At 41.3% G+C, this 72,089-nt stretch overlaps 1 protein-coding gene across 1 annotated transcript; it reads right to left on the bottom strand.

Annotated features, from left to right (window-relative positions):
* Positions 1 to 13,145: 13,145 nt before the first annotated feature.
* On the bottom strand, positions 13,146 to 36,592 carry TMEM47 (transmembrane protein 47). Its single transcript, XM_076355859.1, has 3 exons — positions 36,157 to 36,592; positions 22,152 to 22,292; positions 13,146 to 14,404 (listed from the first exon to the last, which is right to left on the bottom strand). Exons 1-3 carry the CDS (start codon positions 36,380 to 36,382, stop codon positions 14,226 to 14,228), a joined length of 546 nt encoding a protein of 181 aa, XP_076211974.1. The 5' UTR covers positions 36,383 to 36,592; the 3' UTR covers positions 13,146 to 14,225.
* Between the last annotated feature and the right edge of the window lie 35,497 nt (positions 36,593 to 72,089).

Below are 72,089 nucleotides of genomic sequence, written 5' to 3'. Positions count from 1 at the left end.
TGAGTAACTAAAGGCAAATTGCAGATGTCAAAATCAGAGAACAAAGAACATCTTTGTGATATATTAATGTTTTGTGATAAATTTGCCACTAGCACACATTATGTCTCTCTTATCTTTCTGATATTTCAGGCCAAATTATACCATATAGGAGCTGAGCTCCACTGTCATTCTTTGTGCCCCTTCAAGTATCAGGAGAAATCTGTCCTGCTGCTCTGGGGTACAGAGAATTTTTCAGTTTCATGACATAAAGTGATGTAACCTGGTTTCGGCTGGGATAGAGTTAATTTCCTTCCTGGTAGCTGGTACAGTGCTGTGTTTTGGATTTAGGGTGAGAATAATGTTGATAACACACCGATGTTTTAGTTGTTGCTAAGCAGTGCTTACACTAGTCAAGGACTTTTCAGCTTCCCATGCCCTGCCAGCGAGAAGCTGGGAGGGGGCACAGCCAGGACAGCTGACCCAAACTGGCCCAAGGGACATTCCATACCATGTGACGTCATGCTCAGTATATAAACTGGGGGAAAGCTGGCCGGGGGGTGGTGACCACTGCTTGGGAACTGGCTGGGCATCGGTCAGCAGGTGGTGAACAATTGCACTGTGCATCACTCATTTTGCATATTCTTTTATCATCATTATTATTATTATTATTATTATTATTTTCCCTTCCATTTCTGTCCTATTAAACTGTCTTTATCTCAACCCATGAATTTTACTTTTTTTTCCCACTGCGGGGGGGGGGGGGGGTGTCAAACAGCTGTGTGGTGTTTAGCTGCCTGCCGGGTTAAACCACAACAAGTGAAAAAGAGGGAAGGAGGAAAAGAGCTACCTCATGGTCTTTTTGCATGTATTGCAAAGAAGAATCTGCAATTTTGATTCAAGATACTGCCTGTCAGAATCAGATGCAACTGGACGCGAAGTTCAGCAGCTCTTCCAAACGTTACCTACTCTGAATTTTCTCTTTTAAAAAGAAATCTACCTTAAAGTATCAATGGAACAAAAAGATATAGAACACACCTGTTTAAAATTAGTGTCTCCACAGAGTCAGCGCCCATTCCCCATTGTCTATACTTTGACATGAGAGGTCTCTGTTTTCCTTCAGTTTTAGAGCGACCTTTAGACTCTTCAAATACTGATGGAGGAGGCTGAGAAGAGGAAATTTCTGCCTGTTGGAGATGTTCCAACCAGACCCAGTCATAGGAACAAAGGATACCCCTTCTGATGTCCCTCATCTCTTTCCTGCCATCCAGTGCTTGATCTTCCAAAAAGGGTGTTTCTGTCTTCAGCTACACCCCTGAATGCTACTACTCCAAGGCACAACCCATTGGGTACAATTTGGATTAGCATTTAAGGTTACAGTAATTGGGGGGTTACGCCCATATCTCTGAATTGTCATTCTAAGATGGTGGAAAAAAATTCCATCTAGCATCTAACCATTTCTACCCAAAATTTAGTTTTTTAAGCCCATATTCTATAGGCAGCCCTGAAAGTCAAGGTGGGAGGATATACGCATGCACATGCCTCTATAGGCACACACAGACTGGATGTAACCCCTCCTGTCTGAGATGATCTGTTAAATTAAAGATTGTAGGTTTGTTCTATGCCATTAGGTTCATAGAAGAAAAGGCTAGGAAGTAGCTATGGTTCATTTGGGCCAGACAGAAAACATTCTTCGCTTTGGTCCAGGACTGTGTAACCAATTTACATTGATTGTGCAACGTATACTTCACAGATGTAAGCTGCTCTAAAGCCCCTGTAGTCAAAAGAAATCTTTCCATTTACTTTAGTGGCTTTGAATCCAGTTCATACTCTACAGTACAATCTGTATTTCCCCCTCAGATCAATAAAAAGCAAAGCAAAATATTCACTATGTAGTGTAATCCATCCTGCTCCAGCTCTGTAGCAGACAAATGAGATGCCCTTTATTGAAGCTCACAATGAATAAATGAGACTTTCTGCAAGTTTTATATGTTCATCAATGTTCATTACTTCGCAATTGATTTTCCAAGGTCTGAAATATTCTTCTACCTGCATTTAATATATGCCCTTACGTTAGTTTCTTTGACTGCAATTGAAAGTATCCTGGCTCTGATTCCAGGTGAAAGTTCCCTATTTTTTTATGACTATATGATGAAATAGTGTTAATTGCATTCTTCACTAAAGAATGTGGATATCTTATAACTCATCACGAATTTATAGGCCAATGAATGAGTTTACTGAATTGAATATCTCTAGCAATGAAAAATTTCAAATTAATATTACAGAATATTCACAGAAAACAAAACTTGAATCCAACCTTAGGGCTGCATTTTAGAAATCCCTTTCTATGAATTATGTGCATTGAATCAGGGAGTGAAAATGGCAGCACTATGAGTCACACGGATAATTTAAATTATCTTGAAATTTCAAAGCCAAACATTCAGGATGGCTATCTGACTTGTGCTCTTCAGACAAACATTTAGTCACAAGAATTACTAATTAATTATTTTGAAAGATAAGCTAGTTTTCACATTTTCATCCACTGTACAGTTTGTGGAGGTCACTAATGCAATAGGATATCAGTAAAGAAAATGACAGGTTTCCATATGAAGTATGTGACACTTTCGGGAGTGTATGCGGTAGCCTGCAGACAGTTAAGACAGTCACCTCAGGTCTCCAAACGTGCGGCTCGCAGCCATTCCTGCCACAAGTTGAAATATCTGCAGGCATCTTACAAACTCCCAATGCTGCTGCTTGCGAGGGTTGTGTTTCAGCCAGTTGCCCTCCCGGGGATGCAAACATTTCACCTGAGGGAACTACCTGCAAAATACTGGGCTCCTCACCCGGCTGTACGCTGCCGCTCCTGGTCCTTCTTTCGTTTAGCTGTGACAAAGCTCAAATCTTTAAGACACTAGGGATGTGTTTTCACACTGACTTCAGGCCTTGACTCATCCTAAACAGGAGCCCTGCTGAAATCTAGTGACTGTGGGTTTCATCCTCTCTGAGATTAGGTGCTGCAACATCCTGAGTGCACAGCACAGATGCAAAAATATGGGCACACTAGAAGGTGACTGAACACGTGGCCACTGCTTGATGGGAACTGACCCTTTGAGAGCAAATGAAGATTTAAGCTGATCATGAGACTACAAGCAAGAAAGATGTTGCAAGGTTGAGCCAAAGCCACTGGGAGCAATGCAGAGGCTGGAGGTAATGCTCAAACGGAATTTAAGCAATTGCTGCAGAAATTATTAGGGGAGCCTCCTGGGCCTGTTAGGAGGTCAGACTATATCAGAATAGCTGATTCTTGCTTTATGCTCTCTGATTTTTGCTTTTTAACATTTTCCGGGGCTTCTGATTCATCTGGCCTGGAAAGCAGATATTATTTGGGACTGGCAACAGCTGCCACGAAGAGAATATCTGCTCTCTTCAGTAAGGGGTTGCAATACAGAGACTGAGGGTGTGATGATACGATGCATGGGCTGCAGCAATGCAGGTGGTGCCAGTTCTCCCCTGCCCGCTTGCTGGTTCTCACCCCTGCTGGTCTGTTGCTGAAATGGTCTGGGCTGAGACTACTTACTTCCCAACCACTTCATTGTGTAGTGGATCACTTCCGTGACTCAAATTTGTCATGCAGTCCTGGAAAAATATTTTATTAGAACAACTGAGGTTGTGGACATGGGTATAGTGAGCAGGAACAAGAAGCTAGAGGTAAAGGGAGAACTATGTCATTACACCCTTGGAAACAAAATCTGCCGCAAGAAATCAAGGAAGACCAGAGGCCCATTTTGTATATTTTCTCTTTTAGCCTGAAAGCAATTTTTGTCTCTGGATGTTAACTAATTAATACCAAGTAAATGTCAATAAAGGTAGTTAAAATGCTTTTTGGAGCAGTCAATCCACACACAAGTCACCCTTTTCTCTTCATCCAACACTGCTCTACTTAGAGAGCAAATCTCACTGCAATCTTCATTATGAAGCTTTGACTGGAAACTCCACAGTACAGAGGGACTGGCAATTTTCATTCTGATTCATCTGGCCTGGAAAGCAGATATTATTTGGGACTGGCAACAGCTGCCATGAAGAGAATATCCTGCAGCCCCATGAAGGGGCTCACCTTTGGTGTTGGCTCGGTGCAAGCACACTGGAGTCCTAGTCTCAGTTGGAATTCCTAGCTATGATGAATATACAAGTAACTACAAAAATATTAATTTCAGTAATAATAGTACCCTTATTCTGATTGACCTCAATCCAAGAATACAAGTCCCAAAGATACCGGAGGAAAATTTAAACACTCTTTTTTAAACAGTGCTGTATTGTCCTGAAAATAGATTCACACAGATACAAAAAATACATTCAGCGTAAGGCTGTGGCATAATGGTCAACAGTTTTTAGCATTGCTTTGTGAATAATTTTAGCTATGCTGCTGACTCCTAAAAGTGAAATCAAATTAATTTTAATTTTACTTCATTTTGCTTGGAAAGATTTTTCAATATAAGGTTTGGGATTTTTCTTTTTTTTTCTTTTTTTTTCCAAAGCACTGCTGTTTCAGGTTTTGCTGGCAAATAGTGCTGAACTCATTCAGTCTGTTTGCCAGAGTTAAGGTCACTGCAGCTTTAGTTTTACAAAGAACACCATTTTTCTGTTTCTCTGTTAATCTTGGCCTGAAAAGACCACACATTACCCTTCCCAATTGAACAGTTTAGCCTTTGTTCCTTTGTTTGGGTTATACTATTAATCTGCTAGGTCGATAGCAAAAATGTGTGAACTGCTAGCGTGCCAGATGATTGACAGGCAATTAGCAGCTTCCAGAGAACCATGCTTTGAATTCCGCAGATATGTGACTGCATTGGGAGGCAGAGGCTGCTGATCTGACTTTTTTGTAAACTTTTGCTGCAATACTAAAAATGGGATCTTTAAAAGAACTAGTGTAACTATTCTCAGCAGCTTCAGCTACTGGAGACCCACAAAATTGAATCAGAGGTGTGAAGAGCTTTACTGTAAGCAATAATTAACCTGTATCTATTCAGATCTCTTGGAAAATAAGTTTTGCAAAGCAGTGTTAGCTTTAAACTTTACCTGATGAGCAAGAAAACTTCCTCACTGAAATACAAATTTGAAAAAAACATTCTTCTCCAATTGCCAGTTTTTGTGGAGATGTGTAGCCCATGAATAATGAAACTTTCAGCTTGCTAGTTTTTTGTGAGGTTCTCATTTTTTTCTCCCCGTGCTTAATTTCTTACTAAGATGGCCATCTACTTTGTCTTCTGTTAAGCTCTGCTAAAAAGTAGTAGTGTGAACAGCATCCTAGAATGGTGCCCCTATACTCTCCATTGACATATATTCTGATTTTTTAAGTTTATACGTTGAAAGCATGTATGAGTTTTTGACGGTATTCCATTTCTCTCTATATAGAGTAAGTCTACGATATGAGAGTTACATATCCTTCCCTGCCAACATTATAATATATTTTATTTCCTGAGAAGATTTTGCCTGCGCAAAAAGCTTCATCATCTTCAGTGTGTGACTGTAGGTCATTTTTTACAGACACACATGCGCACCAGAGCACTGCTCACTTAGTGACAATTTCTACATTTTTTAAAGAGGTTGGGGCTTGGTCAGCCACCACCAGGATAGCTGGTTACACCTTTACTTATTCACATTTTATGCACAGAAACCTTGACAGACTCAAGCAGGGAAAAAATCAGATACTTCTTAGTCCACAGTTGCTTTGACAGCGTGAGAGCAGCTGACCAAAGCCTTTCAGTAGCAGCGGTGCCGGACTGCACACTCCTCTGATTTGGAAAGTCGGTGCCCACAGACACGCGCAGGCCTGAGTATAACTGCAGAGAGAGAGGGAGAATTTGTGAGAAAATTGAAATGGCTCCTTCCCAGCTCCCCCTTGCCACGTCTTCAAAGTCTGCAAAGACCTCTTTTGTAGAGACACAGAACAGTCAAAATCTTGGGGGGTTAGCTTTTGTCCGAGAGACTCAAGAATCGCAAGCTGCAAATAGCATCAAATGCACTTTGCCTGAGTGTAGTTTGGATTTGCACCTTCGGTTCCCAAGAGAACCGGCATTTTAAAACCTGAGGCCTAAACCACCATGTTGTCACACTCTTACAGCTTTAAAAACAGCCATAAAAATAAGCGTGTTAGAATTACAAGATGTTTGGTAGGGAGTATAATGGCATTGCACTTCAGTCAGGTAAGGGTTGTTTTCAAACAAATGGAGTGCAATCTGTTCACACTTGCGCTTCTCAGCTTCTCTTTGCCTGTTCCTTTTGCAAGTTGCATGATCTTTTATGTTAAAACGTCCATGTGTTAAAAAATTCAGAATAATTCAGTAGTTTTTCTTTTAATCCAACAGCTGCAAAGCTTTTCAGATGTTCTGCAGTGAAAATAATTTTCTCCAGCTAGGGCTTCTTATTTCATTACATGAATCCCTTTTGGCTTCCCCTCAAGCAAATTTTATTGATGTAATAATTTAAGTTGCTTCAAATTAGACCTTGGAAATTAGGTATTCCAAACATTTCCATTAGAAATTCTTGATATTAGTTTAACAAGTATTTTGTTATACAGCTTTACAGCAGGCATACTTACTTCAAAAGATGATAACCAGCACAAATCCTGAAATAAATGTTTCTTTTCTTGTAGCATCAAGGGAAGAAATGGGAACAGATAGAAACAAAGTTTGTGTGTGTAGGAAAAAGGGGCCATATTTCTCAGTTGCTATTCATTTCACTTTTTCTCAGACATTTTCATTACTGAGCTATCGGCTGATAGAGCTGAAATTAGTCCCTCCCAGTCCTGTTATTCCAAGATAAGTATAATGTTCAGCCTTGCTTTCCTATTCTCTTAACTTCCACATGGCTCAAAAATTTTAGCTTTCTTTTTCGTATTGATGAGAAAAATAGATAAGCAGTTGAAAGGGAAAAAAAGAAACCAAAACCTAAAACAGATGTAGCAGCTAAGAATTATTTTAAAAGAGTTGAAGTTTCACAATCTGAATACATTTAAGTATTTTAAATAATTCTAATATTATAAAATTTTCTGAAAAAAACATGACTTGTTCTCAATGAAAAGAATTTAAGATAATGGCTCCGATTCTGCCTCCTGTGATAGCTCTTAGAACAGCAACCTGCAGACAAAGGTAAGTATTTAGGCCCACAGCAGCTTTGAGTCACTCAGAAAATATTCCTCTTATTTAAGAAGGCATTTATGAATCCATTCATCATTGTTATATACCAAGGCTTGTCTGCTACTGCAGAAATTCTTTTGTACGCTGCTGTACCGTCATGATTTATCTCAGTTAGTCTCATATTCACCAAGAGACGTAGCTGTTTGCATCTAATCTTGAACTGTGGCAGGACTGAGTACCATCCCAAATCCCACCATGTCCTGCCCAGTTTAAGTTTCATTGCACAGTGGGCCACATCTCCCTTCAGGACAGGGTTTTAGTTACGGTACAAAGTACAGCACACAGAGATGCTCAGAAAGTACCTAGTGACCAAAGGCACCTCCAAGGAAAAACACATCACAGGAAGCTTACATTCGGTGGGAATGTGTTCAGGGCTTGAGCTGCCAAAAGTCTCCAAGCCTGCTTTGCAGTCCAGCACCTCTCAGGGAGTTGAAACTAACTCTACAGACCTTTCAGGAGTCTTGTAGTATTTGTCAGACCCAGAGCCAAGCTTCAAGGGTGTTTCTTCTGCAGACGGGAAGGTCACTTACGTCTCCCAGGTGCCTCTCACCTTGATGTGGGACAATGGGCTCCCTGTTTACCACTCGTGCTCTCGCTCTCTGTTTGTTTGTTTTACCCTGAACTCCAAAACCTTATCCACATCAAGCGTGCCTGGTCGACCCCAGGGAAGGGCAGCGTCCTTTCAGAAGAGGATTAGATCCCATCCAGAGCGCAAAAGGTAAACAGACAACTCCTCTCCCTGCTGCCCTGTTGTACAACCTCTTCAGTGTGATGTAACATACATGGTACCACTACAGTAACCACGATCAGATACATGAAACAGTTCTGCTGCCTGTCCCAATACTCACACTTCAGGTGTTTCAGCCATATCACTCTTCAGCATCTTTGACAGAAAGGTGCCGAATTATTACCTTCCCTCTCACAGGTGAGGGGGAGGAGGCTGTAAGGCAGAGGATTTGCAATGCAGTCGGGAACCGAATCCAACTCAGATACCATTCCTGAAACACAGAAGTCACCATTCATCTGTCCTAGGATACGCTGCTTCCATCAAGATGAACCTGTCATCAGCGATAACATGCCCCTGGCTCCTGTCCGCCATGAACACTTGCTGTCTAGCTGTGTGCATTTAGATACTCTCTTGCAGTGGCAGGCCTAACATATTCATTCATTTATGTATCAAATCTTATAGTTCAATAATATGATATCACGGGTCTGAAAAAGCAAAAGAAAATGGACCGAGAAAGGAAGGCAGCAGAAGTAAAACAAGCAATAGCAGATACCGTTGAACATACCTTTTGTGGTTTTGCTATTACAATTCAAAACTTAGTTGAATGCCTGTATTTCACTCGCTAACAATTCATACTTTCCTCATAGAAATTATGAGTTTCTATATACCAATGAAAGCAGTCACTCTAAGCATAGGCAACAGCCTACTGGATTGCAGACCCATTTGGTTTATTGTGGGGGAACTGTGTACAAACCATGCTCTTAATGAGACACTGAACTACTGTTTTCCACCTGGTTGCCTGCATCCAGTGTTTCTCCTCACAAATCAAAAAACTTGGTGTAAGTATTAACTGAACAAAAGAAAAATCACAAATCTCAGCCTTCCTGTAGGTTGCAATGCTTGTCGCATCAAATTCCAGACAAACACTTGGCTTTTTTGGATACCTGGAAGATTTAAAGTCCTCTTCGAAGCTACTGCCTGTTGGAAAAGCCCAAGAGTACTGCTTTCCATCAAGAGAGTGCCAGGAAGTCACTAACACAGCAGAAAAATCTTCTGCATCTCCAAAATCCCACTGCACCTATGCATTTCACACAAAAAACATTGACTTGGGAAGTACTCCTTCAAGGTACAGAAACAAGTAAGCATTACAACTTCCTGTCCACAGACAAAACAACACAATATCAACTTAAAAGAAAATTTTGTAAAGTCCCAAAGAGTTTTGCTTTGGCTTCGTTTGACCGAGTTTGTACGCTGGAGTTTTCAGCATCGCTTGCAGACCTCAAACCATTTGTTTCCACCAAATGCCCTGTGGCTTGCTCATGTTCAAACTGCATTTTGGTAGGAACAAACTTGGGCTCATACACCATCTTCCACACATTTTCTCTTGTTCACAACATGGCATACATCCAGCCACACTTCATCTGGTTCAGCAGCAGAGTGCAGGCCTACTTTTATGGTGGATACCAGACACGTTGTGAGATGCCGCTCAAGACTGTCAAATCTGCTGGGATGTCTTTGGTACACCGAGGGCATGCCAGCTCATGCCAGGCCAGCGCTCCTATCATTCAGCATGTTTGGATAGACAAGGTTTGAGTAAGGCACCCTCACCCTACGCTTAATTTCTTCCCTTGGTAAGCCAGTGGGCCCCTCTGACCTTGTGCCAACATGTAGGCACACAGATGACCTAAAACTTGGGCATTAAGCACAGGTCAAACCCTTGGGCAATGTGCCCCCTAAAGCCACACCCACTACAACCAGAATTTTAATGCAGATTTCAAGAAATACGCCTCCATCACCTCTGGCTTGCTCCCTCACTCCCCAGGGGCTGTGGGTTCATACTGCCCTATGAACCTCCTCCCTCATTGTACTTGCAGTTCAAAAGAAAACAAATCTTCAGACATCCTCCATCCTTCCCCCCGCCGCCCATCATACTCACCCCCTGCTCCGAATTCCTTTTCCATTACTTGATTTCCACTCTGTGCACCCCACCCTTGTGCCTGTACTCGCTCATTGCAATAATCCGCTGAAGCCAAGCCTTCTGCCCTCAATTCTCCTATCGCTTTCTGCTGGCAGCCTTTTCTTCACGCTGCTGCCTGCTCACATGAGAGGTACCCAGCGATGCAGAGGATGACAGTACATTATCAAACGGAAGAAACAACACAGTATCACATCTTCAGTGTTTTAAACATGCTTTTCCATTTTTGCAACACCACGTTTCAGGTTCAAAAACAGTATCTGGTTTTTTTCAGGGTGAAATGTAACCTGGCTTTCAGAATCAAAATGGAAAAAAGTATTCATTATTGGAAATGTGAAAAAGAAATCTGTATATAATGAATAAATTTCCCTACTGGAACAAGGTGCTCAGTAGATTCCCATTTCAACACATGGCCTTGTTATTTACCACATTAAAAGCAATTTGGTTTTCTGATGTTACAATAATTGCATTTTTATAAAGGCATTATGGGCTGTGTGGCACCCAGACACCTACCCTGTGCTATTTATTCTATGGCCAGGTGAGATGGAGGGGTTACATCAGCAAGATCCTGCATCTCTCCCTCTCTCTCTCCCCCCCGCTGCATATTTTGATAAGACTCCTTTAGTACGGTAACTGAATACCAGGCATATTCATTAGCCTAAGCAGACTGTTCCTTCTCAGCCTGCCCAACAGAAAAGCAGGCCAGTTTCAGCTGGTACATATATATACCACTTGTAGCAAAACAGGCACATTTGGTTAGTGTAACAATTTTTTTTTATTTCAGTTACTTTTTCACATATAACTTTATGTAAGCTACAAAAATCGTGAAATGCAAAAATTATATTAAAACTGCAAACTCAGAAGTCTTGATAAAAAAACGTGTCTTTCCCTGCTAACAATGACCATTTAAAACGAACCATATTTTGATGGATTCATTTAACAAACATACCATACACTTCTCAAAAATAAATAAAGAACAACATCAGAAAAACCATCAACAACATGAAGCATTTAGTTGTCTTTTTTTTTTTCCTTTAAAGACAGAAATGAAATTTCTAGGCACAGTTTTAGGCATTATAGAGGACACAGAGGCAATAGGTTAGTGTGCACTGCTCTGTACAAAAATACAGTCTGAATAAATTACATTGCTAGCCATAAGATTAGACTTCACTTACCAGTCAGTTCATTGCATGTTTAATAATATACAGTTACATGCTAATCCATATATATCATTTATATTTCAAACACATAGGTCTCTCTATATTTTTTTTTAAAATTTACAAAAGCTAAACGAAGTTGTGCAAGAAATCCAGAAGAGGTGCTAGGTACTTGTCAGCACCGGACGGTATACTTTAAGCTTAAAAAATACAAATAACTAGCCCTGCTTGCAAGTTTGCTATATATATATTTATTCATATGTATTTGGAAGAAAAACAATGGATTTGTTGTGTGAGAGAATCATCCTGCCAGTGAGAGAAAGCCAAACAACTGAAATAATGGTGGCATGACATAAGCACAACATACAAAATGATTAATTTGTCGTACATACACTCAAGACACAGATGTGTATCCTTTCTGTGGCTAGAAAAAAAAAATCAGCGTAATGTTGTATTTACTTTTAGTTCAGTGCTGAAAAACAGAATGCTTGCCAAAACTGGCAACGGTAAAGGGGGAAAAAAGAAATGGCAGTAGCAACATAAGCTAAAGGTAGGTACCTAAACCCATATTAGATGCCCAAACGCAAAGGACCTGAGGAGTTTGAGGTGTGTCCCAATAGACTGCATTATCTTCAAGAGGAAAAGCAGGTGTTGAGACTGAAAATCAGATCTCTGACTCAAATATGAATGAAGAACCTTGTCTTCAGGCATTCACGTTTGTAGATTTTTTTGCCTGAATGTCTTTCATATTAAGAGCCGGGTGACTTTCAGAGAGCATGCCATTAATTTGCATATGCCTTACGCCTGACAGTTGTTTTTGCTCAAACTCTACATAAAGAAAAGTTACTTGATAAATCAGTAGATACGATATGGGTTCAGCACTGTACCTTCTCGTCAGCATAGGCGAAGCGCCGTGCAATGGCAGCACCAAAACACCGTCCTCCTAGAATGGTACAGAAATCTTATCACAGTGGGCTTCTCTACGTTAACCTAATTCCCATGCCAAACTACAATGTTCTCCATGCTGCTAAATAAAAGCAGAACTACACAGCTGTTCAGAAAGATACAGAATTAACTATATACTGAATATCCGCCTTAAGTCAGTCTCAGGAAAAAAAGCAGTTACAAACGCTCTCTGGCACCTGTGAAACAAGTGGACATAATTTTTCCTCCCATCCTTTTTGTTCTCCAGGCATTGCCATAAAATCCCTTCCAAGTCAAGCTATCATTTTGCTCCGTCTCATCTAATTAATCACCACTGATCCTGGAAAGATTGCCGATATGAATGCTGCCATGGTAGTAAAGATTTAACTCCAGAGAGCCCCAGAGTTTTGGAAACCATCTCCGTACGTCAGCAGTACTTTCACAACAACCACCTAAAGGCAGCCCTGTGGTCCCACGGCCATTGCAGAACCTCTGCACCCTGCCAACGGTGGCACAAGCATTAGCACTGTAGATGCAGTCCTAACAGCGAGTAATTCAGCAGTCTTTTCCGTGGAACCAGCAAAACCATTTGTGTAGAGGTGGATGCGCAGCCCCAGCATATCTGCTTTTGCAGAGGTCCACGCAGAATATATTTTAAATTTCTCCATTAAAAAAAATAGTTATTTCTAAAGATTAGAATTGTATAAAAATATGTTCATAATTAATTGAAAATATCCAAATAAGCAAATCGTAAACAAAAATAAAAGTGATGCGGATTAAATTCATGTGAAAGTTCTCCCTATTTTATCTTGGGTTTCATTTCATGTGTACAGTCTCTGGATGTTTTAAGTGGGAAACATACTAAGCAAGGAGTAATTAGACATACATAATCATCAGCCAGTCCATTATAAACTCAGCTTTTAAAAACAAGAGATTACCTCCTGAAGTGCTAATGTTTTAATATTGACACGATGGGGTCTCAGCTGTATTCTTGATGATCAGAGACACTCACAACCTAACTAGATTTTAAAAAAATGGCAGTTTTGTCTTTGCAACAGCCTTAGAAAACATTTTTTAAATAAGTACTAGATTACACATGGAATAGCAAGTAGTTATTTTGTCCAGTTCTACCTTAAATTGATGTGAACTTTTAAGCATTTCCCGTAACACAGAGTCTGTACAAGGGCATACACAGAAGACAAACCATTTTATGTTTATTTTGTAACACCAACCAAAATTGGGGTATCAATCCAAGACTCGCAAGAATGCGTACAAAGTTAGTATTTTAACCACTGCATCACAGCTCGTATTACAATTTTAAGATGAATCGTCTCTCTCCCTCTGCATTTATATTTGTATTATATATATTCATTTATACTAACAAATACCTTTCAAAAATATAACTGAACTTGTTCCATATGCACTCTTTTCATGACGATGTTCGGAAGTTAAATGGGTACTTAGGACAACTGCAATTCATTCATGCATTTTAGATGCCTCGGGGACAGATGAGGTCGTTTTCTACTCCCCCTTATCTCCACCCTCCCAGCAAAATACTCAGAGCTGAGACAGCTTCCAACTACACAGTCAGAAGCACATGTCTCCGGGTTTGGACTTCCTTCAACAATCTGCTACAGCTGGCACGGTGATGTCATTTACCAATTCATGAGATCCTGTGTGGTTGGTGGCTTGGTTTTTTTTTTTTTATTATTATTCTCCCAGAAGACTGTTGAATGCAGATATTAGACAAGTCATTAACCAGTTACAGTCGCTGCCCTCAACACAGTCACTTGCAACTAATTCCTTAAGAGCTTTTTTGAGCAAGTAACAAGGGGCCAACACAGCCTATTGTACAAGATGCCATTGCCTGCTTATCAGACATTTGAATCCTCTATGATACAGGGAAACTTCTAAATGGAGCCTATACCAGCTGCTCCCCTGAAGGCAATAGCAGATGCTGGCGTTGCATTCTCATTCCAACTAGTTTTCTCACAATGATCGCTGTCACGTAGATCCTTTTGCTTGTTGTCAGGAAAAATGAAGCTTATGTATCAGCAGCTTGCAGCATCTGCCTACGTAAGATCAGCAATCCTAGTGTTTGCAGTTCTTTTAAATGGTTGTAAAAGCTAGTTATAGTGTTCACACCCAAAAGGCAAAGGCTATTTTATCAACAGAGCAGACTGTTTGGTGCTCCACAAGTGTTCTAAAAAAACTGTGAGCTAGAAAAGATGGGGTAATCCTTTTGTTATTTTTCTTTTCATTAAATGATTCTAGTAATAGTCTTCATAGTTCTTAGGGTTCAGGCAATAAAGAATGGCACCCCCAAATGAAAATATAGTTGCACCCCAAGCCAGGCCATAGCCCCAGTTGAACTCATGGTATATTTTCAAGCTGACCGTTTCGATGAACTTGATTGGGTAAAGGACTAAGCTGCACACCTGAAGAACAACTGAAAGAGAAAAAAACCCGAATGTCAGAAGAAGCCTTAATTCATTTCCATAAAACAAGGAAAACATCACATAACTGAAATTCACATTTAAAATGCTCTTGGTGCATTTTTAGCTTGTAAGTACTGCTCTTTTTGAAAAAAATATCACCTTCATTTCATCCACAGAGAACAGAGCAGTTCTTCCATATTCCCTTGTTGATGAACAAATGTTATTGCTATGGTGTAACGATGATCCTTCAGATGTCCAGAAATAAACAGTGAAAGCAATCTTTTCCCAATTCTTTTCTGTCTCTCCTTTGTATTTTAGTTTGCAGTCATTATTCCTTCCATAATAACAAAACTAAGATCACTTGTTCTATAGCCATTATCAATAAGTCAAAATGAGAAGCAAGAATAAACTAGTATTAAGAACCATAGCTCAAAATCAAATCATTTACTTAGCGTAGAAATAATTCATTGTAGTAGGTGATACATATTTATGTTCAGTAGAGACTCACTGAATTACATATTTCATATGCATTACTGTGTACTGTAATCAGAATTAATGATATTGTTACACAGAATACCAAGGAATCCATAAAGTTTGATCAGTCACTAAACTTCCAACTGGCAAAACATTGCCTTGTATTACGAATTTAGGGGGTCGGTCAGAAATGCTTCATGATGAAAAAACGCTAATAAAACAGATCAAATCCAAGGCAGTAAAAAGCTTAAAAATCATTACTTTCTACAGCACTGTCTCTGAGGGCACCAGATCTCCTGCAGCCTGATCCACATGTCTGCACTGGAATTCAGCAAACCTGTTAATTATTATGCTACATCAAAAAAAAAAAAAAAAAAAAAAGACAACCACATACAGTAACCTGAAAAGGAAAACACACAGATTAAGAACCCCAGTTTTCACAAGAAGATTTCAGTTTCATCAGCATCCATTCTCTTTTAAATTCAGGCGCGCTGCTAACAGAAAATTGGGACAAGAGTTTCCAAGTTAAGCAGGTGAAAATCACACTTGGTTTGAAGACAAGAACAAGCTGTATGATGTAGTGATTCTTCAGGCCTCTAGTTCTGCCACCCACAAAAGACTAAACATCACAGGAATGTACCAAACATCCTTTTTGCCCCTCAAATATATGATATGGCCTTATTGCAGTGCTCTCTTCCAGCATTTAACACTAGCAATTTTTAAAGACTTCAGCACGTGACTGCCTCTGCAAACTGCCCCAGCCCCCTGATTACAGCCAGGGTGGGCACATCCACACAGTTAAGCACGTGCTTAAGTATTTGCAGGCCTGAGACATACACGATGAAAGTTCAATGGTATGCAATGTAATGCCGTAACAACTACTTTCTTTAACATCGACTGGGTCATTTTTTACAGTTTATTAGGTATTGTAAGAAGAACGAACACTATTTAGAGAACTGTTATAAAGCCAGCGCTAATATAAAATGCCAGTGGATAACAGAAAGGAAGACTACTTTGGACTACAGAAACCCTTCTGAAATTATACTGAGAAATTACAGGAAAATAAAATAACGTTAATTATATTCTCCTACTGCTTGAACACTTCGCACACTCAAAAATCTGTCATTTGCCTTTTCAGCCCCACATGCACTCTTCAGTGGTGTCAAACTGGCACCTTTCATTAGCCCTGGAGACTAACGCTCTCCTGTCCTCTGGATGGGGACTGGTATGGAGAAATTACTTCCAATGTTCATTACACACCCTTGGTGATAACGTTTTACAAAACACTCATTGGAAATGTCTTCCCCCCCCTCCCCATCCACTTAGCCTACAGACTAGTCTTTGGACTCTTACTTGAGACTGACGATCTGAATAATGTTTGGATAGTGGATTTTCTGATGTGGATGCCAAAATCCATAGGATTTGTTTAATCCTGAAGTTATTGAAGTGTTACTTTGTGTTATTCCATTTTAATATAATTTTTGTCTGCCAGCTCACAAAATACTGCGCAGCACTGGAGAAATTTTGACAGGGTACACCAGGGGAAGCGCCTACACTTATGAGAAGATTATGCATTCCAATTCTGTATAATGAGAGCATCATTACACCCAAAAATACCTGAACATATGCTCAGCTTTCAGACACATCTTTAAGACCATTCAAAGTCAAAAAGGATTTCCTAAGATGAATGGATATAAGCAAGTTCTTCAGTGGCTTCCCAAACCGGGGCTGCAGCATCTCTGCTGAGTCAATACAGGAGTTGCTCTGTGTGTGTGTGCGTGCATCTGTGTCCGTGTCAAGTTCCAGCCAAGGAAGCTCTCCACCTTCCCTCAATCTAACATATGAAGTATGCTGAATTTTAACCTACAGATTGGACTTGTCAAAACAAAACAAAAAAGTGATTCTGTTGGTAGAGGAACGTGCGGCTAAAGGAGCAACACCCACAACAGGTATTTTAGACATTTTTATAGTGAGGGTTCCTGCTTTTGCTGCTACTGGTCCAGCTACACTATTGTAAAACTCAAAGGAAGTGCTGGCAGCAACTGGCCAGCGGAAACACCCACACTGCATAACATTGCCGGCGCTTTGCACTATTTTTGCCTCCCGTCATTGTTTCTCCCTGTAGAGTGGGAAGGGACCTGTGTAGGCTAGAAATAACAGTTAGTGAAGTTATGAAAAACGGCCAGTATGACCCCAAAAGATGTTAAAACCAATGCTTGCAACTACTGATCTGCTTCCAATGAATTTAAAAGAACACCATGATTTGTCGACCTGCTTATGGGAAGTGTGTGTACTACCTTTCTTCAGAAGCGTTAGAGTTTTCCTGTAGAAAAAAATGCTCCAAAAGAAATCTTAAAAAAAAGTAATTCCACTTTAAAATGCTACTGAAAAAAGACTAGTCATCTCAAACTAGACCATTCACTTCAAGTTTAGACCCGTTTTTATGACTAGCACTATGATGCTTGCAAGACAACTGCACAGGAACAGCAATACTAGTTTTGTTCCATTTACATGAAATACATGCAATTATATGTACTCATCATATTAAACACACAGAAGTCACAACAAATGCTTTAAAACTAGGTAAATATAATTCAGTCATTTCTTTTTCCTTGTTCAAATGTTTGACTACAACAGTTTTGCTGTCAAAAAAAAAAAAAACTTATGGTGTGGCTTTCTAATTGGTCTGTATTTATGAAAATGGTGGTGCTGGCTAGTAAGTTCTGTATTTCTGTTCTCTACACCATTCCTCCTGCTCATTCACGAGTAAAGCACTTCATTGTTGCAGTTTCAAAGATTAACACACATGCAACTGCTATCTAGGAAGTTGTTTGTACTTAATACAACCTATGCAATTAATTGGTAAGCAGCATGAAGAGAAAGGGGGTCCATGATGATTTTTAAAATACTGCTAGCTCAAGAACAGACCAGGCAGACCAGGAATTTCAGGAGGAGGACTGGTTGACCAAACAGGGAGTTTCTCAATGAATGTGCAAGAAAGGGGCACACAAGAGCAGGAAACAAGGACAGACAATGAGAGGGGAGCATAAAAGCACTGGTTTGATACTTAGATACAAAATCAGGAAGTTTGAAGCCCAGCTGGAGCCCAACATTAAGCTAGGAAATGGCAAAAAGGGTAATAAAGAAGAATTTCCACAGGTGCATTAGTTGCAAAATGAAGTTCAGAAAACATATTTATACAATGATGGACAGGAAAGCCAGTCTAGTGACAGATGATGCACCACGACGCTGTCTCCAAAACCTCTAAGTGACATGGTTTGGGAGGGTGTCGGCAGTGCAGGAACACGTTAGGGATGATTTAGAGTTGCATCCGTATCTATGGTGACAGATGGGATTGACCCAAGAGTGATGAAAGGTATGGCCAATGCGATCGTGACCCTCTATCATCTATGAAAAATCACAGTGATCAGGAGATATTCAGATGATTGGGAAAAGGTTAATGTTGTGTCCATCTTTAAAAAGGCTAGAAGTGAAAAATCCACAGAATTACAGCCTGGGCAGCCTCAACTCAATCCCTGGAAACATTATGGAGTACATCCTCTTGGAGTTCACCTCCAAGCACATGCAGAACAAAGCGGCAATCAGTAGTGAACACGGATTCACCAACTAAGGACAAGGGTCCAGAGAGCTGTCAAGATAATCAGAATTCTGGAGCAAATCATCCTTAAGAGGAGGATGAGGGAGCTAGGTTTATTTAGACTCATGAAGAGGCGGCTAAGGAACAATTTCAAACCAGCCTACAGTTACCTGAAAATGTAGCTGCAACAACAATAGGAAAAACCCCCTCTTCTTTGTAGTGCCAGGCAACCTAAGATAATGGCAATGGACACAAATCTCAGTTTCAGAGATTCAGGATGGACATCAGGAAAGAAAAGAAGTATCAGAAAGAGGGTAGTACGACACCAGGACAACATGCCTGGAGAAGTTGTGGAATCTTCATCCTTGGAGTTCTTCAAGACTGGTCCAGACAAAGCTGCAGCTGATTGACCTAGTATTAGCAATTGTCCTGCCTCAACAAGAAGGCTGGACTACATGACCTATAGAGTTTCTTTTCTATCAATATTTCTTTGATGCTATGACTCTTTTTACTGCCCTGTAGCAACTTGCACTACATCCTACTGAAGTCAGTCCTACTTTTTCAGACCACTCCATCAATTTCTCAAAATCAAGTTCTGTCCTCCAATGTACCTGCAATTTTTTCTAGCTTCACTGTAAAATTTGACAAGTAGACTTTTATTCTATCTTCCACATCATTATGAAAATACGTAATAGCACAGAACTCAGGACACAATCCAGCCGGACTGTGCTCTGACTCTCTGTCAGAATGGAAAGATACATCCTCTAAGTCTTCTCCAAGCATTATGTGCCGTCTTTTTTTTTTTTTTTTTTTTTTTTTACTCTCACCTATAATACTTTCACTTTGCCACTGTTTCCCTAGCTTACCTGTAAAAGCATCCTGTGAAACGTGTTAAAAAGCTTACTAACCTCAACAGGTTATTCTTCTAAACATTGTTAAAACATAGCCCCCGAAGGCAAACATCTTTTAAAATATCTTTTTTGTTTGCTTTTATGGACTTTCAACAATTACACTTTCTCTTTCTACCCCTAAATTAAGTTATCTGGTAACCATGAGACTCCTACACTGACAAGTTTGTGAGCTTGTACTTTAAGGATGCAGCTTTCAGGGCCAGTTTGGTTCATGAGCACTAAGACACCCCAGCAAGAACGTAAGCTAGTGACTCTACTAGACCAAAAATGCTGGGAAGAGCTGTATGAGCCAAGGTGGCTCCACGCAAGAGCGTCCTGCAACTGCCTCTCTGTATGCTCCACATTTTTCCATTACCTGAGGTATTCCTGTTCCTCTCCCCATTACACAGAGCTGACAGTACGTATTTTAAACACATTCACATCTGTTGATCACTCGCTGGCTTATTCTCAGTATATAGGTTGAATTTTTTTTTTTGTCCCTTTGCTTTCTCACCTCTTTCAGTCCTAGTCAGTCAATCTTCTTCCTCACCTACAGAGTCGCTAACTGAAACCTGAAGCTGAGAAAAAAAGAAAGATAAATAAAAATAAATCAAAACTAGAAGAAAAAAATGCCTGGAGCCAACTGTTTGGACTCTAAAGTGCCTGGAAACCAGTTTTCCATTTAGTGCTTTCTCCCACACAGAGACATTTCCTACCTGACACCCACACAGATCATTAAATGTCTCCGGGCAATTCATCCTGTGTCCTTCTTCCAGAGGCAGCTGGTAGACTCCTAACCAGAGTCATACAGAATGTTTGGTCTTGTCAGCAGATTCACAGGTCAGGGTGGGGTTTATCCTCAAAGATCTTCTGTGAAATCCACAGGTGAAAGTTTGAATCCATGGACAGTTGCGTAAGGCACAAACTCCACTGTGCTGCAATCTTAACTCTCCCCTCTTCAGTAGGTGACTCTTTCCATAATTCTTTCAAGACATGCCAGTCCATATTCACCTCTAAAAATAGCTGACATCAAAGATAATACCTGTAGGAAATGACACTAACAGTGTCAGCATCAAACCCCAAAAGGATTCTCCTCAGATTTGCCAGATAATGAAGAAGAATGGGGCAGGCTGTCTCAGCCTCATCATCTCTCTTCTTACATGCTTCACATCATGGCTATTCAAAAATGCACGTGCATACACACACAAACACACAGAGGCAAAGGAAAGAGGTGAACACCGCTCATGAGCTAAAGCACCAATGTATTTTCCTTTTTTGATTCAAGTAAGCATTAAACCTCCCTTCCCCCACAACTCTTGCAGTAAAGACTAGAACTAATTTTATGCAGAGGAAAACAGATTAAGCTTTAAGCCAAACAGCAGGATTTGGGGAATTTTTTTGCTTTGTTTGGTTGGTTGTTTTTTTTTTTTTTAGTACAAATTTAACTATATACTAAATGAGCAATACGGCAAGATAGGCAGCGTATGGCTGAACAATTACTAGGTTACTACACAATGTTACAAGAAATTAAGTCAAAATCCAAATAAGAAATCACTACAGAAATTCAATAATCCCATTTCTAAAGTTAATTGCCCAGCTTGCTTTATAATCTCAGAATTAATACTAAATTTTAAAATAATGTCACCAGTGCCTTTATTCATTCACCCAAGCAAGCAATGCAACACATAGAACAAGAAGATATGACTTCCGCTCAGGAAATCTGATCCGAGGTTGCATTCATTTCCTAAAAGCAACTGAAATATAACCTACCAATACCTCTTGAGCAAATAAAAGTGCATCTTGAAGCGCTGCGGCTCAATCAAGGTAACGTTAACAGCAGGGGGCAGCAGGAGCCTTCCCCAGAGCTTTATTTCATCCCTGAATGCCCTGCAAACTCTGTGCTCTTGTCTTTTCATATCCTTGTAAGTGGCTTTTTTTTAATACATCCTGAAGACTAGGTTCTGTCATCCTCTTCATTATGGGCTATCAGAAGGGGCTTAAGCTGCTGGCTCCGACGCAGATATGAGTGACAGGATGAAGGCAAACCATGCTTGGTGAATCTCAGGAGAAACAGAAACATCCGTGCTGACTAAGCCTCAAAACACCAGAATGTACAAAAGGAGATGATTTGATATTGTAATTATACTGCACTGGACCAGTCTTAGAGACAATTCAGATTCATAGGTCTCCCTTGAGATTTTGTGATAGTTTATATAAACTGTTCCATTTTCATGTTTTTAAAACCAAACAGGGACTACACTGTGACAGCTTGTTAAATTAATAACTAAGTAAGCAAGCTGACACAATGAAATTAATTCCTCATGGCACAAGGGCGTATACAAACACCTTGCAACATAATCCTATTTATTTTCACACGTAGGGCTTCAAGGGTTCACATCTGAGCATTAATTTTCCTGTTTTAAAATTGCAAAAGCAAGAACATTAAAATAACAGAAACGGCTTTGCCTGAAGAATAAAAATGGGGACATCAAGCAGCACAAAGTCACAGACTAAAAATGGTACTTTGAGATTTATCCTCTGTAGTTTCCCCTGCTGCATGTACTTCACAAAAAAATAAATATAATGCCAATAAATAATTGTTCATGAGCTAATAATAGCACCACTGCAAAAACAATTAATGCTGTGTAGAACTGGTATCCTGAAAAACCTCACCGGAGCTAACACAGAAGTGAACCAAATGCCTCTGAATTAGTATGCTGAACAAGGCATGTCTTCCTTCACAAAAGTGAAGCTGCTCTCTAGAAATTTTCATAATGGTGCCGGTAATCTGCTTACCTGCAGCAAAGAGCATGACTGCAACTGGTCTGTAGAACCGCCTCCGAGATCCCACGCAGATAGAGATCAACCCAACCAGGAAAGCTATGAGAATGATGGCAGCACCGCCCAACAGCAAAGCCAAAGTAGCTATCTGCCAGTCTAGGGGGAAAAAAAAGAGAGGAAAAAAATAATAATACAATTTCAGTAAAACAAGCCCATAGGCTCGACAGAAACAGCAGAATATGAGGAACGCAGAGCCTGCACCAAGGCTCGGGTAAATAAACAACTGTGCTTTGGATTTCTTTTCTCCTAATTAGTGAAACACCTTTATACAACAGATGCGACCCAGGAGCCAAGTGCCGCAACCTCCCACACTTTTTCAAGGCTTAGTTGGCCTCGTTGGGATTTTGGCTCGAGTAAGACTGAATAATTTGGTCCCCTGGTTTTTGTCCAATTTAGAATGAGAAACTGAGGCTGGGTCAGGATTAGCTAGCGTGTGACCAGTCTGTCGTAACTTTCTCACAGAAGAGAGTGAAAGTCAAACCTCTGCTTGAGCTGATGAGGGTGACATTGGAAGGGTCATCATATATATATATATGATGGAGGCTCATCATATAGACCTGTCACTTGGGAAGTACCAAGGCCACATAATATGTATAACAAAACTAAGGTGAAGGAAGGAGATGCTCAAAGGAATAATAATAAAAAAAAAAATTTTCAACACTGAAAAAAAAAAAAAGTGGAAGTCAAGCCCTTATAAAGGCAGCAATGATCATTAGATGCAGACCGAGTCAAATCTGAAGTCCATTTTAAAACATGTTATCCTAAAATGACAGTTTTTCTTTTCTTCCCCCAAAAGCAACTTCTGGATTTAGCCCAGTGCATTTTCTAGTTATTTTCATACATAATGGATGCAGTTACAAACAACTGTAAGTTGCAGTCTTAAATGACATAAAACAAAATCCATTTGCAAGCTGATGGCCATCGTGGGTCTATACAACATCCAAGATCTAACTTAAGAGCTTCTGTAGGATGTTAGAAAGGCACAGGCTTTGTGCTGTCTCTCTTTGCAAAAGAGTATATAAGACCTTGTCTCTCTCCAGTAATGGGCATCAAGAAAAAGAATCAGATCACTATTTACTGTTTATCACTACTATTTAGTAGTTCAAGGAAGATGATCTAAAAATCAGCTTGTAGGAAAAGGACCCATGGATCCAATGCATCTCTCATTACTTTGAAAATACTAGCACTCACACGCTATTCAGAATAAAATGTCCAAATGCATTACATAGTTCAAAGAAAATAAGATTAATTATTTCCAAAATAAATTTAGAGAACTTAAGGCTACTAAAATAAGAACAACAACAAAAATCCATATTCTCTTTTTGAAAAAAGCACAATTCAGTGTTTTAAAAAACAGTACATCCAGTTTCAATCTGCTGAAGATACCAACAGTGCAGCTGTGGGGTTTGGGAATGGAAGGCTTGCAGCTATTATCACCAAAAAGCCTTCATATATTATATGAAAAAGGATGAAGGAGATTAAAAGAAGAAAGGGAATAGAAGAGCTATAAAAGCATTGCTAAAAAAGAAAGTTATTTTAAAGGCGTGTTTGTGCACATACACACATTTATTTTCATTCTTTTTAGAAATCCAGGCATGTTGTTTACTTATACTTTAATAACTAAGTACTCAACCTTCCAAGCTATTTTACTCCTTGTTTTCTTATTGGACCAAAACCCAAGGCCGGGAACAATCTCTCATTCTCCCACCTTTAGCATGCAATCTCTAACGTCAGTTTGCTGTGTGTCCCACTGCTTTACTATTATTGGGACGGAAATACGATTTTAGTTATGGATGGGAATGTTATGAAGAGTGGTTTTTAATGTTGATATGATCCTTCAGAAACACCAAGTGGTTAGTGTACTGATGATTTAGAAAGTATTCTTCCAATAGCAGAGTGCATTACAGATATAAAATACAGAAATAAATAAACAGAATGGACCACTTTGGAACAACATGAAAGGAATCCTTGCACTAGAAAATTACACAGATACAAAGACTAGACACATAAATCCATATTGCCCCAAAGTTAAAAGCCATACAAAATTGATGAAATAAATCAAAGTGCCAGATGGGAAAACTCAGAAACTAAGATTTTTGAAAGCCACTACAAATAATAAAATATTAAATGTTATCTTCGCATTGATCAGATGCCAAAGTCTAATGCAAACGAAAGGTGTGCAACATTGGAGTAGCAACTAAATGGAAAAAAAGTTGGGTATCCTATTGCTTTCCAAAAGCACGTTGGCAAGACCACCAATCAAGTGAAAATAACTAAGGCAAAGATGACATATAAGTGTGGGGTTAGAATAGAGTTTAGCTTCCAGGACAGATATATCTATGGATTTTGGAAAGGTTAAAAAATAAACAAACTACCTTACTACAGTACTGACGTGGGAGGTAGAAGGACAAATCAGTGTTGGAAGACACCTACATTCCCAACTAAAAAAGAACTGATTTAGTTAAACAAAATTAATTTCTTGAGTAAGAGAACCTACTCAGTGATGTTGACAGTAGGACAAACCCGAGGCTTTTAATGTTCCTCACTACTAGCTGAGGATCAGGTATTGAATGCTGTGCTCCGGGCCACAATGTCTGGAATTGCCTCTATTTTAGCTCCAACCTCCATTTACAGGAGCATACGATGCCACTAGCCTTTACCTTGAGCTGCAGCTGAGAGGGATTCTGGTTAAAGAACATCACGAAGGTCAGACGTCAGTGCACAAAGAATACTGGCCTGAGTTTTCCTATACTGCCTACCATGGAAACTACATGTGTAAATCTCCTTGTCGTTTTACAAAAAATTCAACTTTCAACTCTGAAAGCCATTTGACTTGGTGACAAAATAAAGCTTATGTTGGATTAAGTAAGTAAAACCTTCTGCATAGGCCTTCTACTTAACAGCAATTATTTTTTTTAAGAAAAAATCCAGGCCGCTGGACTTTATACAAGAGAAAAGAAACTTCCGAAGAAAATTCAATCACTACCTCTGAAGGAAGAACACCCTGTAAGTTAGATAGCTACAACAATATAACCACATATAGCAAATGCAGTTTTCTACAATAAAAATCTGTAGTTTTCCTCAGACTACCCAGGAGTGATTTATAACACACAGCATCAAAATGGGAACAGCAGATTGCTCTGTTACATAGTGTTACTGGTACACAGAACATAAACATCGGAAGCCTACTTTAGAGTATCCAAAATATACTTGCACCATTTCTAGGCATGCACCAATCTTGCAAGTAAGTTACTACACTCAGTTCAGGAGCCTCGGCAGTTCAGTGAGGCCGCTTGTTCTCATAGAGATAGAAACATGCATAAACATGAGCAAAGTGGGACCTTACAGAGATAATTATTAGTTTTCTGGATTCAAAACACAATTTGGTTACACTTCACGAATGCACATCAGTATTTTGCACTGTACATCGCTACAGTTTATTTACACTACACATCCACTATCTAAGAAAAATGTTAGGAACCAGTAAAATCGCACTCCCACAAATCTTAAAACCTAAAAGTTTATTAAAAAGCACTGTCATCTCAGAGCCATGCCCAAATTAAGTTGTTTTGTTGGTTTATAACTGTAGACTCAACAGAAAGTATAACTTTCGATTTTTTCAGTGTTCTATCATTTTAGCAATATGTTAAGAATTACACTGGTAATGCCACCTATCCCATCCGAACAACTAGAATTAACACATTTTTGACAATCATTAAGTAACTCACAACATATTTCTGAAGAAAAGCCTCACATAATGTATACTGGTTTTAGGTCTGAAAATCCAAACATGTTTTTGTACTGCACAAAGAAGCACCACAATGTCTATACCCATACGAAATATACACTGCGGTTCTGGCAGTGATGACAGTGTTTGCATCGTTTTTATGATAACAATCTGCTTATTAGTTTAGGGATGTGGATTTCAATATTTGGAAATATAGATAAATGTGAACCTAGGTACTTAACACATTTTCAAAACATACATGGTGTAAAATGCATTAAAATTACCATCTTCAGTAAAAAAACCAAACAAACCAACCCCCAAACTATGATGATAACGCTTCTTTTCAGTTAATTCCTCATGCATAAGTCAGTGCCTTTTCCTTTTTGTAAGGACAGCTTGGTCTCATCGTTCTTTGGAAATTCTTCCCGTTTCTAAATGATATGGAAGCACAGTGCTAATTGCACATTGAAGTGTGCGACTCTCCTCCCTTCTTCCCCCCAAATGAAATGACCTAAGGCTTTAAGCTGTATATTCATTTTTAATTAAGAGCAGCTCTATCTACTCTATTTCTTGGGCAAAATAATACTTCAGTACTAGGATAAAAATCAGAAAAAGCCATAAAAGAAGGAGAAAACATCGCAAAGTTCTGAGATGTTTATTTTAATAACTGGGTCATTTTTTAACACAAGAAAGAGCAATGCAAAAGGATAGCACTGTCATAGATTTCATGTTTTCAGCACGTTCCCCAAAAATTAAATATTTTATCTACATGATATTCTACAATAAAAGAAGTGGTGGACATAAAAACATATTGTGGAATATGTGAAACATTTGTGCGTAACGCTCTTTCAGATAATGCAAGTGAACTGAATTAATCTCTTAAGAAACAATCAAATATTCCTTTCTTTCATACAATGGTTCTCCACCAAGCCCTCTCCTCATAGAGGCTGAAGTAAGAAAATGCATGCAGGTGTTACACAATGAAGATAATGACTGACCACCTTCTAGCACTAAACAAAACCTTGGTAAGAAATAAAACACAACACCACTCTTAGGTAAGTTTTTCTGATTCATTGCAAAGCTTCCACTTATCACGTACCTGCCATCAGCCAATAAATATTCTTAGAAATTGTAATATAGCATTTAAATTCAAGAATAATGAATTTGAAAGAACGTGTCAAGTAAAGCATAGAAAGTTGAGGCACCCACGCATAAGAAATTAAATATAACCCACTGAATGTCATAACAATCAACTAAGGTAAATAAGATAGCTAGAGATATTCCTAATTGCTTCATGTTCAAAACTATTTCTAAGTCTATAAACACTCATCAACTGAGCCATCAAATAGCCAGCAAAAGTTTAAAATGTGTAGTGATTATATAAAACCACAAAGGTAGAATCTAGTTTCTAAAAGTGTATTTGTCACACGATCAGTAAGATTTCCTCTTTCTTCAGCACGATCAGAGATGCACAGACTTCTGTGGAAGGCCAAGCTCCATTGAATTCAGTGGAAATACCGTGATAAAATAAGTACTGCAGTCGCCACTAAGTTCTCACATAAGATTATTCCACAGAGAAGTCAGTCCTTTGGAACCTCACCTGAGCCAAAATTATGTTTTTTTAAGGAGCTGCTCAGATGAATTTAATTCATGAATTAAGGAGCTGCTCTGGAGGAAGGGTATATTGGGTAAAGCCGGGAAGCCCAGTGTCCATAAGTTACTTGGTCCATACTTCTCCACTCTTATACAGCCAGCACCGCAAGTACAGTCTTTTGAGACTCTGCAGCATACACTTTGGCACACTGCAGAAAGAAGCGCTTTCTGACAGTATCTACACCAAGCCTTCAGTAAGTTGCTCTAGCCACAACTTTCCACAGTGGAGCCTTGTACAAAAATCGCAGTAAATAAATATTTTCTGCTCGTTGTCAGTTTGTATAGTATGGTTATTACTGCTAGTTGCTGCGCAGACGCACTCTGGCTTTTACATTTTCTTTTTATTTTATGGATTGAGAATAAGATTTTTCTGACTTGTGAAAATTACTTGCGCGTGTGGATCCCCAAGTCACACAGACGCTTAAAAAGCATTACCAGAGCTGTGGGAACCAGCCAGCTGTGGCTGAATGCATAATTTCCTTAAGACAGAACTCAAACACTCTACACCAAGGCTTTCTTCTGAAAGCCGTGAATTTGAACACATGAAATAACTATGTGAGGTCACAGATATGTTAAAAAAGCTGTTTGTGGAAGAGACAAAACAATTTTCTGCCGCTTCTCCAACAGGAGATTTATGTACTGAGCTATTCCCTAAGAAATCGGTCTTCATCCGCACATACTAGCACGTGGGACAAAACCCTCAATAACCCAAGTCTTGCACAATACAGGTGGGCTTCACAGCGAGGCTTTCTCATAGCTCAAATTCACCAGGATTTTGACAACACCCAAACAGAATTTTGAGCATTTTATGCTGGGTGCCAAAATCCCTAAGTGCCTCCTAAGGATAATTCAGAGGCTCCACATAAGGCATCAGTCACTTTCCATTTACTGTACAAGATGCTTGTAAGATGATTTAGTGTTCCTGATGCCGAGTGAAGTCATTTAGAGCCGGGCAAAGAAAAAGAGGACAAGCACAGAGACATGTACAAAAGACAGCTAACTGGGGCAAACCCAGGTCCGCCTGTGTCTTGCTGGGACACAGAATGCTAATGGCTAATGATGGCAGCTGACTAATGATGGAGGAAAGGCAAGCACCTCCTTAGCTGCAATGTATCAGGGGCTAGAGGGCTTCTCAGAAACTGCAAGGTCTTTGCTTCCCAGCTCCAGACTTGAACCTCTGCTCCCATTTCCCAGAAGAATTTCTTAACCACTAGGGTAGACTGAAACCACTCTCTTCTTCCGTCTGCTAGACACAAGCTGGAAAAAGAAAAATGAGATCTATGGGGTCTGCGAACAAATAGGTAGGAGGGAATCCAAATATGAGTCTTGCTTTGAAGTGCCTCTTACCTAACTGGTCCCTTCCAACGTTCCGCTGCTGTTTACACATCTTTCCACTGACATACAAAAATACCCGAGTGTTACCATAAGGCAGCCCAGACTCAGGGCGCTCTCAGCGTTGAGGGAAAAGTCCTTAGCAGTCACCTAGAGAGTTGCATCTCTCTCGCTCAGGCTCCTCCTATGGCTTTCCTTTTCTCCACAGCAAGGTAACCATGATCAGAGGGAAAGAGGCTGGCTCTGTTCCAGGCAAGGTAACAGCCCGCTGGCAGGATGCTCCGGGCAGTAAGTGCTCTACCACCTACCCTCCTCAGCCTGGGAAGGGCGTGCTTGCCAGGTCGGGGGACTCATTAGGCAGCCATGGTGCAGACTCTGCTCACCTTTCAATGGCAAGCAGACCTCCCCTGCCTTCCACCCGAAGATGCCACTGAGCACGCAGGGGACAGTTGGTTCCCAGAGAAGCGAGCAGTACACAAAGAATAAATGGGCTCAGTTTCGCAGGATGATCTCTATGGCAGTCTCGCATAAGATACGGACTGCATTAAACTGCCTGATGTCTCCCTTTCAGCTGCCGTGTTCATCAGACTATGTGTGGCCCCGAGACTGCTGGACTCAAACTTTCCGTGTGCTTCAGCACCACTGCAAGTTTTATCTCCCGTCTCTACAGGAGATCAGACTGAACAACAAAAGCAATAAAAATATGGTAAGCAACTCTGCTGTTGTGCAAAGGAGATAGATCTTGCAAGACAAGATGACGCTCTAATGCCTGGGGGGGTTACAGATGTATGAGCAACTTGAAACATAGCAGGTGCTTGCTCATCTGCCCACAACACACATCTCTCCTGAAGATTAAAGCTTACATTCCTTACTTATACAAAATATATACACTTTGGGTTTTTTTTTTTTTTTTTTTTTTTTTTACACAGCTGCTCTCTGAGCCATGGCCTGCCTGTATTTCTGCAATCATGGAGTAAAATCCTTTAAGTGAAGTGCATCTTCAAATAAAGAGTTAAGCGCTGCCATTATATAGATCTTTATTTTATTATTTAAAGGCAACATGCATCACACATCACTTTTGCCAACAGAGGACTTCAAGACAAGCACAGCATTACAGAAAGTCATGTAATCTATAATTCATTCACAGAATAGTACAGCATGTACTCAGGCATTTCTTCCATTGGATACATGGCATTCTTCTGAGATTAGCTCACTACTATGCCATTTTAATTACTGGATATTCATTCATTCAAGAAAAAAAACAAAACGCACACACCCACAACTCCAAGAACCTCACAAAAACCTGGAAATCTTAGAATTATGTCATTAGGAGAGAAGTGTGGGAGATGTGTTATATAAGCTTTTCAAGAAAAGCTCACCTTTTCTGACCTCTTCTATATATATTACTACATTTTAGCAATCTGAAGAAGGAAGAAGTACGCTTTGCGTTGGAAGAGGAATGTAATTAATTTCCCACAGTTACCGATGTTCTTCAAGCAAACCGGCAATCTTTTGCCATTTTCAAAACTTATTCCACTGTTCCTTGAGAAAAACAATTAGCATTTAAAGCAGTTCAAGGAGTACTTCCCATCAAAATGATGGCCTTTATATTACAGAAATGGAACAAGTAAAAACACATAAAGCAATACAGCTGGATAGACTTTACCCCGCCTCCTGCTTGTTACCTTGAATCTTATGTGGTCATCTTTGGCCACAAATCAGTAACAGAGGCAAGGTTACTCTCTACGCGATTCTAAATATAAAGTCTCATGAAATATTTAAACCACTTATATTATCCCTAACGCAGGGAACATCTTTTAACTTACTGGTGCAAGACTTCGTTATTAAATAAACAAGACTTAAAGCAACAGGATACATTACTGATTTTAAAATTGCAGTGAACAGCAGCCGTAACAATAACCCACTAGTGCTAGAAGTCTTCCTTTTTTTTTTTTAAAGAGTATTATCAATGACAAGGTGTATGGTGCTCTTGATCTGCTCAGATAAACTCACACAAACTTCACACGTTACACACGAATGCGCTGTAACCACGTCTCTTAGCTGGTTGGAGAAGGGGGGCTGAAATGGTAGCCTCCATCATACTAAAAGGTCCAGACTACTGAACAGGAGTCTTAGATCTGCTGCTCCCACAGAGCATGGCCTTGGGAAGCCTGAAGCTAAAATAACTGGTCCATTTGTAAAAGAGGGAGCATACCTTAAAATATTCTACCTGAGGCTACTGTGAGAGGTAATCAACAAATTCAAGGCATTCTGAACACACTGAAGGAGCCAGGTAGACATTAGGCATAAAACAGAGCATCAGTCATCATAGAATCACAGAATAATTCAGGTTGGGAAGGACCTCTGGAGGTCATCTAGTCCAGCTCCCCATGGAAAGCAGGGCCAATCTCCAAGTCAGACTCAACTTCAAAGTTAGATCAGCTTGCTCAGTGTCTTAGATGGCAAGTTTTAAGTAGTATGGCTTTTGATTTTATATCCACCTTCAGATAAAGTGTTGGGGATGATTATTAAAGAGAGTAATATGCAAAACGACAGACTACAGTTTTCAAAACCAGAAGGAATGTCTTATTAATTGCTCCTTACATTGTATGAGCAACTTTCTTCAGACTTAGTAAGATAACATTTGTTCTTCTTATATTATTTTATAGCAAACTATCAGCCTTGCTGAGCTTTTTACAAATACGTGTCAACATCAACTCTGAGCAACGATCCAAATTTTCTAATGAGGAAGCCGCTTTTGAGCTAGCAATTCCCCTTTGGAACAACCCCGTAGATTCAAAACAAGCAGATACCATCCAAGACTATTGAGCCATGTTAATTCAGATATCTGCATCTAATGTATAATTAAGGTTAAACCCCTTCAAGTGCTACCAAATGAGCAGCCTCTGATGCTTTTTTTATTTTAAGAACAAATTAGAACAGAATTATAAGCACAAAACTAGACTCATTTTACAGCACTATGCTATAAGTTAAGCTTACCTTTACGGTTTGTTCACCACTAAGTTAAAAATGCACAGAGATCCTGTTGTGCTTATTTCCTTGAGATCGCTTTGTCTTTCAAACGTTCATGGATAGTTCTTAGGGTATAATGATCTTATAGAAAACTGAACATTGCATAATCAAATATACAGGTTGAGTAGTAACAAAGTCATATGCCCCCCATAAACCAGAATGAATACAGTTAACCAGTATGAAACCATTCAAACCTATTTTTATATATGCTGTATTCACAATAAACTGAAATGCTGTGAAGGAGCCATTGTTTTCTATGAATAGCATATACGTGTATTGAAGCCAAAATACACAATGTTTACCTGAAGATCAGATTCTATGGAACCATTTATGTCTTCCACATCATATTTGCATATCTTTGATTTAAAGAACTATAATGGCTGTAGTCTATTGCAAAAATTCAAATTTACTGTTATTAATTCTGCAAGAAGATGACAACTACCTGTACAGGTACAGAGATGGCACGCAGTTGTACAGAAGATGCATTGTAGGTAGATGTTGTGGTAGGAATAAATATTCATATATAACTTAATTCCTGATAAATCTGCAAATGAACCATCACAAATTAGACAAAATCCACTTCAAATGAGGTCTAAAAAAATTTCATTTGAAAGATATCAAAGGAACACTCCAAACCCTGTAAGTTTGGTGGGGTTTTGGGGTTTTTTTTTGTTGTTGTTGTTGTTTTTTTTAAAGTTTAGCACATGAGTTTAAAATACAGATGACTTAAAGACAACTTGGGCATTAGCCAAGTCAAGCTTTGATCATAGAAAATAATTTTATGCCCAGACAGCTGGTGAAACTGTAAAGCAGCACTGCTGGATCTCAAGATTTTATCACGAAGCTTTCCATACTGGCAACTTCGTTAGTTTTTCAGCTCCTGAAGTTGCTATTAGTGGGAATTTTAGAATTTCATCAAGGGAAGAGGGAGACGAGGCATATGCAAGAATACCTTTCTAGCTCCTGCAGTTACAGGAAAAAAATGAAAAGGTGATTTACATAGACCCTAAAGACTCAAAAAGAAGAAAACCAAATTAAGATGAGATACTTTATAACCTTCAGATTTCTAAAAATTAATTTGACTATTTTACATACTTGAACCAGCAATATTGTGAAGTACTTAACACAATGTTAAAAGCAGTATGAGAGCAAAGGATTGCTTGCAAGCTATTAAAAAAAAAAGCCCTCAAAACAGTGAATGAATGAATGCAAGAACACATACTCCAAGCACTAGCAACACTGAAGGAAAACCGAGAAGGATTATTTCCTGCTATAACAGCCAATGTAATCATGCTCTGTACATTTCCTTCTGCTCTCCACCACTAAGTTGCCCTTTTGATAGCAGTCAGGGGTCCTACATCTAATTACAACAAAGGTTTTTAATTAAACCTCAAATATGCTTTAACAGCTTCTAGCATGAGCTTGCCCTTGATGGTGCCACTTGAGGTGCTCTCCTTCCAGGGATGATGAAGTAAATCTGTTAAAACCATGGGTGAAGATGCCTTTTTCCTGTGTGTGCTACTGCTTTTCACAGCTAGCCAGCTGCAAAGCTGCTTGCACTGGTATCAAGCTAAAAGAGCTTTCCCTGTGGGAGCTCTCCACTGTCTCCAAAATATACCGCTTGCTAGATTCTTGAAGTAGGAGGAAAGTACACTTAAAATATTAAGGCAAGCACACAAAATGGTCTCAAATATGAGCCCAGTCCAACTTGGTGAACTTACTGGGAGCCTTCCCATTGACTTTAATGGGAATTGTAACACACTAGCAGAAGGAGAAGGGAGAACAGTACGGTTTCTCATATTTCAGGGCTCCTGAGAGTGCAGCATTGTGTGCCAAACATGAGGAAAATGAAGGGTTTATTCCAGTCACCTCAAATAAAACAATCATTCACTTCTTCCCCAGTAGCTTGTGAAACCTGGCTCCACTAGACTGGAAAGCATCTAAGGAAAATGAGTAAGGAACTTGAATAAAACTGGACAGGCAGGAACTGTTGCACAGGGTAGAAAAAAGCACCAGGAGAGGGCAAATTTTCAACACACAGCATCCAACAAAACTACATTTCATTCCTACCCATCCTCACCCATTCATCTTCCACCTTCCCACAAACAGACAGGTGACCAATAAAGCAACGAGAGAGATTAGTGTCCTTTTATGCTGTTCCATAAGCTGTCCTGCTTTTCTTAATGTCCCACTTTTTTTTTTGTGTGTGTGTGTGTGTATGTATGTATACACGCATGCGTGACGGGGAGATGGATTGAGGGGGGAGCCCAAAAAAAGTGTGTGCAGAGGTGGGGGGGGGGATTTGAAGCAGGTTCTCATTCAAGCCATCTGAAAAGTCTTTCTGCAATCAAGGGGATACTATTTCAGGAGACAGGGAGAAGGGGCAAAGGATTCACGTTGCTAAGGAGACACGTAGAAGCTGACATTCCTACATAAATTTCCATTTATACTGGGGAAGGAAGAGAAAGCTCTCCAAAGTTTGTGTAGATACCCTGGTAACTGACCGAAACCAACAGTTCTTTACAATTCGTTTGGGCATTACGCAATTTAAAACAAAACCCCAAACAACATTCAAACCCTCAGATATTACTCCACACGATGACAGAAAAAAAATAAGCACAGCAGCAAAGGAACCTGTGCGATTTCTACTCAAGCAGAGATCAGTTATTTCGCAGAACCTATACAAGGATTTCAAAGAAGCGAGGAAAAAGGAGAGCATCTAGAATATACAGTCAGCCCCTTGCCTTCTTTCCCAAAACAAACATCTTGTCCCTGTACGATTTACCCAACCGGAGAGCACAGCGATCCAAATGGATGATTTAGCAGTGCAAGCGTGTGTGTGGGGAGGACAGGGATGGGGATGAAAACGGGGCGGGGGGAAGAGGCTGGCTTCATTTGTCAATGTTTCTACTGGGACTCCAGAAGTTGGAGTCAGGCATAAAGTAAATAAAACAACCCATAAAAACCTAAACAATTCTGGTACTACAAAAGAATTTACAGAAAAATATTCAACAGGCAGCTTGTTTATATCATTCACAACCCGTTTTTTAAGTACTCCAAGCAATAGTGAAATGACATTAAAAAAATTAAAAAAAAAAAAAAATCTCTGACCAAAGACCTAGGAAGCTAAAGAACGAATGAGCATCATGAAATCAAAACAGGGAGTGTGGCAGGAAGGCAAAGGAGTATGAAAGACGATGGGAAGATCAGTACTTGCTAGAGAAAGACACACACAAGCACACCCAGGGGGACGGAGAGAGGGCCAGAGTCCAGGCGTCCTCACTCCGGACAAAATGACAATCGGTTTTTGGTTAGGAAGCCCCAACTTTCCAAGACTAGTGACTTCGGGGGATGGGGGGATTAAAAGATACTTAATCCCCAACAGCTTCTCGCTGTATGAGAACAACTGCCACACGGAAAAATCAAAACCAGTCCAAACTCGGGATGTTTTGTGAAAACGCAGTCAAAGGCAGATATGAAATCAGTCACCCCTTCCGCTCACAGAAGCCAACCTCACATCTCTCCTGCTCCCTAGACCATCTCGCAGGCAGAGGGACGAGCCGAGCACGGACTCTGAGTGCTCCCCCCTCCAGCACACGCTATTGACAGAGACCGCCGCCGCCTTCGCCCCAACCCGCAAGCCAGGGAAAAGCGGGGTCGGGGCCGCGCAGCCCGGGAAGGGCAAGCGCCGGGACCGGGGAGGCAGGGAGGAGGATGAGGATGATGGGGATGGACGAAGCGGCTCGGGAACGGGCGAGGTACGGAGGGCAGGAGGACAAAGGTGCCGGGGACTTTTCCCGGCGGCGGCCGGAGCGGGGAGCCGGGTGGGGAGCAGGGGCGGCAGCGGGCGAGGCGAGAAGCCCGGAGGGGGAGCGGGAGATGGCGGGGGCAGGGCCCCGGGCACTACTCCGGTCCGGGGCGGGGCTGGTCCCGGGAAGGGGCTGGGACACGGTCCCCGAGGAGACAAGGGTGAAGGAGAGGCGGTTCGGGGAATGCCGGCAGGGCAGCCAGAGCACGGGGGGGGGGGGAGCTAAGTCTCAGCGCCCGGGGTGCGGCCGGGGGAGCGGGAGGCGGCCGAGGGGAGGGGGCGGGAAGGCAGAAAGGGCCGAAGGAGGGACGGAGCAGGGGCCAGGCAGAGGGCGGCTGCGGGATCGGGGTGCCGCCGGCGGGAGGGGGAGCGGAGCCGGGGGGGGGCCGGGGCGAGCCGTATCTCACCGCTGTGCAGCGTCGACTCGCAGAGCCAGCTGTCCAAGTTGCCGGGCTTGCGGCAGGACTCCCAGAGGGACAGGTAGTACTGGTGGTCCGCCGTCACCCAGGCGGGGCTCAGCACGGCTCCCAGGTCCAGGCACAACGCCAGGAAGATGCACACCAGCCCCACCAGCTTCAGCGGAGTCAGCACCGAGACGCGCACTTCCTCCATGCCGCTGCCGGCCGAAGCCATGGGGCCTGGGGGCGGAGGAGAAGGAGGACGCGCTGCCGCCGGCCCCGAGGGGAACAGGAGCGAGAACCCAGCTCCGCGCAGAAGGGGCGGGAGGAGGGAGAAGCAGCGAGACCGGCGCTGACTAACGGCGGGGAGAGGCTTTCGCAGGCGGCGGGCAGCGCCGTTCCCTCCCTCCTTCGCCGCGCTCCCGCCCCGGTGTATCAGGTGCAGTAGCTCCCCCTCGTTCCCCCCGGCGCCGCCCGGCCCGGCCCGACACGCTCCGCCCCCTGCCCGCCCCTACCGGGGGAGGCGGCGGCCGCGGTAGGGCCCGGCCCGCGCTCAGCCGGGGAAGGGGCGGGAGCCGCCGCGCCGTGTGCGCGGGGGCCGGGAGCGGGGCGGGGGCGCGGATCCCGCCGGCTCCGCCCCGCCCCGCCCCGCCGGAGCGAAGTTTGGGGAACTTTCCCCCCGCCGCAGGCGGCGCTGGGAGCCGCTCGCCCCGCTTCCCGGCCCGCCCCGCCGCCCCCGAGCGGCCGCCCCCGGCCCCGCTGCCGTCCTCAGCCGCGCCGAGGGGGTGGGTGGGAGGGAGGGGGCACCGGTCTGCCCAGCAGACCCGTGGTCGTGCGCGCCGTAACCCTGCCCGCGTGGCCAGGCGTCACGCGTGGAAGCGAAGGGTGTCCCGGGCGGGCCGTGCCGTGGAGGGCAGCGGGGGCTGTGCAAGCCCGGTCCCACCCGCCCCCGCTGCCAGCTCCGCGTTACCGCGCCGCTACGGCGAGGAACCGGGAGAAACGAAAGGCGGCCTCGGATGCAGGGTTAGCGGTGTCTGACCTTGATTCCTTTTCTGAAGTGACCTTTTAAATCAACGGTTATTAGTGGCCGGTTTAAAAAAGAGGAATGCAGCGTTTCATTGTTCGTCCGCGGACGTACTTGCAGTTGCCGCTCCCCTCTCCTGTCAGCGGCGTTTCTGAGCCCGAATTAAACCCTGAGGAAGGATGAGTACTTTGCCCGGTTTTCATTTCATCTCTGTTTATTTTGCTTAATTAGCATTACGGTGCTGAGACTGTCAAGGGCACATGTTTTGGTTAGTTATTAAACATGGGTACTAGTATAATTCACTGTCTAAAGCAGCTCTCCCTCATGAGATAGAAACACACACACGAAGTTGGAGTATAATGTCCATTAAGGATTATTAAAAAAGAAGAGGAGGAAGATTCAACCCGCAGACTTGAAAGCGAATGCTGCTACTTACATTTGAGGCAGAACTATAAAACGGGAAGAGAGAAATCAAGCCAGCAAAGCCATCATCTAGTGAAGAAACAGAAAAAATCTGTCCCATAAGTGCTAATTATTAAATCCCTATTAAATATTATTTAGCTTTTTTCCCCAAAACTTCAGTTTTCTTTCTAAGATCTCCATCTTCCTTCTAACTGTAGGAATGTTCTCATTAATTTCAAAAGGTGCAGGATTAAATCCTAATGGTTTACACAACTTTATTCCAAGTTTCATTTCACTCGGTTCATAGTCCTTTAAGGCAGAAGCAGAAAGAAAGAATATTATTTACACTGCAAGCTCCTCGGAGCACAAACAGCTTTGCTCTTACAGCTGTTTATAGGAGTTAGCGTATGAGGTCTAGTCCTGGTTTCCCAGTGCCATTACGTTAGAGAACACTTACATGTATTGCAACAATTTCTCCTTAAGTATTTAGGTGCCTCCTCTGTTAAAAACACAACCACCAAAGCTCAGTGCCCCGATACCATAGTAGGTGTGTTAGAGTGCATATACAAACTGCGTGATATTAGCAGAAGTTAGGTGTGTATTTGTAAGGGCTCTAAGCCACAGGTATTTGTCAATCAACTAACGCCGGTCTGTAATTAATCCTGAAGAAGAAATGCATTTCCTTGACCTGTTACTGCTAGAACTTGGAAGAAAATTAGATGTTTGGGTTTGGGGCTTTTTTTGTTTTTTATAATGTCTGGTATTACTTCAGTAGTTACGTACCAGACATTAATATGTTAGCCAATTAGTTTGTCTGAGTCATGTTTCTATTGCCTCCCAATTGTAAAATGTTAATTATTGGAAGAACATAGCAAATATAATTTAAAAAAATGAGAAAGGATTTAAAAATTGATAAAGAGCATAGGTGTACCAAGCTAAACACACTATGTCAAAACTGTCTGAAATGCAGAATCATGGTTCTGTTCTAGTATTTCATAAAAAGGAGAAGAAAATGTCAACAGTTTACTAGGATATATGAAAACTCGGGATATTATATACAGAAATAACACTGGTGCCTATAGTTAATGTAGCCAGCACTTTCTGTACAAGACTTAATTTGTTTTTACTTTATTAAACCTTTGCTGTTTGGGCTGGAGTTGCCTCTGGAAGATACCTGCCTCAAGTTGATTTTTTTTTTTTTTAAAGTTCCAGCTAAAGTTCAATCATATGTAGTCTGAAAAATACATATTTTCACTGCCTACAAAAAAAAGAAAACCAACAACTTCAACAGGTTTCTCACTGAGAAGCAGAAAGTTGATGTACAGCCCCCACAAAACACAAACCCAACCACAACCTGCACACCGCACTGCAGTTTGCTGTGCTCAAGAGAAATGTGTTTGCATCTTAAATTCTCCAAGGATTTCATCTGTAGTGAGCGTGCTGCATCCATTTACAGCTTCTGTGTCTGAATGAATGGTGTATCAGCAAATGGATGCTTGGGCATGCTCCAGCCTTCATCTTCCAGCCACCCACTGTGCCTGAAAGTACCTGGGAGAGCCTGCTGTGGGAATGGAGATGTCCCCCCCGCCTCAGAGATGTTTTGCTCAAGGGGCACGGGAGAAGCAGCCCAAGTGGTGTGACCGCTTGGTCCTAAGGCACCGTCAGACATCAAGGGTTCAAGGGTTAGGAAGGCAGCCAAGGTTTCACAGAGGGCAAGGAGGGCTGGAAAGAAGGAGGCAGAGACAGCGTAAATGTACAAGCAAAGATTAAGTGAATAGAGGCAAAATAGGAAAAGACAGCAAGGAAAAACGGAAATAGAGTTCAGAACAAAGTAGCAAGCACCATTGCCTGGAAATTTGTCTTTGACTTAAGGACTACTGCGACCATCTTTTTTCCTTTAGTGAATGGATATGAAATCAACTGGAAAAGCCTGTGCCCTGCCTCCCTGGGGCGTCAGTCCACAGAAGGAACAGCTACTGAAACTATTAGTTCAAATGATAAGGATCTCCTCTGTGTCACTATGAAGCTCTGACCTTTGCTGATGATATAAGTGGCGGGTCAGTGTAATTTCACACAATGTGCATTTCCACTGCACAAATTACTCATTTTTTAAATGTCTGAATGACTTACCTGGATTCAGGTTTGGAGCTTATGTTGACAAATGAAATAAATTACAAGGATGTTTTTAACATGTAAGATATTGCAAGCTTGTTAAATATTCCCAAATATCAAGTGCAAAGCACCCAGATTTCTCTTACCATCAGTAGGCAGTTTTGACAATTCTCAATCAGTCTGTACATGAAATCCCTCTTAGGAAACAGAAAAAAATATACCATCTCCAAATCTGACAGAGGTATTCATTACTGTTTATGAGAACCCATATGCTAAAGTCACAAAGACCATGGAAGTATCCCAACAGAATTAATACTGTTGTATTCAATAAAAAGTCAGTATGGAGGTAAAATGCAATAAATAAATAGTAAAGCTTCTGAGAAGTACTGACTGCCTGCTTCATTGCCATGGAGAGGCAGGGATCCTCCGGGAACATAGCTCATTCTCGTGTGTTAAGTTAGTATGCCACCATTAACATTATTCAGTACATATGTAGAAACAGCTGAATTAAATCAGTCTAAATCTCGTCATTTCCAGACTTCTAAGTGTTACACTTTGGAACAACAGTATCTTTTAAAATACAATATATTATTCTACATATAATTTAAAATAGACTAGTTCTAATTTAAAGCATTTCCAATGTGTAGTATTTTTCTAAGATACTTAAGAATGTTATAAAAGTAAACATTGTAGTAGTTAATCTCTAAAATGACACCCCATTTCTCAACAGAAGTATTTTTTCTTAGGATATCACCACAGCACCAGCATTTACCCTTTCTCTGTTGTTTTTTCTCCAGTTTGTATTTTGACTGTTACAACTTTTTTTTTTTTCCTTTCCCTCTGACTTCTCTATTTTTCTTTTGGCACTCTCTCTCTCTCATACATTGTACCACTACATCCATAGGCCATAGACTCAAAGAATAATTTAGGCTGGAAGGGGACCTTCAGAGGTCATCTAGCCCAACCCACTGCTCAAAACCAGGTCTAATCAGATCAGGTTGCTCAGGGCTGTGTCCACTTGAGGCTTGAACATCTCCCAGGATGGAGTTCCCACAGCCTCTCCGAGCCCTGGTGCCATGGTGTTTGAACGCCCTCCTGGTAAAAAAGCTTTTCTAATGTCTAATCAGAGTTTACTGTGTTCCAACTTTTCCCTATCGCTTCGTGTCCCATCACCATGCACCTCTGCAAAAAGTCTGGCACCATCATTTTTGTGTCCTCTGGTCAGGAAGTAATAAGGTCTCCTTGAGCCTTTACTTCTCTGGACTGAACAAACCCATCTCTCTCAACATCTTCCCATACATCGAGTGCTCTGACCATCCTCATTGCCCTGTTCAGGACTCACTCCAGTATATCAATATCTTTCCTGTACTGGGGAGCCAAAATTCTGGACAGAGCACTCCAGAAATGGTCTCGCAAGTGCTGAATAGAAGTGGAGGATCACCCTCCGGGACCTGCTGGCTACGTTCTTGCTAAGAGAGCCCAGGATGCTCTTAGCCGCCTTTGCTGCAAGGGTGCATTGCTGGCTCTTGTGCAGCTTGCTGCCCGCCTTGACCACCAGGTCTTTTTGTGCAGAGCTGCTTCCTAGCTGGTCACCCCCCAGCCTGTACTGGTGCATGGGATAATCACTCCCAAGGTGCAAGATTTGCATTTGCATTTGCATTCTTGAACTTTGTGAGTTTCCTGCCAGACCATTCCTCCAGCCTGACCAGGTCCTTCAGAATCACAGTCCTGCCCTCCAGCGCGTTGGCTGCTCCCCCTCCAGCTCAGTGTTGTGCGCAAATTTGCAGAGAGTACTCTTCATGCTGTCATAAGTCACAGCTGCAACAACTGTATACCTAGTCAAGGGTCCTTCCAAGTCAAAGAGCTGAAGAGATTGACCTGAACACGATAGACACTGCATAAGGAAAACTGAGTGAGACAAACCTTTTCCCCCTTCAGTCGTGAACAAGACTCTTACATGAGAGCAGTAACAAGCAGTTGAAGCCCAGTCCCATATGTACCAAGCTGCCTTCTACCTCTATTGTCAATTCTTTGCAGAGTCAATAGGAAGAGCTGTGCAGCAGAGGTCCCCTGAGAAGGTTCCAGCCCTGCAACCTTTAAACAAGCATCCATGCAAGCAAGATGTTGATTTCTGTGGGACTTCTTCCATTATGCATAGTTAGTATCTTAGGACTAGACCCTGCAATAATAGCAGTAGCACTGAAGCGGCAGTTCAGAAATCTTTCCCTGAAGTGGATTAGGGTCTGAATTATGCATGGGTTGAGGTCGCTGCTGCTAGCATGCTTCATTTTAAATTAGATTCTAAAGCCAAATAGCACCCAAACTGGGAAGTACATCACCACCTAAGAGCTACTGCATTTTCCTTAACCACGGTGAACCTGTCACTATGCAGCAGAAGAAAACCTTTAGTTTCTCAGTAGTGGTTTAGTACTGGCTGTGCCACGAAGTGCACAGTCACTGAGAAAAAAATGAGGCAGATACTGAAAAAGCCTGGGAAAAGTTTATCCTTAGTAGGAATAGAAAATAGTGGTATTTCCATACAAGAAAACAAAATGTCATCTGAAGACTGTGATGAAGCTGAATGTGACATATTAAAGAAAATAAAAAAGGTAAGTAGAAACTACTCTTTGCAACAGGTGGTAGAAATACCAAGGGAAAATTGTGCTAGTGACACACAGAAAATTCAATGTGACTGATTTATCCAAAACTAAGATGATGAGCATCATTACTGCAAATTTTAATATCCTTTTTTTTTCTGCAGAGGCTGGGATTGTAAAAATGTTATCTCCTGATATATCATCACCTCATATGGTCAAATGAGCTACTGCGAAACCTCCCAGACATCATATCTGAGAAAGTGTATTTGTTCTGCTTGTTGATGCCTGTTGGAATTTCTTTCACAATGTTTTGAATCTTTCCCCAAAACGTTGTCATTTGTACATCTGACTGAGTGCATTTCCTCACTCATATATTTTAACACTTCTCATATGCCCTCGAGCATCAACAGAAATGCATTTTTCATTGGCTGGATTCATGTTGCTGTTTGTTTCATTGCATTTGTAACGTGACATTCGTTTTTGTTTTGTTTTGTGTGGTTTTTTTCTCCTGGTACTCCACTTAAAATGGCAAAGTATTTAGAGAGAGCAAGCTGGTTCATTTTATTCTGCTGTATTAAGAGAATGCCTCTAACGGCAATGTTAGAGCTAATCCAATTAAAATTAATGACAAAAATCAGCATTTGAAAAAAGGGATATATGGGAACTTACAAAACACAGCAAGAAGTCAAGATTTCCGCTATATCTACGCACCTTGATCACTTTGGTTAACGTGAAGGTCACCTAGAAAGCCATTCCTACCCAGCGTCCATACTGTGGATCTAGCTCCCCTGCTAGTGGGAAGGACAGCCAAGGCTGGAAGTTTTGTTGCTACTGCGGGTGTGAGACCGATCCCATGTCTGTGCTCCCTCAGGCTTTTGCCTTCCCGTGGTCCATTTGGCGCAACAAATACCAGGCACAAGACATCCCCCAGCAGCAGTCCTGCAGTTGCCTCTTCCTAAACTCCAGCCCTTTCGTCTCCTTATGTTTCCTCTCTTTCTGTGTTGCCCTTAAGTAGAAATGCAGATGAGGAAGGGCAGCTAATGATTGTTGAGGACAATCCTGGAGGCTAACTCTAAATATCCCTTCCCTCCCTCCCCCCATTAGTAGTCTAGCAAGGCTATTGTTTTATTATTATATGGGAGAATTACAGTCCTATTCTGTGCACTGCCTTCAAGCAAATTGTTTGGATCTTTCTCCTAAATGAGGGAAAGGACAGTCTCCTGGCTGTTTTTTTGGATACCCTGAGAATCTATAACACGTTTTAGACCCATCCTGTTTCTTGTAATCTCCTCTTCTATCAGATTAACTTCATGCATGTTTAACATTCAAGAAAAAGAAAATTGAGACCTAGCAGTTCCCTTTCCTCCTGTTCTTTCCTCCACATTGTACACTCACCACCTGTTTTTAGCCAAGAAGTAGTGCTCTGCAGCTCCAGTTGCTATGTTGTTCATATTAAGACTGCCAGTAAAAGATTCTCATTTGGCTTCTCTCAGTCATATAAGAAGTTAAAAAAAAGTAAAGGGAAGCTTGCAGTCAGAAATACAGCCAAGAAGGGCTTGCAGTGAGCAGTCTTAAGAACTTAAAATAAATTCTTAAGAGAATCGAATACAAAGCTTCAGCAAATAGGGCAAATTTTTAGAAGACTGAGAAAATAGTGAATGTTAATTAGGATGTTTCTCTAGATCTATTTTTAAGAGTTGTGTTCATCAAAATCCTTCATTTTCATAAAGAAACAATAGGCACAAAATCAAGTTTCAAAATTACTTTAAAACCAGAAAAATGAATTTAAGTTTGAGCCAAAAAATCAGTTTGAGGGAAAAAAAAAAAATCTTATGGAAGATGACTGTTACACTTTCTTCTAATGTGTGCATCTCTCCGCTAGTTGGTTAGGTAAATTGCTCAATCCCCTAGTCCACTTAATCTGGGCAATGAAAATCCACTGGTAACATCACTGAAAAAACAGTGAGTCACTTTTCCTAACTCTGTTTACCACAGTCCTGTGTTTCTTCCTTCACTGGTTGTCTCCACATTAAGAAATAGGGAGAATGAAGGAGGCTGTCATGGTCTATTGAGAGATGTCAAGACACCTTTGATGTCTTCAGGATCCTTGTTCACTTGGAGTAAAATATTAGTTATGAAACGAGGGACCAAAGAGCTGGTGAAGAATGTGAAATTAGTAGAAACAATAGTACAATACAATTTACAAAAATTACATTTGTCATTCAAAAGACAAAAATAGCTCACACTGATGTCCAGTGTATTAAATCTACCTTCACTGGAGCACAAAGCGTGTACCAGTCAATTACTGATTGAGAGAAAAGCCATATGTCAAATACAGTATATGATAGATTGAAGAAAAATCACTTTGACTAGCATGAAAATTAAACCCAGTCCCAGATTCTTTGCATACCCCAAACCCTTATTGATTTGAGTAGATGAATACGTTAGGAATGCAGACTAGGTGCAGAACAAGCACTGGTAATAAATATCCCATACCTTTTTGCAGTATAATTTTATTCCCCTTTCTCCCCTTTGCAGCCCTTTGAAACATTTGTGTTTTGGTATTGCTTTTTAAAAATCAGTAAATAAAAAAATTCCAGTTCCTTTTCAATTTAAGGAGCACAGGGGCATGCTGAGACTTTCCCTTTTCTTTTATCGCTTACAGAAACATTAGATAATCCCCACGGCTTTATGTCCTTCTGGGACCACAGTGGGATGACAGCGCTGCTGGTCTTGCCCTGCTGCTGGAGTCTTGGCTGTAGGCAGCATATGCAGAGGCACACTAAGAACAGATGTCTGCAGTACACTGCGCATTTTGACATGAACCATTACAGACCTTCTGCGCTGTGCATCCCTCCATCTCCAAAATGTGGGTTAGAAACTGCCCTTCTGTTTTGAGTAGGATTCAATTGTTTGAAGAGCCCCATCCATGTGAAGAATGAAGGACCCGATTCACAAATGGATGCAGCCTGAACGGCCAAGGAGCATTAGGAAGAGGGGGAGCCATGTGCTGGGTGCTTGCCTTTGCATGAAGACAACTGCAGTTTGGCAGTGCAGGTCTGGGGTCTGAGAAGAACAGATTCCTTGGCTGTGTTGCATCTTCTGTCTGGCTCTTTAAAAATGGCATTTGGGATCCAAAACCTGACTAGAAACAGTGGCACTATACCGAAAACAAATTAATTCCCAGCACTGCGAAAGAAAGGCATGAGACAGGAGTTGGTTGGAAGAGTTTGTTCTTTTTAGCCGACATCAACTCATATCCCACTGCCCTGCCTCCCCCCTGAAATAGTGTGCCTGACAGGGAAGCTCTTCGTGTAAATGTCAATGATTTTACAGCAGTGTTGGATCAGTCTCTCATCTATAGCAATTCGATTCACGTGGTTTTGGTAGAGTGCAGTGACATAAAGGTATCCTGATACAAAAGAAAACAATGTCTGGCCTCTTTTGTGCTTAATAGCACCAATTCCCACTCTGGAAGGAGTATTCACATACTTTAGGTTAGACATGTCTTCAGTGCCCTGGCAGACAGAGGCAGATGTTTTCCTCTCTGCGCTTTATCTGGCAGAGAACAGGGCTGGAACCAGCCTCACAGGCTGCCAGAAGAAAGTTAGCAGAAAGCACAAACTTTTAAACACTGCAGAATTTGGCCTGACTATTACAAATGAAAATAGAAATTAATTTCAAAGTATTTACCCACAATTCTCCACTCCTTGCTATTTTAAGTGAGTTACTCCGTTTTGTTGTCTACAACTACCCAAAGTTTTAAATTTATGGGTTTTTAGTTTGGCTTTTTTCTTTTTTTTTTAAGTTTCAGCTTTATGGAAATTGTGTGACATCCGTGAGGGTTGGGATCAGATCCAAACTGTGTGCCATAATTATTTTCAAACCTTGCTGAATTGTGTGACAACTTTAGCTTAACGCCAGTATTTCTGTTTAGCACATAAGCATCAGATGGTGCTGCGTATGAACAAGTGTACATGGACATGATAACCTAGCATCTCCATATTGACTTGGAGTGACTCCATGTCCCTGGCTTCAAAACTATGCAAATTAAAGTTTGTCATACTGAATTTGTCTCCTCTTCCCACTCCAAGAAAGAAGCAAGAAGAATGTGAATTTCAAAATGTAGTAGCAAAATGTGTTGTTTTTTCACATCGATTTCTTAATTAAAATTAATGAATTCTGTGGCAAGAATAGTACTTCCCAGTGGGGGGAGGAGGCAAAGGACTGTTGTGAGAATTAGAAATAGCCACGCAATTTGAAAATAATAATTTCTGTCAAATATTCAGCGGCCTTCCTATCTCAAAGCACTTCCAGTCTATGCATTGGTTTATTTCTTGTATTAATGAGCCGTAAGCATTTGTTCTTGCTTTTGGTGGCTGTTGCATTTGCATTTGGGAACTTTAAAAGAAAATGTAATGTGTAACAGGCGTTTAATAAGGTTTTCTGAAAGCTCCTGGATCAGGCTGACCTTTCATACTTAGGATGCTGGGGACTCTGCCTTTTCCTTGCTTCAGAACTATGTGTTTTTTCTTCAGACAGAGAGTACAGAGAAATTAAAAAATAAATACAACAGCCTTCCAAATCCCTTTGCACTGCTAGCTATGAGGAAAGCTGATGAAAAGTTGGGGAAGTAATAAGGAGAAATGCAATGGAAAGTTAAGGCTGGAGTGGGAGCTGAAGAAGGGTGGGGATTAAATGTCAAGGATCCTGAACAGAAATTGTAAAAATAAAAAAAAAAACCCCAACACCAGGAATACCTACAAAATGATGAAAAGAATGATTATGTACAAGGAGGTATTCAGAATGTGCAAGAAGCAGCAGCAGGGTTGAACTGCTAAACTGAAGCTGCAGAAATGTCAATGAAATACAATGGGATTTGTAATCCCTATGACAAGCTTAAGAGTAATCAGTTGTGGAAACTCAGATACACTCATGTATTACTGAATTCAAAGGTTTGGACATCTGATAGTCTATGTGCTATCTGTGACTGACATGGAAAAGATGGATTACACATAAAGACGCAAAAAATTGATGCTCATTTAATAGGCATATTGTATTTAAAAAGTAACGTTTAAAGGAGAATGGAAAGAGCAAAAGGAAACACGTGGAGTTTATTTTTGATGCAGTTCATAGTGTGATCAAACTGTGAGCATAGGGCTTTAAGAAGAATATAAGCTAGGATAGATAATAGATGCAAGGCATCCTAAGTTGTCAGAGCAAAGTCTAATACCAGTGAAAGCTATAACTCAATTCAAAGCATAAAAAAACCCCAAACATAAAAAAGCAGCACTAGAATGTATATGCTAGCATCGGAGGAGATACCACATCCAGTAACACCGATACTGTAAATATGAGAATGACAAAACTGAGAGAAGCAGTGGACGAAGCTCATACCATGACAATGAAGAGCCATAAAGTGGGAGGGCAAAGAATATTTACAGAAGGAAAGACATCGAAAACTGCAAAAGGTATGGGAAGACACCAACCTACAGCTTAAATAATATATATGTTGAGCAAAAGAGGCAGAATGAAGGAGATGAAATATCATGCAATAACGCATCCAGGTCACCTAGAAACCCACTGAACAGTCTTGAATAAAATGCTATTACTGGGGGATTATTCCATATTTCTTGGTGTGGTACCAGCAATAAAGAAGGATGGCAAAATTGAGTCTGCATTTAGGTAAAGGTCATTCAATTTGATTTTAAATATAAAATTGCAATCGGAACAGCTGTTACCACTGTTAAAAATACCAGCACACAAGGAAGAAAATATGCAAAAACCCAGTGTAACTATTCACTAGCCCATTAACACATATGATTTATATTTGGTCAAGCGTTCAGAATGCTAGGCAATGTGGCATTGTCTATAGGATTATCAGCCATATAAATTCTTCACATATCCACCAAAGAATCTAAAAGACGGTATAAAGCAAACTATCCAGGTGATATATTTGCAAATCTTTCAAGGCTCTGAAAGAGGAAGTAAAAAACAGAGGTGATGCTACCAGCACTGTCTTTGCTTTAAACTTCCTTGATGTTTAGAATAAAGGTGCTAAGAATAGCAATTTAGTACTAAGAAATTAAATAGCTTTTAAAATATTTAATTAAAAATTGAAAATTATTATTTTAATGCATTTGCATACCCAAGGACTTTAAAAAAAGTAAAAATCTATGTGGGATTAAAATGAAATGATAAAATTCAAGGGTCTTCAGGTCCTTGAAAGATAATTCAGTATTGATAGACATTGATAGAGTGAGGGACAGGAAGGAACCCATTCCAAAAATAGGAAGTTTCTCAGGGGAACAACAGCTACGGACTATTTCCAGTAACTTCTTATCTTACGAGAATGAGGCCAAGAAATAACAACCAACCTCTTACCAGAAGAGTCATCTCACTGTTTGAAGCAGCCGAAGAAGACAAAAAGGGAGCAGAATAGTGGGAAGTGAGGAACATTAGTACTGGCATTCTGTATGTTGCATATGCCAAATTTCTGGAAGGCACATTTAGGCTCCCTTTCTATATGCTGAAGAGATCAATGTAATGAATACTTGATTTCCTTTTGGAGGGACTGTGAAGTCTAAATAGCATTTTTACCCACCTTTTATCTCAAGCTCGTATAGTTTCTGACAATAGCCATCCAGAAGATGATGAATTGATAGATTCCAAAATACTGTAATTGAAACAATATACATTTTATACAGCCAGAGAAGAGGATAATGCAGCAGAAACATTTAATTAGGATTATTTTATATTATATTAACAACTTGGTTGAGTAATTATGAGTTCTTATATTTCATAAAATGAGACTGCTATATTATCCATATTCTGCTATATTATCCATTTTATCACTGTCACAGAAATACAGTGACAATATCCAATGCTGATTTGTTGGTCCAAAGTCTTTCCACAGCAGATCATGATGCAGTATTCCTAAGAGCTGGATGTTGACTCTGGTCTAAAAAGAGACTTGGAAAAATCCTCAGTAATTAGGTATTTCTTCTACTGACTGTATACTCTAAGAAGCTCATGTTTGTTATTTACTGCTACCTGCATAATGAATAATTACACTCAATAAATTGTTTCCTGCTATGCCATTCTCAGATGGTTGGATAAGATTAGTCACAGCAGAAGGTACCTTCATCCTTTTCAAAAGGCAATCTATTTTTTCCAGAAACATAGGCATTCATTTAGATGAGGGAACTGCCTGATAGCCTATTTTGAGTTGCAGTGATTTTTTAATCACCTTTTCACATACCTATTGGTTGTGGAAAACAGTGTAAATAAAGGGAAAATTTCTCATTTCATGGTTTTACTTTATCTTCAAACGCATGTATGCAGATGCATATAAAACACATACAACATAAATATAATATGCTTAAATACAATCTGCCTATAAATACATATGTATACCGCACATATTTTAAGTGGAGGAAGAAAAGAGTAACTGTCAGAAATTCATATCCTTCTGTCTTGGTAAAGCCCCAGATGTATGCATAATGTAGAAATAATATGAATAGCATTGATCCCCACTGTTCCCTTCAATTTACTTTATTGTGGTGCAGAATCAAACATTTAATTTAAACACTGGTAAAAATTAATGTCTGCACTTGAGCAGGGAGGTTCTAATATAGCAACATGTATCCAGCAGCAGGACCTGCTGAAGGCTCCTGTTGAACTACATGTCAAATTTTTGGTAATTGCATTCACAGGCAATGAGATTTAGTATAACCCTATTAATCTTGATATCGCTCAGGATAAATAAATCAGAAGATACGGGTCTATATATAAATGGCAAAATTTTTCACAATTAACTATAAATTATATAACTTTGTGTATTAATATGGAACTCCTAAAACAAGTAAGATCAGATACCTTACGCACGTCAAAATGCCTAAGCTCACTTTGAAATGAAAGTAAACTTCCAAGTTTTCTTGCAAGTGGGATTATCATTGGGTTGCTACTATCCCTGCTCATTTTAAAGGTGTGGGATGAAAAGCATATCCCATGGGGCAAGCTGAGAGGGACTTCAGTGCCTTAAATGAATCATTATTAATATATCTTCTTGTGAACACCTTGGTACTCTAGTCCCACTCAGGTAAGTTCAGCCACATGAAGTAACAACTATTAGCAGGAATTCTGGTATTGCTATCTTCTCTCAGACTTTGTCAGCCAAAAGTCTTTTATAAAAGTTGATCTAATAGTTTTAGCTTGAGCATAGTGCATAGATCACTATCAAATGATTACAATAAAGAAATAGATTACAGTGCTTAGCTATGAAATTTGGCATAGAAAAGATGAATTGTCATTTATTTTCAGCATCAGTCTCTGAAACAGTTAGGTCTCTTAAACCATTTAAATGCTTTTCCCCATCTTAGAATTCAGTAAGTCAAAGGTACAACAAGAAATACTTTGATCAAAGGTAAAGAGGGTTGCAACATTGCCTCATCAGCACTTGTTTTTTTAATGGCAGTAATTTTGTGCAAATAAGAGGGTGTGCATATGTTTTTATGTACCAGTGGTAGTTACATATACTACCAATGGTAGGCTTATTAAGATATCTTTTCAAGGTTTATAATGTACTAAATCTTTTAGCAGCTTCACACATCTGCAATTTAATTAAAAACAACCACTTACCAAAGGAGTATTTCATTCTTTCATCCCCCGATGTTAATGATCTCTTCAGATATTTACCTTGTCTAAAGCCCAGGTTGGACAATGCTATATCCATCTTCAGTACTGTGCAGTTGGTTTGGGGTTTTTTTTAGGTTGACTGGACACCTGACATCTGCAGCTCATCTGGGTTCTTTTATCCAGGTGGCATCAAGCCACCTTGCAATTATATGCTTAATGCCTCTGGAAGCAAATTCATTCCCGGTCTCCAGCTAGGTCTGAGCTTGGGAGGTCTCTGGGTATCTCACTTTAAAATCATTTGGTTGGGTGTCAAATACTCATTCATATAGTTGAAGAGGCTTAAAAATATTACTTATTTAAATTCTTTCTTGTAGTTGTGTACAATTAGATTCATGGTAATTAGGGGCCTAAGTCTGCTCAAGCTAATTTTAATGGCAAAACCCCAATTAACATCACTGGAAAGAATACAAAGTCCTGGTGGCTTTGCTAGTGCCTATGTATACACACACAGGAATTGCTTCATCCATCACTGACACTCAGCTGTCACTGTCTGTCTAGAATAGGCATCATCACCAGTAAAATGTCATTTTATTATTTGCCTTTCAGAACAATCCCCAGACTTCTTGCTGGATTTGTGGTTGCTGTTTTATTTTCAGTGTTATAATGTCCTTAAGTATACATCTTCCAATTTGGGGTATGCTGCTTTCTCTGGAAAAAATAAAATAAAATTAATCTCTTCTGGAAAAGGAATGCTATTTTCTTTCAGTGGATAAAAATAAATACAAATAAAGTAACCATGTCTGATTATATGAATCCTAATGCTGGCAGACAAGGGCTCTATTCAGTTCCCTGTAGAATGAGGATAAATGTGGTCAAAGGATTTGCTCTGAGCATCGTCTATATGTTGGGGTTCTCCTTAAAGCATGGAAGAAACGATTCTCCACCATCCCACTGAGCAGCTTGAAAATTATGGATTTAGTCTTGTGTGGAAGAGAAAGAGGAAAAACGTCCCGAGAATACCGCTAGGTGAAGACATCCCCATCTAGCCGTACAGACTTGTTATTTACAGGAGAGGGTGCAGATGCTGGTTATTCGAGCTGGTGGCTACGGCTGCAGCCTCTGGCGAGGCTCAGGGTGTCGCACATGTGAAGGAGGCGTAAATCCACTTTGCCCTAGCTAGAGACGGCTTGTTGTTGGAGGGGCAATGCAGAGCATCCTGCAACAGCAGGGCGAGGAGACGTGCCCCTCACGTGCAAACCCCAACAGGAGGCTCTTAGGCAAGCAGACACCCCAGCTGCGGGGAAGCGGCTTGCGGGGAAGTTTCCGGCAGCACACGGGTTGCAGGGTTGAACCCCTCACAGCAGCAGGCAGGACTTTCACTCCTTGGAAAGGAAGATCTGGTTTAAAAATTCAACCGTGACCAAAATAAAGGGGTGTTTCTCTATAGTCACTCGTCTGTTGTCTCAATTCTCGTGTTGCAACTTTTACTGTTATTTTTTTGAATTTGAACCTTGCTGTGTAATAATTAGCCTTCATCTGAAAATTAGAAAGGAGAAAGGAGCTTTTAAGCTCTCAACCGCAGCTCCACAGGGTTAGGTATTATCACTTACTGTTCTGACATCTATTTCAAATGTTTCTTTTTTTCTTTTAAACTTTCCTTCTTTGCGACCGAAGGAGACACTCTTGACTTCATTTTCTCCTCCACTAAACGAAGAGTAACACATTTAAGATTAACTGCATGTGAGGTCAGGCAGAGCAGCCAACATTCTCGTGACTTTGGACACCAGATGGTCTCTAGGAAAATGTTATTGGCACATTTTAGTCCCAACTATAATGACTGTAGAGAAGATAGTGTGATGTAAGCCTGGGACTTAAAAGGAGAGCCGAGGAGGGTATAAACAACTGCACTGGCTGTTGACATCAGGCAATGCTCATAATCACTCGCTGAGATGGGAATTTACAATGTTCTTCAGCAGAAAACCTTCATTTTCTGCCTATCATTTAAAAGGTTTCTTGCAAAAGTTTGAACTTGCATCACAATAAAAACAAGTCATAAAAGATACTTATTATTTCCTGATTTGATGTCTTACATGATTTGCTCTTTACAACACACATTTCAAAGGCACAGTTCAGGATTTGAATTAAAGGTTGGTTACACATTTTCTAATTTCTGCTTTTGTGAATTGTAATAGTTACAGGTAGCATTCAAATGGATTTGAGGGCTTCTCATGGGATTTTGTGCTAATAAATCTAATTCAGTAGTATGTTCTTCAGTACGAATATATAATTGAGATTTCCAGTATTTTGTCTGCCAGTGTATTTTGGAAGTATCCACTCAGATCTAACAAAAACTAAATGTATCCCTCACTTCAGTAGGAAATACCTTATTTATAAAAGGTTGGGTTTGGTTCCTGTGTCTAATATTTTAGATTTGGCTACTCAGGAGAACTTTTTTTAAAGCCTTTTTTTAAACCAAGTACCTATCTAAGTTGCCTTTTTTTTTTTTTTGGTCTCATTGGAAATGCTGCCATGGCAAAAGTGATTATCATATATTATGGAGCACTAAGTTGGCATTACTTAATTGTCTTTGAAGCTATTTACAAGTTGCTTACATCTGAAGAGAAAGCTAAAGGAATGACTGCTTGCTTTCTTTTTAGAAATCAAATCAGAATTAATGGTGTAAAATTAAAAGATCAGAATTAGATAAAAGGAAACATTTCTTAGCAGACAAGCAATTAGATAATGGAAAAATGCTTTCTACTGATGAACATGAGTCACCTTCATTAATGGAGTTCAAAAATAAGTTAGATACCTTTCTTGTTGGCTTACTGTACAGGAATATCATGCTCCACACAGAAGGTCGTACCGCATGATCTGAGATCTTCTCCAGCTGAATAATCAAAGGCTTTACAAGAAACAGAAATCATTACAGATCAGTGAGTTTTCTTCATTATTGTTCAACTGGAATGTAGTGATTTGCCACAAACACTATTTAAAATAATCTCAGCATCTCTCATTTAGCTAAGTAAGAACTTTTGCAGTCCTTCTACATGAGCTCACTGCTTTCACCCAGATTCCTGACATAAATTAAGGGGTCTCAAACTGTGGTATGTGTATACTACTAGTGGTACAGAGCCAATTACGAAATGGAAAATGGCCTGACATGAAAAGCCTCACCACGCTGCATGCTGCCTGCTACCATCACTGCTTCTAATGGTGAGGGTTTGCAAAAGCAGTCTGCAAAGAAGTTACGGTTTAAATTTAATATGTGGGCGATTCCTGTTATTGACATCTCTTACATTGTAAAAAGTGCTATAATATTCTTCCTAATAACACATACATTTAGAACTAAATATATATATTTAACGAAAAATGGAGTGTTGGAGACTCAAGAAATTTTCCTATTCTTTTTGTTAACTTAGGTTCTAAGTTAACAAGGTTAGGTTAGGTTCTAAGTTAGTGACTTAAAGCCTCTCTGTTAGAAAGAATATGAAAATTGCACAGAATAGTAACATTTCCTTGTGATGACACTGTCATGTTTTTTGTGTGTGTTGTGGTTTAACCCGTTAGGCAGCTAAACACCACACAAGCTGTTTGCTCACTCCCCCCCCCACCAGTGGGATGGGGGAGAGAATCAGAAAAAAAAAGTAAAATTTGTGGGTTGAGATAAAGACAGTTTAATAGGACAGAAAAGGAAGGGAAAATAATAATAACAACAATAACAATAACAACAACAACAACAACACAATGATAAAAGAATATACAAAATGAGTGATGCACAGTACAATTGCTCACCACCCGCCCACCAATGCCCAGCCAGTCCCCGAGCAGCAGCCCCCCCGGCCAGCTTTCCCCAGTTTATGTACTGAGCATGACGTCACATGGTATGGAATGTCCCTGGGGCCAGTTTGGGTCAGCTGTCCTGGCTGTGCCCCCTCCCAGCTTCTTGTGCACCTCCAGCCTTCTCAGTTGGTAGAGCATGGGAAGCCGAAAAGTCCTTGACTAGTGTAAGCACTGCTTAGCAACAACTAAACCATCGGTGTGTTATCAACATTGTTCTCACCCTAAATCCAAACCACAGCACTGTACCAGCTACTAGGAAGAAAATTAACTCTATCCCAGCTGAAACCAGGACGGTGTGTTACAGTGATACAAAAGACTTACCTTTCTAAAAGCTTACATATCTGCTTTTCTTTCCCCAGGCTTTTGTATCTTTGAATTTTACAGCCTGGTACCATGCTTAAAAGAATGAATTGTGTGTGCTAGCCTGGTTACTTAGTCTTTTCTGCTACTTGGTAAGCAAGAATTCAAACTTAGACCTCTATGTGAAAAGAGGGGGAATCCTTTTTAAACAGTTACCTCTGGGACTGTGTGTTTATATAAGAGAAAGCCCAGATATAGTTGCAAAAATATGAACTTATTTTTTCCAGTACTTTATAAGGTAGCAATTATGTGACTTTGCATGATAACATCATTTTCTCATGTTCATTTGTTGTATATGGTACATTACAACTCCATTAACTCTTATAGTAGATACAACATGAGCGCACAGAAAAATAAGAGATATAAACAGAGCTAAGTTTTCACTGAAAACAGGGCTATATATTTAGCAACTCAAGAAAAATTCGGAAGCTTTGCTCAGTTTTGATTTTTAAATGCTAGATTGTCTTCTTGGTTTTATCTGCCTTTGTGACTCGCATGAGAGTTTGAGATACAGGAGAGTATATTCTCCTACACACAACTGTGGGCTGGGTTGTGCCAAGTCAGGAAGACATGCCCCATTTGAAGACTGAGAAAATCCACTGAAACTTCAAAAGGCTTTCATTTCTCCTGCTTCACTGTGTGAAAAAATTTTTGGTCTAAAATGCTGTATCCACTGTTGGAGCCGAGTAGCCAAGCTGGCACTGCAAGAAAAGTCAAGGCAAAGTAAAAGACTGAATTTGCCTGCCCCACCCCCCCAAAAAAAAAAAAAAAAATCTGGGGAAATCAGGAAATAATTTCATCTCAGCCACCAAAGGAGACTGGGAACATCCTCACACTGGCTGCTAGCCCAGGTGGGAGACAGGGACCTACTGCAGCTACCTGTTGAACTCATCCCTCTCCCAAGTCCTACCTCCCCTACACAGGCTTCACATTCAGCCTGTCCTTTTGCAGCACAATCACTGCTACTTACTGAGAGAAGACCGCTGCCCCAGGCCATGGTCCAGGGGTAGAAGTCTCTTTCCTTTTTTCTAGATCAGCCCCAGGTTAAGTTGTTACTCAAAGCAATGAAACCCCCCAGCTGATAGATATTCTGTGCCTTCTGTGCACATACCTGCAGTTTGCTGGCCCTTGTGTTTGTGCAGCATAGGAAACTGCACCAAGAAGCAGACTCAATGATGTTCAGTTGTTTATTAAACCTGGGTTTTTGTTAATGCACATATAACATTTTTATAGGCAAATGTATTATTTACATGGCTGTAAGAGTGAGCTATATTATTTGCTCTATACTATACATACTGCCTTGCAATACCTAGAGTTGCAGACACTTCAGCAGCTCTGCTGAATCTATACTTGAACATGGTTGCTTCTGCTTTATTTTCAATCCGAGGAAGATTTTAGGATAGGAATTACATATAATTTCTTCAGTTGGGGTAGCAGTTCACCTAAGGTCAGCCCTAGAGAACAGAGCCAAACAGTGCAGCCTTTGAAGCCCAAAGCTTAAAACAGAATAGCTTGAAAAGCAAGCATTCCAAATAAATAAAAAAACCCAAAACAATCTGAACACAATTCCTGAGTTAAAATTATTAAGCTAGCTGTACTTTTAAGGACAAATGTGAATTACTTTCTGCTAAGCATATCTAAGGTTTTTTTTATTTCTTTTACACAGATTATGCTGGAACAGGATGATAAGATCAAACAAAAATATTATTCATATACATATATGGAAGATTAATCTCTGAACCCAAATCTTTAGCTCCATATTTAGAATATAATCGACATTTTCATATTTTCTTCATATGCATTTATAGAAACACACGCACATGTGTTCACATGCGCATACACACAATTAGTACCCATAAATATTTAAGAATTTTTATATTTAGATATGGATTTGCTATATAACAACGCTTTGCAAGCCATGTTTATAGAATTACATCTACAATGTAACCTGCAGAAGGACTGCTAATCAAGTAGGAAAAGAAACCATCTAATATTTGGTGATGAAAATTGCTTTAGAGTGACTGATTGTGCTAATCAATCTTCGCCAAGTAAATCACCACTAAAAGATAGTTGATAATTATAGGATCTTCCCTGTAACTGAGTAAGAAGAGGAATAAAAATAAACTCTAACAGCAAAGCTGTCCTCTTCAGTAAACACAGCAGTTTGCTTTGCTTCCAACATGTTGGAAAGAAATTTGGATAATGTGTCCAAGTTGTCTTAGCTTTCAGAAATATAATTCTTGTGCTGATTGAGCTAACAGTGGTAAAATTGGCCATTAAAACTAATGTATTCAACGATCCTCACAAGCCATCTACAAACAGGTTGCAGTCTTACTAATTTCTTCATGATTCACAAAATTTTGACAGCTTTTATAAAAATGTGGCCATTTATGGCATTTTACACTTTAAAAGAAAGGATTTTTCCTTTCTCCACTGTTCACAAAATTCTCAGATAAAAGCAATTGTCGGAGGCCAGTTCCAGTAGGAAACAAGTATTTTGATAAAATTATTATTATGCAGATTATGATGAATAAATATATTGTCGTGGTTTAATCTCAGTCAGCAATTAAGCACCACACAGCCGCTCGCTCACTCCCCCCCACCCGGTGGGATGGGGGAGAGAATTGGAAGAGCACAAGTTAGAAAGACTCGTGGGTTGAGATAAAAACAGTTTAATAATTGAAATAAAATGATAATAATAATATGATAATAATAATAATAATACACAAAACAAGTGATGCACAGCACAATTGCTCACCACCCGCTGACCGATGCCCAGCCAGTCCCCGAGCAGCGGCCCCCCCGGCCAGCTTTTCCCAGTTTATGTACTGAGCATGACGTCACATGGTATGGAATGTCCCTTTGGCCAGTTTGGCTGTGCCCCCTCCCAGCTTCTTGTGCACCTCCAGCCTCCTCAGTCAGTAGAGCATGGGAAGCTGAAAAGTCCTTGGCTAGTGTAAGCATTACCTAGCAACAACTAAAACACCGGTGTGTTATCAACTTTGTTCTCATCCTAAATCCAAAACACTGTACCAGCTACTAGAAAGGAAATTAACTCTATCCCTGCCGAAACCAGGACAATATCCACCCCTTATTCTATACCATTTGCATCATGCTCAAGTCTCACATTTTCCAGTACATTTTCATTAATCACCACCCCCTTTTATATATATATATACACACATACACAGATATCATTCCCTTCATCTGTGGGCCATCCCTCTAAAATGTTCGGTGAGTTCATTTAGTCCATGACTTCGGGCTCCATCTGTCATAATAATCTTTCAGGGCAGGAAAAAATGGAGATGGTATGTGGTGTTGGATTGTTTCAGGTTGAAGTCAGTTCTGGTACCATCATCACTGTGCTTTGCTTGGTTTCACTGAAGTTATTCTTCATTAATCTGGGTGATTCTTATTATAATAACATTAGTATGGCATATAATATTATTAGTATTATTAGTATATCTGTGTATTATTAGTATAACTATTATAACTATAATTAGTACTTAACATCACATAATTCAGATCATTGGCTATTCTCACCCAAAATCAAATCCCCTTGAGGCACACATCGGACTTCCCCATCCTTCCGCATTATCCACCAAGTGCACCCAGGTCCTTGAGCAAAAGCAATCCCACGGATGGGTCTGCCTCTGCCTGAGGCAGGAATAACCCAGACTGTCTTCCCCAGCATATTTTTTATGTGCACTACAGGGACTTTATTCCCATCTACAGTACGTAAAAGTTCTGACTGGGCAGGGCCTGCTCGATTGGCAGATCCCCGAGTGTTGACTAACCAGGTGGCCTTTGCTAAATGCGTATCCCAATGTTTGAATGTCCCACCACCCATTGCTCTCAGCGTAGTCTTTAACAGTCCATTGTATCGTTCAATTTTCCCAGAAGCTGGTGCATGATAGGGGATGTGATACACCCACTCAATGCCGTGCTCTTTGGCCCAGGTGTCTATGAGGTTGTTTCGGAAATGAGTCCCATTGTCTGACTCAATTCTTTCTGGGGTGCCATGTCGCCATAGGACTTGCTTTTCAAGGCCCAGGATAGTGTTCCGGGCAGTGGCATGGGGCACGGGATATGTTTCCAGCCATCCGGTGGTTGCCTCCACCATTGTAAGCACGTGGCGCTTGCCTTGGCGGGTTTGTGGGAGTGTGATATAATCGATCTGCCAGGCCTCCCCATATTTATATTTCAACCATCGTCCTCCATACCAAAAAGGCTTTAACCGTTTGGCTTGCTTGATTGCAGCACAAGTTTCGCATTCATGGATAACCTGGGCTATAGTGTCCATGGTCAAGTCCACCCCTCGATCACGAGCCCATCTGTATGTTGCATCTCTTCCTTGGTGACCTGAGGTGTCATGGGCCCACCGAGCTAGAAATAATTCACCCTTATGTTGCCAGTCCAGATCCACCTGAGCCACTTCAATCTTAGCAGCCTGATCCACCTGCTGGTTGTTTTGATGTTCTTCAGTGGCCCGACTCTTGGGTACGTGAGCATCTACGTGACGGACTTTTACAACCAGGTTCTCCACCCGGGCAGCAATATCTTGCCACAATGCGGCAGCCCAGATGGGTTTGCCTCTGCGCTGCCAGTTGCTCTGCTTCCATTGCTGCAACCACCCCCACAGGGCATTTGCCACCATCCATGAGTCAGTATAGAGATAGAGCACTGGCCACTTTTCTCGATCAGCAATGTCTAAAGCCAGCTGGATGGCCTTTACTTCTGCAAATTGGCTTGATTCACCTTCTCCTTCAGCCGTTTCTACAACTTGTCGCATAGGACTCCATACAGCAGCTTTCCACCTCCGATGTTTTCCCACAAGACGACAGGACCCATCAGTGAACAGGGCATATTGCTTCTCATTTTCTGGTAGTTCATTATACATTGGGGCCTCTTCAGCACGCGTTACCTCCTCCTCTGGCAATATTCCAAAATCTTTGCCCTCTGGCCAATCCATGATCACTTCCAGAATTCCTGGGCGACTGGGGTTTCCTATTCGAGCCCGTTGTGTGATTAGTGCGACCCACTTACTCCATGTAGCATCAGTTGCATGATGTGTACAGGGGACCCTCCCTCTGAACATCCAGCCCAGCACCGGCAGTCGGGGTGCCAGGAGGAGCTGTGCTTCAGTGCCGATCACTTCTGAAGCAGCTCGAACCCCTTCATATGCTGCTAATATCTCTTTTTCAGTTGGAGTATAGCGGGCCTCGGATCCTCTGTATCCCCGACTCCAAAACCCTAGGGGTCGACCTCGAGTCTCCCCTGGTGCTTTCTGCCAGAGGCTCCAGGTAGGGCCATTCTCCCCGGCTGCGGTATAGAGCACATTTTTTACATCTTGCCCTGCCCGGACTGGCCCCAGGGCTACTGCATGAACTATCTCCCGTTTAATTTGTTCAAAAGCTTGTCGTTGCTCAGGGCCCCATTTGAAATCGTTCTTCTTCCGGGTCACTTGATAGAGAGGGTTTACAATCAGACTGTAATTTGGAATGTGCATTCTCCAAAAACCCACCACGCCTAAGAAAGCTTGTGTTTCTTTTTTGCTAGTTGGTGGAGACATGGCTGTTATTTTGTTGATCACATCTATTGGGATCTGACGACGTCCATCTTGCCATTTTATTCCTAAAAACTGGATCTCCTGTGCAGGTCCCTTGACCTTACTTTGTTTTATGGCAAAACCGGCCTTCAGCAGGATTTGGACTATTTCCTTCCCTTTTTCAAAAACTTCTTCTGCTGTGTTGCCCCACACGATGATATCATCAATGTATTGCAGGTGTTCTGGAGCTCCACCCTGTTCTAATGCAGTCTGGATCAGTCCATGGCAAATGGTAGGGCTGTGTTTCCACCCCTGGGGCAGTCGGTTCCAGGTGTACTGAACGCCCCTCCAAGTGAAAGCAAACTGTGGCCTGCACTCTGCTGCCAAAGGGATTGAGAAAAATGCATTAGCAATATCAATTGTGGCATACCACTTGGCTGCCTTTGATTCCAATTCATATTGAAGTTCTAGCATGTCTGGCACAGCAGCACTCAGCGGTGGCGTGACTTCATTTAGGCCACGATAGTCTACTGTTAGTCTCCACTCTCCATTAGACTTCCGCACTGGCCATATGGGACTGTTAAAGGGTGAGTGGGTCTTGCTGATCACTCCTTGGCTCTCCAGTCGACGAATCAGCTCATGAATGGGAATCAGGGAGTCTCGGTTGGTGCGATATTGCCGCCGGTGCACTGTGGTGGTAGCGATTGGCACTTGTTGGTCTTCGACCTTCAGCAACCCCACAACAGAAGGGTCCTCCGAGAGACCAGGCAAGGTGGACAGCTGTTTAATCTCCTCCGTCTCCAAGGCAGCTATACCAAAAGCCCACCTGTACCCTTTTGGGTCCTTGAAATACCCTCTCCTGAGGTAGTCTATGCCAAGGATGCACGGAGCATCTGGGCCAGTCACAATGGGGTGCTTCTGCCACCCATTCCCAGTTAGACTCACTTCGGCTTCCAATACAGATAGCTGTTGGGATCCCCCCGTCACCCCAGAAATATAGATGGGTTCTGTTCCTATATATCTTGATGGCATTAGGGTACACTGTGCACCGGTGTCTACCAGAGCCTTATACTTCTGTGGGTCTGATGTGCCAGGCCACCGAATCCACACAGTCCAGTAAACCCGGTTGTCCCTTTCCTCCCCCTGGCTGGAGGCAGGGCCCCTCTAATCCTCATCACAGTACTCGTTTCTCATTTCTTGTACGTATGAGTCAGAAGTTTCTTTATTAAGATCAAGAGTAAGATCAGCCCTTCTACTCTCTCTGGGGAACTGCCCGCTGGAAACTGGAGCAGCAATTTTCCTGGAAGAACCTCTTTCTGTGATTGTTTTCCCTTGTAATTCACGTACCCGTGCCCCTAGGGCTGCAGTAGGTTTCCCATCCCACTTCCTCATGTCCTCTCCGTGGTCACGCAGGTAAAACCATAGGGTGCCCCGTGGTGTGTATCCTTTATATTCTCTCTCTTGAGCAAAAGAACGCTTACTTCTAATAGCCGAGATACTGGTCCGTACAGGTGAGGAGTAGGACCTATCCTCTCTGAGTTGCTGGATCTCCCGGGACAGTTTTTCGGACAGTTTCTCCACAGCCGAGACGATGGAGGAAGAAAGACTTTCCTCGTATTGCCGGAGTTGACTAGCCAATTCATCCACTGTTTGTTCCTCTCCATCTTTCCAGGTTATCACTGCCAATGAATTGGCGTATGACGATGGTGCGCTCCTTATAAACTTCCGCCACATGGGTCGTGTGCACTTGACTTCGTCTGGATCTTTGGATAGTTGTTCATTGTTCAGGTCATCATAAATCACCTCCAGCACAGCTAATTCTCTCAGAAACTGGATACCCTTCTCCATGGTGGCCCACTTGCTTGGGCGACATATGACATCTTCCTTAAAGGGATACCTTTCCTTCACGCTTGACAAGAGTCGCCTCCAAAGGCTGAGGATACGTGTCCCTTTTCCAATTGCTTTGTCAATGCCCCCTTCCCTAGAAAGGGATCCCAGCTGCTTGGCTTCCCTACCCTCTAATTCCAGGCTACTGGCCCCATTATCCCAGCATCGGAGCAGCCAGGTGACAATATGCTCACCTGGACGGCGGCTGAAATCTTTTCGTATATCTCGCAGCTCACTCAGGGATAGAGATCGGGTGGTCACTGTCTCGTTTATGAGTTCTTCCTCTTCCTCCTCCCCGATCAGCGGCCGGCTTTCCTCCTCCCGTTCTCGTGATGGTCCTTCTCTAGGGTCATCTGTCTCGTATACTTCTTCCTCCGGTTCCCTTTTAGAAGAAGCTTCTTCCTCCCTTACTAAACGAGCTGACTTCCGCTTCCAAGATTTCTTCTTGTGTACAGGGGCGACTGATACTGGCACAGGCTCGTTCTTTGGTTCAGCCACAGGGCGTGTTGCTGGGGTTGGAGTGGCCGCAGTGCAAGTGCATGTCACCGGAGTCTGAGTGGCCGCAGGGCCTGTTGCTGGGGTTGGAGTGGCCGCAGTGCATGTCGCCGGGGTTGGAGTGGCCGCAGGGCCTGTCGCCGGGGTCTGAGTGGCCGCAGGGCCTGTCGCCGGGGTTGGAGTGGCCGCAGTGCATGTCGCCGGGGTTGGAGTGGCCGCAGGGCCTGTCGCCGGGGTTGGAGTGGCCGCAGTGCATGTCACCGGGGTTGGAGTGGCTGCAGGGCCTGTCGCCAGGGTTGGAGTGGCCACAGGGCCTGTCGCCGGGGTCTGAGTGGCCGCAGAGCCTGTCGCCGGGGTTGGAGTGGCCGTAGTGCGTGTTGCCCGGGTTTGAGTGGCTGCACGGCCTGTTGCCCGGGTCTGAGTGGCCGCAGTGCGTGTCGTTTTACTGTCAGAGCCAGAGACCTTCTCTTCCCTTTGAGGGTACTGAGTAGTGTTGAACAGGGCTCGGTAGGCATGGGCCAGGCCCCAGCACGTTGCAATGAGTTGCATCTCTCTAGAGTTGCCAGGGTGACAGCATACTTTTTCCAAATATTCTACTAACTTTTCAGGATTCTGCACTTGCTCAGGGGTGAAGTTCCAAAACACTGGGGGTGCCCATTGGCCTAGGTACTTGCCCATCTTGTCCCACACACCCTGCCACTCATAATTATTCACCCTTGGGGCAGATCTCTGGATGATATTCTTAAATTGCTTACCAACTTTAGACAAAACCGAAACAATATTCCCAAGAAGTATTAATAGAAGTATCTGAACTGCCCAAGGATGCTCAAAATACTGAAAAATTACTGTAATGAAGGAGGAAACATCATAGAAGAAGGTAGTGACACTGCCATTCTGTATTTCCTCTGTAAAAAAACTCTCAGAAAAGTTACTGCAATTGCTAGTTGTCTCCACGATATGGTATCCATGGTACAGTAACGGCTTCATTGCGAAGTTTACATACCACAGAAACGTCAAGGTCAATGTTCTAAAAACAAACCTCACAAGCGAGACATTACTATTCACTGCAGACCACAGCAAACTGCAAAACCCAACACCAATCTTTAACATGTACAGCAGGAAAAAGAGCGCGATGCAGATTATACAAATCAATATCGAGAACAGAGAAACCAACATTGTGACCCTCAACTATTAACAGATATAAGTTCCTTAATACACTCCGGTTAATCTGTTATTATCTCAAACCCTTCGTGCCCCACGTTGGGCGCCAAAAAGGACTGTCGTGGTTTAATCTCAGTCAGCAATTAAGCACCACACAGCCGCTCGCTCACTCCCCCCCACCCGGTGGGATGGGGGAGAGAATTGGAAGAGCACAAGTTAGAAAGACTCGTGGGTTGAGATAAAAACAGTTTAATAATTGAAATAAAATGATAATAATAATATGATAATAATAATAATAATACACAAAACAAGTGATGCACAGCACAATTGCTCACCACCCGCTGACCGATGCCCAGCCAGTCCCCGAGCAGCGGCCCCCCCGGCCAGCTTTTCCCAGTTTATGTACTGAGCATGACGTCACATGGTATGGAATGTCCCTTTGGCCAGTTTGGCTGTGCCCCCTCCCAGCTTCTTGTGCACCTCCAGCCTCCTCAGTCAGTAGAGCATGGGAAGCTGAAAAGTCCTTGGCTAGTGTAAGCATTACCTAGCAACAACTAAAACACCGGTGTGTTATCAACTTTGTTCTCATCCTAAATCCAAAACACTGTACCAGCTACTAGAAAGGAAATTAACTCTATCCCTGCCGAAACCAGGACATATATATAGATAAATCATTGAAGTGGTAAGCTCAGCAAAGCAAATTCACAGGCTTCAGCCACAAAAGTGTCCCAAGAAAGAATTAATTGGATTGTCACTAAAAGTGTAGGACACCAATAGAGTGTAAGAACCTATACAGACCAGCACAGAACCTCATGCGGGCCAGACAGAAGCACTAAGAGCTGCAACAGGGCAATAGTCTGAAGGAGTTGCGCCAGTGCTCTTTGTGAAAGGTATTTGTGAGAGTTATGCAGAGCTCTGGCGTCCTGTTAGACTTAGTCTTTCACTTAGCATGGACAAAAGTCTCTTGGCTCAGGCAGCTGGGAAGGCCTCACAGAGTCCTATCCAAGTCCATGTCCCAGCGTCAGAAGTCCCAAAGCGGGTCATGGCACTTACTGTATCAGGGATGAAAGTGGAAGCATGTTCATACATGGCATGTCAAGGGTTCAGGCCGCTGCTGTGCTTTGGTTGCTCTGCGAGTGTCTTGCAGACTTTTAATGCCAACATAAGGTTCACTTTCAACGCCTTCAGGAAGTTACGGTCCAACTAGCCAAGTCTTTGGCCATAATCTGTCAAGGTAGCTGCAATCTTGTGGGAAAAGGTAAGCTAAAGAGCCTGTATCAAAGTATGCAAGAGCAGGAAATATATAATTTCAGCTGAAATATTTAGCAGAGAAATGAACTTCCAGACTAATGATGACATTCAGGGTGCACTGCAGGAGCCTCTTTGAGAGAAGCTTTCTCACCATCATTAAATTAATGGGGGATGGAGAAGAGTAAAAATGCCATGTATACCCAAAGCAAAACCTCCTAAACTAGGAAACAGGCTCCCGGTAAGGAACCTATCATGCGTATCTAATTAACCAGAGGATACTTAGATACTGCAGTGATGAGTGCCACAAACTCTAGGAAAGAAAAAGCTCAGAAAAACCTGCAGGCTGTATTTGCCCAGCTTTATGTAAGTATTACTACCAGATACTGTTATAGCTGTGACTTTATTGTATAGTCATCCATTACAATGAAGTGGCAAAACTTCCAAAACTTATTTTCTTAAACCAACTTCAAAGGTTGCTACCACCCATAACATTAAAATGCAGATAACATTTTTCTAGATGAATAGCTCACTGTGCACCTTTGTGTCGCTCCATTGGCCCACTTCACTTACCTGTCATTCCTGAAGATGACAGGAAGGTCATGTATCTTATTCCCAACTTCAGAACAAATGCTTCTCTGGCATCTTTGGACCTTTTCTGTCTCCTCCTGTAATTTGTAGCTCCTGAATTCCACCATGAAGATACCTTGTTGCTATGTGAGGGGAAATTTCAGGTAGTCATGAGAGATGTTTTCCACAAGTGAATTACCTGTGGTGAAAATCTTTAAGAAGATGGTCCCCTTCAGCCATTTGAGCATTATGATGTGTATTGAACATTAAAGGGCATAGCACATACCTAATTCTTTTAGATAAAAGTGCTGTTTTAATAGGTGGGTGCAAAAATTTGTACCAGCTTATTTCTAAGAAAACTACTTCTCTGCTCTTCCAAGTTTTCATTTGTGAAGGTGAGAAAAATAAGGCACAGTTATTCCTTTTTTTTTCTACTGGAGTTTAAAGCCTGTACTTTCCCTTCAAAAAGTACTAGAATTTCCCATTTCTGTTCAGCTTGGGGTATGAGCAGTGATGCTTATTTCCCCTTTGTCCTTGTGGAACAAGCCAAACATCATGTTTAAAAGCAATACCAGTGTTGATGAGACTTTTTTTTTTCCATACTGCATTCTCAACTGTCATCAGACACAAGATCCTGGTTACTGCTTTTGGATGACAGCACTGACACTTTCTTGGAGGCACCTGTTCTGCTCTTGAGTTTCCGTTGCTGCTCACTGTCCTTTGTCAAAGCTGCTGCTGAAAACTGGGTCTGCAGAAAAGAGATTTTGCCAGCAATTTATAGCTAGCTTACAGCTCAGATTTGATTTTCCTCAGTGGGCCCTTTTTTTCCTCCTTCAGCTAGCCTTTGGCAGTGCCTTAAAGACCAAATTTCATCCTTCAAAGCCAAAACAATTTACATTTTTAGACATCAAAACCCACAGTCTCTGAAGGCACTTCTCTCAGTGTTTACAGTAATAAGCGGTACATTTCCACCTGCGACAATCAATTACATACCGTTGTCAATTATCAAGCTCATCCTGCTGATATTGGCAACTAAGTCAAAAAGACCATTAAACCAGGCATCATTGGATGCATTAAAATTAAAATTGTTAATGTGCAACAGATGGTTGATGTTGACTTGTTGTTATTATTTACCCACCAAAGAAGTATATGAAAAGAGTTTTAAGAGTCTGCTTGGCACAAAACAGAGATGAAAGAAATGCATAGCTAAGCCTGGGCCTTCCAAACAAAAGAGTAACTTCACATACTTCTCCATGTGCTTCAATTTATTTACATGGCCAGATTTTAACTCCAAGTCTCCAACATTTTGTGGTATCTTCTGTCATATCCTTATATGACTGCATAAGATATAATCTCAGGTAGATTTTGTGCTCCCCACGTGCAGATCCTGTAGGGCCATCAGGCAACTTTCCTTGCAGACAATAAAACAATCACTGCACAGCAGCCTAAAACATTTCCTTTCTCAAAGGCTGAGCAAAACCTGGAGTGTTCTTAATGAGATCAAGAGACAAAGATCTGTCTCTCTTATGACTGCTGAGAATAGTAATCATCCAGGCACTAAAACAATCTTCTAGTTTTTATATTATGCATCAGATTCAGTAAGATACAATATTTTGTATCGTGAAAGATAACTGTATTGCAACTGAGTTCTTTTGGTATTTGTCAGGGAATTTACTTCAGCCTTGGTCTTCCCTGCTCTCAGATTGCATTCTGTTTTCTCAACACAAGCACATAATTCCCAGTAAAAATTTTCCCATTCTGCCTTTGAATGTTTCCTTTTCCCTTAATATACTGACAGATGAAAAGAATGCAAATGCTGCAAATGTGACCATTAATGAGTATTCCAGATCTATATTTAAAATCACAACTAAGTACCTAATTCTACAATATCTGTATTTGAATATATGGAATAAAATTTTATTTGCAAATTGAAAAGCTAAGTAAGATCTGAAATCTCTTCATCTTTTCCATTCAAATTAAGAATCCAAAGTTAGACTCCCATCTTCCTATTTAAAAGCAGAAGGGAGAGGTTTTCAACATCAGTGGTTTACTAGAATTTTCTGTTAAATTGAACAAGGCATTCATCCATAAGACTCTAACAACTTCTGTAGATAGATACCAACGCTTGTGAAATTAAGAGAGCTGGATACCTGACAAAGAACTCTAGTTCCTGCAGAGCTAGAAGCTTTTGCACAATACCTCTCAATATGACCATTCCTAGACTTGACAGTTGAAAAGACCATCTAGTCCACATCCCACATGAGGTTTATGTCAAGCGATTTCAGCTGAAGAAAGTCTTTAGCTGCCTTATGACCTCCTGGTCCCCATCGCCATACAACAGCAAAGCTTCTCCAAACATGCATGGTGCTTTTGCAGAGTGGTGGTGGTGTGCTGAGAACATACAAGTTCCCACACCGTAGCCAGGGAGCAGGTGACATGTTCCTAATAGCAGCACCGTGTGCCAGTTCCAGTGTACACACTGTATGTTCACCATCACAGGTTTAGTTGGATTTACATAACATGGTCCTTCAACCAGGGATTCCTGCAGCTGCTACTGAACTATCCTGAAATTTCTTCCACCTGTTTTTCCACTTAATAAATATGTCTTTTAATCTGCTTTAATCTAGCTGGATTGTGCAATGCTTCCCTCCAATTTTAGGATGGAATGTTTCTGCAGTGCAGCCATTGCAAGAGGCTGCTCTTCTCTTGGTACTGATGAAGCCTTCGGGTACGCATCAGGAGAAGGGAGACCTTTGATTTCGGTGTGAACACAGTTCTGGAGAGCTTCCCCAGCTCATGCTTTCCATATAAGACAGGTAATTAAAACATTGATGCTGTTATGACTTCAGTTGATTTTCTAAGAGACTGAGGTATTGCCACAGAATTATTTGCTTCTAATGAAGAAGCTATGAGTAGTGAATGTGCTGTAGTACAAAAGATATCTCTTCTGGTATGGCTCATTAGTGTTCTCCCAACACAGGCTTTTGCTGAAATCCAGCAGGTGCAAGTGGACCTCCTAGGCCGTGTAGCTCAGGCACTGAGGGGCGCCTGTCAGACAGACCCACACGGGTGCACGCACTAATATACCACTGGGTGATACATTTCTTCTGACCAACAGAAATTCTCCAAGCTCATACCAGCTTGAATAGTAGAAAAGCACCTTTTAATGCGACATATGCCCTCCTATATAACAAACCAGGGATCAAACTGAGGCCGTTCAGGACACAAAGCTGAGCTGTCCCAAATCAAGATACTAAAGCTAAGGCTTCTGAACCAGGGATGTAAAACATGCACATGAGTTTTGGACTGAGCATGTAGGTGATCTAAAACACACATTCTTCAGTGCCTTATATTGGTGACTGGTTAGGAGAACATCAGACACATTTCAAATTCCCATTTAACTAGAAGAAGCCTGACTTTCCTAATTTGCATATTGCCATGAGTCAATCATGAGGGGTCAGAGTTTGGGGTTGCTAGCGCCGTGTCCCTCAGACGTCAGAGAAAGAGGATGACTTTGCAATCTAACAGTGCTGACATCCCTTACTTGGGAATTCGGCACCAGCAGTGGGTGCAGTGCTCAGCTGATGTATGAGGCTGTAAAGTGAGGTGCAAGCAGAGTTACTCCTTAACTACCATTTACTAATGAACAGGATGATTTACAGAGCAGCTCTGCCGATGGCTCTTCGAGCTTCGCCACTCACTGCCGCCGTATGTAGCTCAGACTGTCACAGGCCACCGCACTGTTAGCCATCTCGGCCTTGGGAGCAGGGGAAGATGAAATCTTGCCACACCGCGGATGGGCTTAAAGGGAAAAAGGAGAGTCCTTTGGTTCCCTGTGTTTTCTACTGCGTGTGAGAACAATGGCATGGGCAGGACCCGTTTGAGTCCTGGGTGGGCGGTGGAAAGGAGAGAGCATGGTTGGAGACTTGGCTCCGGCGCTGGCCAGCAACCTGTGGGGAGCTCAGCCTTTATGTCAGGAAAGGACCTGGTGCCAAGAAGTGGACTTGCAAAATTTTCTTCTCTGTGAGGCCGGGCAGAGGCAAGGATCAAAGGACAGCGCAATCACAATTCAGTCTCCACTTTTTCCCTACAAGCAACCATTTCTTGAGGGCATAATATTGTTACCAGCCAGCCCACAGGGCAGTTCAAAGGGGAGACGGTGCCCAGAGGGGCGACACTACTGTGCCATGCCATGCGGCAGCCTGCGATCATGATTTAAGTTTCCCATACATTCTACTGCACAACTAAGCTAAATGAAAAAATAAAAGTTTAAAAAATACTGAAATATTTTCAGCAATGAACACTAAGACTCCAGTTCAAAAATGCAGCATGCAGCATTTTTTTTTTTTTTTGTAACAAATAAGCCTAAAACTTTGTACTCAGATATTAAATGCTAAAACTCTTATGGAGAACATACAAATAGACCTCAGCACAAGGCAAAACCCATTGAAGTCATGATATGTATGAAGTTCTACTGAAGTAAATGGGTGCAGAATATGCACTTGTTCATTGCTGCACCAGGGCTGAATTTCAAACTAGAGTTTTACTAATTTTTTTTTTTTATTATTTTTAGGACAGTTTATATGGAAGCTGATAGTTTTTCTTTTTATGAAGAAAATGGTAGATTTAAAAAATATATTCAATATGGAAAGTATGCTGTGCTGGCAACAAAATCTAATGTGATGTTGACCTAACCAGAGCTTGCTTTTTTAGATTTAAACATCTCAATATGACTTTTGCTTAATGCATTCTACTCTTTCCAAATCCATAGCTTCTGTTGTGCTGTCTCTCCTGTCTTTCTCATTGTGCTTTTACTCTGCAGTCTAAAAGAAATCAAGATATCCATACACCAACAATTTACCATGCTTCGATGTAGTTATATTTGTATTCTAATCAAAATATGGAGAAATGCATGATATTTTTACAGCTTCCAGAAATATAATCAGAATTTGGAAGAGTGAGAGATATATGACGTGCTAATATGTGATAATAACAAGTTAGTGGTTTTTTGCAGCGAATGTCTGATTTTGCTGGTCTTCACTGTTATCTGTCCTTTGGAGGTCACTGAAACACTGAACAGTGATGTAAGCCTTTTTTCCTTTAAACCTTTCAAATACTTAGGCAGCTTAATATCTTATTTACATTTTTAATTCCAAAGCTTATAGAAATTTTATTAATAGTAATAAGTACAGAAAATAATTTATAGCTCCAAGTTCATCCAAACACAGCTTTTGAGATATCGTAATAAGCTATTCTACAACCAGTATGAAGTGATTTAAAGCTTAGATTTCACCTACCTTGAAGCTGTTATTTGAATGCTAGAGCTCTCTTCTAAATCCACTGAATTATCACTGAAAAGTTACCAAAAACAGTGCCAAAAGTAGAAGACTACAATTTACAGTGGTCAAAATACCAGACTTGATAGACAGAGCCTAAAAGCTTCCAGCCCCTTTGCTTTCATAGTTCTTTCAGCAATATATCCTACAAGGGTGGTACATCTTGTGCATATCATGCATTCAGATAAAAACAAAAACAAAAAAAACCCAAAAACCAGTCTTCCCCCCAAACAACACACAATATATTTCAGTTTTATAAATGCTGAGAATTGTATGGCTGCTATTGCAATTTTCAGGCTTCTAAGAGAAAGAACAGCCTTCTCTATGAATAATGCCTCCCTTAAACATATAGATTTTTACGATACTGATTAAAAGCAAATGAGCTTAGAGGTCTGAACCAAGCACCTCAGACTGAAGTACAGAAATCAAATTTTTGCAAATGATCTTTATTACTATTGTAGTAATTCATATCTATGGATCAGAGCATATCATAGCCTGGAGGTTTTCACAGTCTGTACCTATAAGTAACTATCTGTCAACTTGAATATATTTTACACAAAATAAGAATATGAGATTTTGCTATGTTTTGTATAATGACTGGATATGTTTTGTCAAAACTATTATCACTAGCACATATATATTAAAATGAAACAACCGATAGGGAGATAAACCAACAGAATTATTCTGGAACACTTCAAACCTCTGTGGAAACGAATTAGGAC

The sequence above is a fragment of the Aptenodytes patagonicus genome, chromosome 1, assembly GCF_965638725.1.
Source record: "Aptenodytes patagonicus chromosome 1, bAptPat1.pri.cur, whole genome shotgun sequence".
NCBI classification, from domain to species: domain Eukaryota; kingdom Metazoa; phylum Chordata; class Aves; order Sphenisciformes; family Spheniscidae; genus Aptenodytes; species Aptenodytes patagonicus.
The sequence above is the reverse complement of the archived record's forward strand: the minus strand, read 5'-3'. Positions and strand labels throughout refer to the sequence as shown.

Bases quoted from the DNA above. Each gene is read 5' to 3' on its own strand.
- TMEM47 (XM_076355859.1), bottom strand. From the start codon at position 36,382: ATGGCTTCGGCCGGCAGCGGCATGGAGGAAGTGCGCGTCTCGGTGCTG. The intron at 22,293-36,156 runs GTGAGATACGGC...TTTTCCCCCTAG, and splicing joins CGAGTCGACGCTGCACAGCG to ACTGGCAGATAGCTACTTTG. The intron at 14,405-22,151 runs GTAAGCAGATTA...TTTCTCTTTCAG, and splicing joins AGTCATGCTCTTTGCTGCAG to TTGTTCTTCAGGTGTGCAGC.